The sequence below is a fragment of the Bufo bufo genome, chromosome 6 (genome assembly GCF_905171765.1).
Source record: "Bufo bufo chromosome 6, aBufBuf1.1, whole genome shotgun sequence".
Taxonomy (NCBI): Eukaryota; Metazoa; Chordata; class Amphibia; order Anura; family Bufonidae; genus Bufo; species Bufo bufo.
Window position 1 is genome coordinate 319871219 of NC_053394.1, and position 72089 is coordinate 319943307.

The 72089-nt window shown below is 42.0% G+C and overlaps 1 protein-coding gene across 1 annotated transcript; it reads right to left on the reverse strand.

The window, feature by feature from the left end:
- Positions 1 to 26846: 26846 nt before the first annotated feature.
- Positions 26847 to 55447, reverse strand: LOC121004187 (membrane primary amine oxidase-like). Its single transcript, XM_040436333.1, has 4 exons — positions 53745 to 55447; positions 50795 to 51080; positions 49653 to 49782; positions 26847 to 27314 (listed from the first exon to the last, which is right to left on the reverse strand). Exons 1-4 carry the CDS (start codon positions 55333 to 55335, stop codon positions 27030 to 27032), a joined length of 2292 nt encoding a protein of 763 aa, XP_040292267.1. The 5' UTR covers positions 55336 to 55447; the 3' UTR covers positions 26847 to 27029.
- Between the last annotated feature and the right edge of the window lie 16642 nt (positions 55448 to 72089).

Below are 72089 nucleotides of genomic sequence, written 5' to 3' on the forward strand. Positions count from 1 at the left end.
GAACCCCTTTAAGAACAGGGAGGGAAGGAGAGGCTAAAGAGAAGGGAGAAGAGATTAGGGGAGGATTACATTTTAAAGGAGGGAGGGGGTAAAGAAAAAAAAAAAGGAGGAAAAAAAAAAAAGGGCCCCAAGCAAAACAGACGGTCAACAGATTTATCATCGTCTAAAACAGGACAGAAATCTGTGGAGCCTGCAAAAATCGAGCAGTTTCTGAAATTGCCAATTGTAAATACAAGAACAGCATTTAAAAGGGAAGCAGGATCTAAACTCAAAAGAAATTATAGATAGGGCAGGCACACCTCCTTCTGGTATGGAAGAGATAAAATCCGTATAAAATGGATAAACATTTATTTAGTCAAATACATACATTTTAGAAGAACTAAAAATAAAAAAAATTTGATGAAAAACATGGTTAAAGAAATCCCCCCCTCCCACAAAACTATAAATCGTAGATGTATACAGTACAGACCAAAAGTTTGGACACACCTTCTCATTCAAAGAGTTTTCTTTATTTTCATGACTATGAAGGCATCAAAACTATGAATTAACACATGTGGAATTATATACATAACGAACAAGTGTGAAACAACTGAAAACATGTCATATTCTAGGTTCTTCAAAGTAGCCACCGTCTGCTTTGCACACTCTTGGCATTCTCTTGATGAGCTTCAAGAGGTAGTCACCTGAAATGGTCTTCCAACAGTCTTGAAGGAGTTCCCAGAGATGCTTAGCACTTGTTGCCCTTTTGCCTTCACTCTGCGATCCAGCTCACCCCAAACAATCTCGATTGGGTTCAGGTCCGGTGACTGTGGAGGCCAGGTCATCTGGCGCAGCACCCCATCACTCTCCTTCATGGTCAAATAGCCCTTACTTTCAAAGTTTTCCCAATTTTTCGGCTGACTGACTGACCTTAATTTCTTAAAGTAATGATGGCCACTCGTTTTTCTTTACTTAGCTGCTTTTTTCTTGCCATAATACAAATTCTAACAGTCTATTCAGTAGGACTATCAGCTGTGTATCCACCTGACTTCTCCTCAACGCAACTGATGGTCCCAACCCCATTTATAAGGCAAGAAATCCCACTTATTAAACCTGACAGGGCACACCTGTGAAGTGAAAACCATTTCAGGGGACTACCTCTTGAAGCTCATCAAGAGAATGCCAAGAGTGTGCAAAGCAGTAATCAAAGCAAAAGGTGGCTACTTTGAAGAACCTAGAATATGACATATTTTCAGTTGTTTCACACTTGTTTGTTATGTATATAATTCCACATGTGTTAATTCATAGTTTTGATGCCTTCAGTGTGAATCTACAATTTTTATAGTCATGAAAATAAAGAAAACTCTTTGAATGAGAAGGTGTGTCCAAACTTTTGGTCTGTACTGTATATGGATGATCTATGACAGTGGTGGCTAACCTATGGCACGGGTGCCAGAGGCGGCACTCCGAGCCCTCTCTGTGGGTACCCGCCCCTGGAAAAAGTGTACCAATATGCCTTAGACTTCTCCTGGCATTCATCAGCGCAGGGCGCACTATGAACAGCACAGGCAGGGCACTGAATGTAGGCAGGCTATTATAGATAAGTGATAAAGTACATGGAATATATACTATAGGACTGTAGTATTCTGGTTAAATTGCAGTGTTGGCACTTTGCAATAAATAAGTGGGTTTTGGGTTTCAGTTTGGGCACAGCCTGACCCCGATGTCCCATCAAACTCAGGCCTCGATATCATAGAAAACCAAACAGTTCTAGGTCACCATTCGGCCTAAATGCTGACCTAGAACTGTTTGGTTTTCTATGATATCGAGGCCTGAGTTTGATGGGACATCGGGGTCAGGCTGTTCTTTACCAGCACCCCTTGACCCCCGGCTCCCCTATCTTCTATATAGTACTATCTCCTATACAGTATTATTCTATAGAACTACTCCGCAGAATTATTTCATAGAACCATTTCATCTGAAATGAATGGAGCTTAGAACTACCTCAAACAAATTGAAACTTACAATTAAATTATTTTATTTTATAGATTATTTCATATATTTTTGTTATGGTTATTCCCTTCACCCATATTTGTATATGTTTTTTGGGGATGTGTAACATTACACCCTGTTCACATACATGTGAAAAAAATGCGACAAGGAAAATACAACAATACAAGGTAGAATTCATTACACACCATGTATACTTTGAAGAGCAAAGACTGATAGATTTGCAAACTATGTAGAACCGATCAAAATACAGTATGAATAACACTCCTCATGATGATTAATTTCTATAGTCTTTAATGAAGATTCTGGCCCACGTTTGTCTATTCACCCTGTGGAGATCTGTTTCAGGGTTTATCGAAAACCAATTAAGCAGCATATAAAGGTGGTACACTGACACAGACCCTTAGCCACTGAGGAAGAAGCAAGTCGCTTCGAAACGTGTATGGCAGGAGTCCTGTGTCAAAGACCACCAAACTGTGGTGGCGGTAAGAGCCCTCAGTGAGGCACTTTATATTCAATAGACATAAACTAGCTTGCAAGCTATACCAAGTCTGCTCATACGGAGATCCATATCATCTATGTGTATATCACATCACACAGACCACAATATATGCTGCATTGAGCATTGTTAAATCTTCATCTATCAGCTTTGTCTATGCAGCATTACTGACAACTGTGTTCTATGCAATATCATTGACAACTGTGTTCTATGAATCTGCAAGTGTGTCTGATATTTAAACACACCGGTCTTTAACCTGATAAACAGTATCACTCCTTCGGAGTACTCAACTGAACCTCACTCCATGAGGGAGAAAGAGATCAAGTTTTTTTTTTCTTTTATGGATATCCATTTTTATGCCTTTTTTCCATAGGTTGCTTTTCTTTATAGGTTGAAACGGAGATTTATCGTATTTTCTAATCGGCAGCAGTTTGATCATTTTTTGCATATTTCATAGATCATCCATATATACATCTATGATTTATAGTTTTGTGGGAGGGGGGATTTCTTTAATCATGTTTTTCATCTACATTTTTTATTTTAAAATTTATGTATTTGATAAGTATTTGACTAAATACAGAAGGAGGTGTGCCTGCCCTTTCTATAATTGTTGTACTCCATATTTGCTGGATTGAGGGTAATCCAGAGAGCAGAGGACCCTCTGTTATCCATTCTTTTGTAGTGTGAGCTCTTCCATAGTAAGGATTTTATAAAAAATATATATTTCTGGATCTAGACCGGATGAGGGAGCAGACGACCACTCTCAGGATGGAGACGGGGAGAGGGTGGAGGAAGGTGACATTCCCTTGGTGGATCCCTCTCCATTGGAGGAGATTTTAGCCACGGTCAAAAATATGGAAAGGTGATCCAAGATATTGCATGGCAATTGGGTGTTGTCCAGTCGGACGTGTCTATAATAAATGACGATGAAGATACGAGACAGAGTTACTGTCATGGAAAAGTGCGTTGGCTCTCTGGAATATGAAGTAAAAGCTTTAAAATCTGAAAATGCCATTTTGAAAACGGGTTATAATAATCTACAAAAAAAGTTGTGGATCTGGAAGATAGGTCGAGACGATCTAACGTGAGAATTCTGGGGCTACCTGAGGGTGCAGAAGGAAAAAATCCTGCTGGAATGATACCGTCCCTGTTTCTTGAGAAGTTTGGAAAAGAACACTTCTCGCCTCTATTTTTGGTGGAGAGGGCCCATTCCTGGGGGTAAACCAACTCCCGGCTTGCAGCCACGTGTACTTTTGGCAAAGATTCTTGTCTCTTATGATAGGGACATGATTTTAAAGAGGGCTATTCTCTATAATGATAGTAAACTGTCTTTCTTTTACGGATTTTTCGAAAGAGATTCAAGAAAAGAGACGCAGTCTTTTTGCTGTAAAAAAGCGTCTACAAGGCAAAGATATTAAGTACTCCTTCTTGTATCCAGCTAAATTCCGGATTATTTTTAATGGAGCAAATACATTTTTTGATACACCGGCTCTTGCTACGGACTGGCTGAAAATCTCTAAGCAGTGGCGTGTTATTTTAGTGTTTTTTTTTCTGTTAATTCATTTGGTGGGTGCAGGATTAGGAGAGGGGGAGTTAACCCTTTTTGTGTTGCTGTATTCACACCCTGCACCTTTAGTGGTCAATAGGGAATATGCGGCATATAAACTCCACACAAAAACCAGGGTTCATAGTTCTTTGTAACCACAAAAGGTCTGAGGGGGTCTCCATAGTTCTCGGTCCGTAGGAAGGAGGCTGGCCCTCAGGCTTCTCTAGCAGCCCCAGTGACGGTTCAGTCCATCACATTACTCCCCTCACAACAGTAGACTAACCATGTACCTGACCTCCTGTCGTTCGGTGCCTGAGTTAGTCGAGTAGCCCACCCATAAACAAACACTGGTCCTGTTGAACTCTGGGGCCTGGCTCTGTTCTGTATGTCCCCAGCTGTTGAGTGTGCGTCTGTTACTCATTGCTGCATTGTTGCTCTCTAGCTTGGAGCTGTTGGTACTTGGTGGGCAGAGGCCGACTGCGCTCTGCCCAGATGCTAGCTCTTCCGCTGGGGTAACCTGTGGGGAGTCAGGCTCTGGACAAGAGGATAGGGGAGGGCAGAGGCCGACTGCGCTCTGCCCAGATGCCAGCTCTTCCACTGGGTTAGCCTGTGGGGAGTCAGGCTCTGGACAAGAGGATAGTGGAGGGCAGAGGTCAACTGCGCTCTGCCCAGATGCCAGCTCTTCTGCAGGGGTAGCCTGTGGGGAGTCAGCCTCTGGACAAGAGGATAGGGGCGGGCAGAGTCCTATTGCGCTCTGCCCAGATGCCATCTCTTTCTCTCGGATGGGGTCAGGGAATCCTACCCCCAGGACCAGGTTGGGGATCGGCTGTGGAGAGGAGGGATTGCTTACCTCCTCCTCCTGGCATTCCTGCAGAGTTGGTTGGGGATCTGTACCGGCCATCCAGCGTCCCTGTAGGTCTGGTGCAGAGACCGCAGTCCCATCTGCACCATCGGAGTTAGGGGTGCTGTCCCCTTTGGTTGGGGAGAGAGACCGGTTGTCTCCTCTCCCTGCAAGGTACACTGCTGCTGGGGAATGGAGACGCTGCTCTCCTCTCCCTGCAAAACATAATGCCGCTAGGGAGCAGGACCGACTGTCCCTACTCCCTGAAACTCCGCCTGCCTTTCGGGAACTGGGCTGACCGCCCAGCATCCCTGTAGGGGTGGTGGAGTGACCTCGGTCCCATCTCCACCTGCCATATGGGGTTCCCCCCAGGACCAGTCTATGAGGTCCCCTACCTCCGCAGCTGGTACTGAAGCAGGGGATACTTCAGTCAGGTCTTCCCAGGTGTAGGGTTGTAGGTCTGGGACTGCCACCCAGCTCTCCGGCAGTGTATATTGGGGCCGAATTGAGCTGATTAAGTATTGATAATCCTGCTCCAGCTCCCACTCCATTGTCACTAGAGATGCCAGGTCTTGTCTCACCTCTCTCGCTGTAGCCCAATCATGCATACCCTCCCGGTAGTCATAGATATCCCAGAACCGGGACTCTCTAGCATCTCCAAACTCTGGTTCTATGAAGGCCTCAAACAACAGGTCAGGGCCATCGTATCCAGGGGGAGTGCCGAATCGAGTACCATCAGAGTGCCTGGTAGGCGTCGTCTAGCCAAAGCTCCTTCCATACCAGGCTCCCGGGTTCTGTCACCCACTCATCCAGGGGCTGCTCTCCCAGGAGGGGCATTCGCAGGGCCACTCGCATCCGCAACCGCTGCTCCTCATTGGGGAGACTCTCGCCCTGCTGATGCTGTATGTCCTCCAGGGCCTCATGCCAGACGCCTTTCCGGACTGCATCCCTCCAGTCCGGGTCATCCTCCTCCTCGTAGTGGAACGCTGTTCGGGAACTAGCTGATTCCATACTGCTGCAGCCAGGGGCGCTGTACGGGTACTAGCGTTGCCCTCAACTTTGTAAATCGACGAACGGTGTCTCTGAGCTGCTTATCCTCACACTAGGATGCCATCCCACTGCTGCCACCAATGTAACGGATCTCCTGGCACCCCAACTGGGTACCTCCGTTGATGGATGCTCCTAGTGCTTCCCGAGGACTGCAAGCACTCCACTGGACACCGTAAGCACTGCCGACCCCACAAACCACCGCAGCTTGGTTGGGATCTCGCCGTCTTCCACCCACCCTGGGCCCAAGACCAGGATCCAGCTTCCAGTGTGTAGAACCGTGTTGTAATCCCAGGGGAGTATAATACCGATAGCAATCCCCAGAGTAAATTTAGCTGTTCCCCCCACACATGAGATGACACTCTATGTTGAGGGTAAAACAGGAATTGACTTTATTGAAGACCAACTCAGTATATATACAGTTCAAGAAGTCTAACTACATAAATCAATCAACCATGAACAACATGCAAACAGACATCTTCACCCCCTCCCTAATGAATAAATAGGGAGAGAGGAGACACATGTGATGGGATTATCTCCTGAGTGTATCATAGGGTGATCTACTCATCTACACTGGAGTCGGCTACTCCTAGAGTCAGCTATCTTAATCCCATCACTAACACAATCAGTGGGAGTCTCAGTGCAGAGTTAACCCTTTTTGTGTTGCTGTATTCACACCCTGCACCTTTAGTGGTCAATAGGAAATATGTGGCATATAAACTCCACACATAAACCAGGGTTCATAGTTCCTTGTAACCCCAAAAGGTCTGAGGGGTTCTCCATAGTTCTGAGTCCATAGTCCGTAGATAGGAGGCTGGGCCTCAGGCTTCTCAAGCAGCCCCAGTGACGGTTCAGTCCATCACATGGATCACTAGAGGATGGGTCTCGCAGGCATTTCATTCCACTTTCACCAGCCACTCCAGAGGAGTGACGGTGTTTATACATAAAAAGGTTGATTTTGTCTGCGAGGCATCCTCTATTTATAAACAAGGGAGATTTGTTTTTCTGTATTGGATACTTCTTGGAAGACTATGTATTTCAGCTTTTATTTACATTCCTCCCCCTTTTTCTTTTGACGTACTCAACTGTTTATTAATGTTTTTGGAGAAATGGCCAGACTGTCCTACACTAGTAAATGGGGATTTTAATTGTGTTATCAACCCCAAGACCGACCGGATTTCCATGGTGGGAGACATTCATAATTCTGTATTTAGTCAGGGGTCCCCTTTGGCTCGATTCTGTCAGGAGTCGGGCTTTGTAGATGTCTGGAGTGTTCTGGGACGGGGGAGAAGAGTCTACTCCCGTGTGTCTAGATCTGGGAACTGCATGTCCAGGATTTACCTTGCTTTAATAAATAAAAAATATTTGAGATTTATTAAACAAATAAAATATGAAGCCAGGTCGCTCTCGGATCATGTGCCAGTAACCCTTAAGCTTTGTATCTCTGATGATAAGGGAATGGTAGTACCTCCCTTTAGATTAAAACCCTATTGGCTGTCAGTAATAGATAATCATAATTGGATGAAACAGGAGATGGTGTATTTCTAGATGATTAATTATAAAACAGAAAAAACCCAATTAGTATGGGATGTGTTCAAGGCTTTTGTTAGGGGGCTGTTTGTTAGCAATATTTCTAACTTAAGAAAGGGGTACGGGAGGAAAGAGAGAGCCTTAAAACCTGCTGCATTATACGGGATGAACCAGTTCTCTAGGGAAAAAACTGAGGAGAATAGGAGGGTGGTGCAGAAAGCAAGTCAGGAATATTCAGATTTTCTCTTGGATAAGGCCCAGCAGAGGCTCTTTTTTAGGGGACAAAAACAATTTTGTGAATCCTGGCTAAGGTGATATCTAACCAGGATCAAAAAAACTAAATAGGTTGTATTTGGTTAATTGAAAGCACAATTACTGAAAATCAGGCAAATCAGGAAAAAATAAGGGGAGCTTTAATAAAGCACTTCTCAGAAATATATAAAACCAGTAACAGTATTACCATTGAAATGATGGATGCCTATTTGGACTCCATCAATTTTCCGGTTCTTACTTAAGCACTGAGGGAATCCCTTGAAGTGGAATTTTCCTTATAGGAGCTAGAGGGTGCAATAAAGGCCTGTTTGGGAAATTCCTCTCCTGGTTTGGATGGTTTTTCCTATAAGATTTATCGTAAGTATGGTGATATTATTCTCCCAAGTTTTTTGAGGGTAATTGTTGAATCCTTGGAGGATGGTACCCTATCTAATTCAATGGCAGAAACGGTAATTGTACTAATTTGGAAAAAACGGAAAGGATCCCCTGGATATGGGATCATATAGACCGATATCGCTCCTGAATACCGATGTTAAGCTTTTGTCAAGGATGTTGGCCACAAGGCTCTCTAGAGTTATCTCTTCGATCATACATCCTGATCAGAATGGGTTTATCCCCAATAAAGGTACCCATTATAACCTTCACCGTCTTTTTGCAAATATACAATCTTTTAGGGTGATTCCCGCTCCATTCTGTCTTTGACTCCTCCAAGGCGTTCTATAGGGTGGAGTGGAAATTCCTTTGGAAGGTGTTGGGAAGGATGGGATTTGGACCGAGATTTATAAGTATGGTTAGGCTTTTGTATAATTCCCCTAGTGCGAGACTGAATCTTAATGGTAGTCTAACCTCCAGTTTTATGTTGACCATCTGTCCACTCTCGCCACTTCTGTTCGACATCTATATTAAACCTCTAGCACTTAGTACTAGGCAAGATACAACTATTGAGGGTTTTGGAGCATTGGGTCCAGATGATCCGATTTATTTATATGCGGATGATGTAATATTTTATATAAACCATACTAATATAAATCTTTCAAGGGTTATTTGCATAGTTAATTCCTTTGGGGAAGTCTCTGGTCTAAGTGTCAATTTTTCAAAAACTACCCTTATGTTATTGGATAATTTTGAGTATCTGAGTGAGGGGTCTTGACAATGTTAAAGGTTGTTGATTCAGTTGAATATCTTGGTATGATGATATTGCCTAGGATTGAGGACTATATTCAGCTTAATTTGATTCCATTGATAAGGAAGTTGAAATAAAAAATTACTATTTGGCTTCGACTACCTCAATCTAGAGCCGATAGAATTTCCTTGATTAAGATGGTGATTTTGCCCCAACTGCTATATAAAATACCCTCAGGAATTCCCCAATGTGGATCGAGGACAAGTTTTTCAAACTCATTGAGAGGATGATTAACGATCTACTTTGGGGAAGAAAGCGAGTAAGGCTAAAACTGGACCATTTTTATAAACCGTTGGGGCAGGGAGGGTTGATTCTTCCCTACTACAAGGGTTATTTTATAGCCGGGCAGCTTTGGTTATATTGTCATTGGGAGAAAAGGGCTCTGTGTAAGATCCCCATTTGAAAATATATTTACACTACTGGAATCTGGACGATTGATTAATGCTGAACAAGAGTATACAGTGACTGGGAAGTTATTCTCTAGATCTTGGACCACCATTAGAAGATGGATGGGGATTAAGGGATCCTTTTTTTGCACCCCTCTTTGGCATAATTTTTTTTTTACAGGAGGTGGATAAATTACTTGGTTATAGGTAATATTTTGTATCTTTCACAGGTGGTGAAGAATGGAGAGGTATTGCCTTTTGCTAGTTTAGCACAAACAGGGAATTTAGGTAATTTAAGTTGGTTTAGATATTTTCAGTTACATTCCGCTCTTTTTAGTGTAAAAGAAGCTTCTCTTTTAGAGATAGACACTTCTTCACCTTTGAATGTTGCGTTGGGAAGCTCAGGCCATATGGGCAAGATCTCCCAACTATATAAATTATTAATTAAGGCACTTTTTGATAAGGTGGTCTCTCTGGGTCAGAGGGCCTGGGTAATTGACCCCCAATGGTTTTGACACAGGAGTGGGGAAACATATTTAGTAATTTAAAATTTGTATCGCACAACTTTAATCATATATTGATACAGTTTAATATTATACATCGAGTGTATATCACGCCGATATAGCTTAATAAATGTGGTTTACGAGAATCCTCAAATTGCCCGAATTGCCCTCCACATCTTTTGGTCATGTCCAGATCTAGCACTCTATTGGGGTTCAATTCATAATTTTATCACTCAAAAACTTAGAGTAGTAATTCCGCTTATACCTGAGTGTTGGATATTGAGTGACTTATCCATGGTAAACTGCCATAAGTATCAATAGATCCCTTTGGCCAAAATTATGTTCCTAGCCAGACTCATAAGTAATTACTCGAGTTTGGATTTCACACAACACTCCAAAGTTAAATGAGTGGTTACATCTGGTAAATAAGGTCAAGAGATATGAGAATGTTTTATATAACCAGAGAAACTCCAAAGAAAAATGGTCTAGGATATGGGGGGATTTGAAAGAGGATTTGGAAGTGGTAGAGACTTTTTCCAGTGATCCCCTTCCCCCCCGCTCTCCATTTTTTTGGGGTTTTCCTATTTTTATAATTTTTTCTTCCTTCCAATTTTAGAGGGATTAGAGACGCATCGCTAGTGAGGGAGGGTAGGTCTGGGTTGAGTGAGTTGGGAATAAGGGTATTTGGAGTAATGACTGGGATATAACAATACCAGGGTTATCTCTATACAGGAAAGACAGAGAAGGCAAGAAGGGGGAGGGGTAGCCCTGTATGTGAAAGATAGTATAAAATCAAATTTAATACAAGTTAGCGAGAACAATTTAGAGTCAGTTTGGGTTACCTTGCAGCTTGATAATCATAAGGTAACTCGTGAAGGTGTGATATATAGACCACCTAGCCAAGTCAAAGAATTAGATCAGGGGTCTCAAACTCAATTTACCTGGGGGCCGCAGGAGGCAGAGTCTGGGTGAGGCTGGGCCGCATAAGGGATTTCACACAAAAAAAGTCCTCAAATGTCATTATTAACAGTTTTAATTATTTCTTCTGAACATGAAGTGTCTTGAACATGAATAGAACATTGAGTGAAGATCATGAACAGTTCTTCTGAACATGGCATCTTTTGCCTACTCCTTGCTGCCAGAGACTTGACAGCGCTTCTTCTCACAAATCTGAACCACATTTGGCTTTAGAGAGGAAGCAGTTGAGACCCTCAGTATGGCTTGAAGATGATCATCATCACGACACATGTCCCCCCCCCCCCTTCCGCCCCGCAGCTCACCTGGCCCTGGTCCCGTCTGCAGCAGCTGGCTTCTCCTATGTGGTATCTTCGCTCTGCCTCAGACAATCGCTGGCTTGAGAACCGTATTTTTCGCCCTATAAGATGCAGGTTTTAGAGGAGAACAATAAGAAAAAAATATTTTCCATTACACCTCAGGTCAGACTAGCAATCAGACCCCCAATGTTAATTGGACCTCAGATCAGACCCCCAATGCCTCAGATCAGACCCCATGTCAGCCATCAGCCCCCCCATGTCAGCCATCAGCCCCTCCATGTCAGCCATCAACCCCCCATGTCAGCCATCTACCCCCCATGTCAGCCATCAGCCCCCCATGTCAGGCATCAGCCCCCCATGTCAGCCATCATGCCCCCATGTCAGCCATCAGCCCCCCATGTCAGCCATCAACCCCCCATGTCAGCCATCAGCCCCCCATGTCAGCAATCATGCCCCCATGTCAGATTTCACCCCTTAAATGTCACATTTCTCCCCCCCTGGCTCCCTCCATGTTGTCACATTTCCCCCCCCCCCCCCCGGCTCCCTCCATGTTGTCACATTTCTCCCCCCCCTGGCTCCCTCCATGTTGTCACATTTCTCCCCCCAGGCTCCCTCCATGTTGTCACATTTCTCCCCCCCTGGCTCCCTCCATGTTGTCACAATATCTCCCCCCCTGGCTCCCTCCATGTTGTCCCATTTCTCCCCCCCTGGCTCCCTCCATGTTGTCACATTTCTCCCCCTCTGGCTCCCTCCATGTTGTCACATTTCTCCCCCTCTGGCTCCCTCCATGTTGTCACATTTCTCCCTCTCTGGCTCCCTCCATCCTCCATCTTGTCACATTTCTCCCCCCCATCCATGTTATCATATTTCTCCCCCTCCATGCTATCCATGTTGTGTTGTCACTCACATCACACTCGCTACCCTAACATAACACAACCTGACCTGTCCTGACTCTCCTGTCGGCTGCCTGTGACTCTTCAATTCAATCTTTTTCTGACCGCTGTGGCTGTGTCAGACTGCTCGCCTCTGACAGTCCCTCTGCTCTGGCTACTTCCCGCCGCCGCGGCGCTGCTCACTCACCCTGTCACACCCCCGTGGCCTGCCGTGAGCCCATGTGACCGTGTGTTGCCATGGCGGCACTCGCAGGCTGGGCAGGCGGCGCAGCGCTGCAGCAGTACTACAGTAAGTCAGATGATTTTTTTTTCATTCATTCATTTTTGCGCAGGCCGGCCGTTGGTGCGGGCCACAAAATATTGTACTGAGGGCCGCAAATGGCACGCGGGCCGCGAGTTTGAGACCCCTGAATTAGATGATCTACTAGTTGAGGAAATAGCTAAAATGACTTTGAAGGGGGAAGTTATCATTATGGGAGACTTCAATCTTCCTGATTTTAAACTGGAAAACCAAAATAGCTAGTTCTGCCAGGAGTACAGATATTTTAAATTCCCTACTAAGATTATCTCTACAGCAAGTAGTTGAGGAGCCAACCTGGAAGGAGGCCATTTTATATTTAGTATTCACAAATGGGAATTTGGTATCTGATATTACTGTAGGGGAAAGCTTGGGATCTAGTGATCATTAGTCAGTGTGGTTTACTATAAGTACAGTGACTGAGTCACACCACACAAAAACAAAAGTTTTAGATTTTAGAAAAACTGACTTTTCTAAAATTAGATTAGTGGTATACCAGTCCCTATCAGATTGGAACAGTTTCATTGGAGTCCAGGAGAAATGGGACTACTTAAAAGTGGCACTATTGAAGGCAACAGAAAAATGCATTAGGCTTGTCAGTAAAAGCAAAAAAAAGGAAGAGACCACTGTGGTACTCAGCAGAAGTGGCCAAAATCATTAAAAACAAAAAGATAGCATTTAGGAATTATAAAAATAAAAAAAACGAGGATGACAGGCAAATTTTTAAGATTAGGCAGAGAGAGGCCAAACAAGTTATAAGAGCTTCTAAAGCACAGGCAGAAGAGAAATTAGCCCAGTCAGGGAAAAAAGGCGATAAGGCATTCTTCAGATACATAAATGAAAAAAGGAAACTAAAACAAGGAATTACAAAATTAAAAACAAAAGAAGGAAGGTATATGGAAGAAGATAAAGAACTAGCTGACTGCCTCAATGAATACTTCTGTTCAGTTTTTACAAAGGAAAATGAAGGAAAGGGACCTCAGTTAGGAAAGACGACTAATTAATCTTTTGATGCATGTGTCTTTACAGAGGAAGAGGTTCTAAGTCAGCTGTCTAAAATTAATACAAATAAGTCACAGGGGCCTGATGGGATACACCCAAAGCTATTAAAAGAGCTTAGCGGTGTACTAGCAAAACCATTAACAGATTTATTTTAACCAATCACTGGCAACAGGAGTCGTCCCAGAAGATTGGAAATTAGCAAATGTTGTGCCCATTCACAAGAAAGGCAGTAGGGAGGAATCGGGCAACTATAGGCCAGTAAGCCTGACATCAATAGTGGGGAAATTAATGGAAACCATACTTAAGGAGAGGATTGTGGAACATCTAAAATCCCACGGATTGAAAGATGAAAAACAGCATGGGTTTACTTGAGAGAGATCATGTCAAACTAATCTTATTGATTTTTTTGATTGGGTGACTAAAATAATAGATGGCGGAGGTGCAGTAGACATCACTTATCTGGACTTTAGTAAGGCTTTTGATACTGTCCCACATAGAAGGCTTATCAATAAATTGCAGTCTTTGGGCTTGGACTGCCATATTGTTGAAAGGATTAGGCAGTGGCTGAGGGACAGACAACAGAGGGTTGTAGTCAAGGGAGTATATTCAGACCATGGTCTTGTTACCAGTGGGGTACCTCAGGGATCTGTTCTGGGACCCATATTGTTTAATATCTTTATCAGCGAAATTGCAGAAGGCCTCGATGGTAAGGTGTGTCTTTTTGCTGATGACACAAAGATTTGTAACAGGGTTGATGTTCCTGGAGGGATGCACCAAATGGAAAAGGATTTAGGAAAACCAGAGGAATGGTCAAAAATCTGGCAACTAAAATTTAATGTTGATAAGTGCAAGATAATGCACCTGGGGCGTAAAAACCCAAGAGCAGAATATAAAATCAGTAATACAGTCCTAACCTCAGTATCTGAGGAAAGGGATTTAGGGGTCATTATTTCAGAAGACTTAAAGGTAGGCAGACAATGTCATAGAGCAGCAGGAAATGCTAGCAGAATGCTTGGGTGTATAGGGAGAGGAATTACCAGTAGAAAGAGGGAGGTGCTCATGCCGCTCTACAGAGCACTAGTGAGACCTCATTTGGAGTATTGTGCTCAGTACTGGAGACCATATCTCCAGAAGGATATTGATACTTTGGAGAGAGTTCAGAGAAGAGCTACTAAACTTGTACAGGGATTGCAGGATAAAACTTACCAGGAAAGATTAAAGGACCTTAACATGTATAGCTTGGAAGAAAGACGAGACAGAGGGGATATGATAGAAACTTTTAAATACATAAAGGGAATCAACAAGGTAAAAGAGGAGAGAATATTTAAAAGAGGAAAAACTGCTACAAGAGGACATCGTTTTAAATTCGAGGGGCAAAGGTTTACAAGTAATATCAGGAAGTATTACTTTACTGAGAGAGTAGTGGATGCATGGAATAGCCTTCCTGCAGAAGTAGTAGCTGCAAATACAGTGAAGGAGTTTAAGCATGCATGGCATAGGTATAAGGCCATCCTTTATATAAGATAGGGCCATGGGCAATTCATAGTATTCAGTATATTGGGCAGACTAGATGGGCCAAATGGTTCTTATCTGCCGACACATTCTATGTTTCTATGTTTCTATTTGTTATATTGAATTTTGAATAAAAATTATATAAATAAATAAAAAAATACTTATGGTTCTTGTGTGACCTTGTGTTAGCTAGATAGCCTAGGTATACATTGTATTGTATTGCTACACAGGAGGAACCAAGTGGTAAGTCACAAGCAGATCTAAGGCTACTTTCACACGCTCGCGTTTGGTGCGGATCCGTCTTCTATCTGCACAGACGGATCCGCACCAATAATGCAAACGCTTGTTTCCGTTCATAACGGATCCGTTTGCATTATTCATTCAAAAAAAGTCTAAATTAAAAATGGATCCGTCTTGACTTACATTGAAACTCAATGGGGGACGGATCCATTTTCAATTGCACCTTATTGTGTCAGTGAAAAATAGATCCGTCCCCATTGACTTACATTGTAAGTCAAGACGGATCCGTTTGGCTCCGCATCGTCAGACGGTCACCAAAACGCTGCAAGCTGTGTTTTATTGACCGTCTAAAAAACGCAACGGAGACCAAACACAGCCAAATTGATGCATTCTGAACGGATCCTTATCTATTCAGAATGCATTGGGGCTGAACTGATCCGTTTTGGGCCGTTTGTGAGAGCCCTGAAATGGATCTCACAAGCGGACCAAGAAACGCCAGTGTGAAAGTAGCCTTACACCGTCAAGGGTAACCCGCTGCTAAGATGTGTCTGGAGAGATTGGAGAGCACTGCATCATCCTCCTAATTGGTGTATGTCTTCAGGCTTTGTGCTTTGCCAAGGTTGTTTATGTCCTAAGGCTTTGTGCACCGCCTTAAGGAAAATGTGTAGCTACCTGGTCAGACATCAAGGTGACGAAGCGTAAAGCATGACTAGACCTTGGTGCTGGGAAGGGAGTACAGGATGAAGCTACCCTTCTATTTGCAGGCGTCTCATAACATCATGGAGGGATTACAGTACATGACAACCCCATGCTCCACATACGACTGTGGCCACGTTGTGGAGTATTTGAGTGCTTTATGCAGTATTTTTGGTTTACTGATTCACTGCGAGAGGGAGGGAAAAACGTGGTTAGACACCCTACTCATATTGGCAGGAATCTATAGGTAGCCGTCTTATATGTCAGTCTATGTATGTGTATTTTTCATGCAGCACTTTGACTTTTCTTTAGGTACCCTTAGAGCATATACCATAAGCACAAGCAAATGGCAGCTTGGTTTTTAAGTAAAAGGGTATGTAACGCCCCAGAGTGGCATTGCTACTTCTGCACCCTGCTGCTATCTCATACGGTTAACCTAGTGTCATCTTATGCATTTATTTCAGTCCACTACAATGTGCATTGTGTGGTAGGCACAGCCCTATAAAGTGCCTTTTGAGCTGTGGCATTAGAAGAATTTTAAAATCTTTGACTTATAGTCTAACCAGACTGTCTATTACTCTGTACTTCCTCTAGCGCCGTTCTATGGAAACAGTAGGTTTAAAGAGCACACCAAATGCTTGAAATAACTTCTTTATTAATTTCAACTTTTCTTCATATATAATACTGCTGCCTCCGCAGCAGATAGTCCATGTACATAACACGTGTTGAAAAGATATCACAAAATGGCGTATGCATAAGATGGTGGTTCAACTGTTCAGTCTTGTCATTCAACATAAAATGGTGGATATATTTCTCTCTTGAGTATCTGTACTGTCACTTTAAGTTATTTAGGAGGTATAGATAAGATTTGACCTATAGTTCTACTGATCTGTATGCAATTTGTATGGATTGCTATTTGTATGCAATTTGTAGTTTGCAATTGAATTTGCAATTGTATGGTTGCAATTGAATTTGCAATTGTAGTTTGGTGGAACTGTAAATAAACACATATATATCTAGTTCAATATACAGTTCTAAACACAATACTAACAATATGAACATTATATAACTGTTTTAAATACCTATATTGGCCTCTTGTTCCCATAAAACTCAGCTCTCAGTGGAGTGAATGTCTCTTCAGCTCCTGTCTCTGGTGAATAATGATTCTAGCAGCAGGAGCTGGGGGAATTCCCAGACAGGCTGTCTGTGAGGCTGGCTGTAATTGGTGAAAACTCTTGCTGTGTGAGAAGCTGGCTGTGATTGGTCTAGACTTCTGCCCAGCAACAACAGATTAACACTATGCTTTCTGTTGTTTCTGCTGTGTCACTGAGCTTACCTTACATTAATGAATCTTAAAGGCATGCTATCTTTTTCTGCTTCTGTGAACACAAAATATAAAAGTTATATGACATCCAAAACATGATGTCACCGTAAATAACTCTGCTTTTGTCTTTAACACATAAACATAGGAACTTTATTAAGGCTATTGGCAGGTCTAGCTGTATACACATATAAGCTATACTAGCAACCTAGGACAGGTCCTAGCTGGCCAGCTACACATTGCTATTTCTATGCAACTGTTTTTGTTCATGTAATGTACCTGGTTCACCAGAAGGTGGCAGAAAGCATGGCAGAGCTACATTTACAGCGGATGGAACCTTCTTTCCATTCTCTTTTCTCCCTCTAAGGAGGAGTTTAGTTAGTTAGAGTCAGTGGAGTGTACCTCTTGCTTGAGGAAGGAAGCAGGTCCACGTCCCTGCTGGACGTGTCCTGCCTAAGTAAGCTAGAGCACCTTCAGCTCTGCTGGATACAGAGGCCAAAGCCCGAAGCCTCTGAAGCCTGGAGGTATAGATTCCCTGATATTAATCTAGAGACAGACTACAGAGAGAAGTTGCAGTGTAAGGAAAGAAGCAAAGTTATACAGTAATCTTGTCAGCATAGAAGAGCCAGAGAGCAACAGATGTAGCAGAGTTGAGTTTGTTTGCCTGCCAGAGTTAATGCTAACGCCTGCTGGGAACCAAGACAAAGCCTGAAACTGTTGAAGAAACGTTTATTCAAGTAAAGAACTTCATCACAAGGTTTGGACTCAATTTATTTCTTCAAATCCCTTGATTATTTACCCTATTTGCTCTGCTTCGGAACACAACGCCTGGTTCCAGTGTATCCAGGTAGGAGTACTGTGACACGTGCACCAACATTAAGGGAAATTTAGACCTCAAGCAGTCAACTATAATCTGTGGATAAATCCAGCAGCAATTGTAGTGCTACCACAGGGGAAATGAAGCATTGCATGTTGAACATTGAAAACAATGGGCTTTACACGTGCTTATGGATATTCCAAGTCCTCCAGAGTAGCGGTCCCCAACCCCCGGGCCGCGGCCCAGGACCGGGCCGCGGAAGATTGTTAGCCGGGCCGCGGCGATCAGGGCAGTCTTTAACTCTTTACTAATGAAGCGCTTCCATTATGGAAGCGCTTCATTAGTACAGAAGGACCAGGGAGCGGTGAAGGATCTGTACTCACCGCTTCCTGGTCCTCGGCTCGGCTATCGGCTGTGCAGGGCTGCGCACAGCGTGAGGTCTCTCTGTGACCTCACGCTGTGCGCCGCTATACACAGCCAGCCGACAGCAGAATGAAGAGGATCGCGATGGTGACCAGGAGCAGGAGAGGTAAGTGTTTTTTTTAATTTTATTTGCACTGGGGGCTGATGGCTGACCTGGGGGACATGGGGCTGACATAAAGGGGCTAATGGGGGGCTTATGGCTGACATGAGGGGCTAATCATGGCTGACATGAGGGGCTAATGGCTGACATGAGGGCTAATGGGGGGCTTATGGCTGACATGAAGGGCTAATGGGGGGCTTATGGCTGACATGAAGGGCTAATGGGGGCTTATGGCTGACATGAGGGGCTAATGGGGGGCTTATGGCTGACATGAGGGGCTAATGGGGGCTTATGGCTGACATGAGGGGCTAATGGGGGCTTATGGCTGACATGAGGGGCTAATGGGGGCTTATGGCTGACATGAGGGGCTAATGGGGGGCTTATGGCTGACATGAGGGGCTAATGGGGGGCTTATGGCTGACATGAGGGGCTAATGGGGGGCTTATGGCTGACATGAGGGGCTAATGGGGGGCTTATGGCTGACATGAGGGGCTAATGGGGGCTTATGGCTGACATGAGGGGCTAATGGGGGGCTTATGGCTGACATGAGGGGCTAATGGGGGGCTTATGGCTGACATGAGGGGCTAATGGGGGGCTTATGGCTGACATTGGGGGGGTTTATGGCTGACATTGGGGGGGTTTATGGCTGACATTGGGGGGTTTATGGCTGACATTGGGGGGGTTTATGGCTGACATTGGGGCGGTTTATGGCTGACATTGGGGGGGGTTTATGGCTGACATTGGGGGGGTTTATGGCTGACATTGGGGGCTGATAGATGGCTAAAGGTTTGGGGGTTGATCTGAGCCATTGGGGGGGTCTGATCTGAGGTCTGATTAACATTGGGGGTCTGATTGCTGGTCTGACCTGAGGTGTAATGAAAAATATTTTTTTCTTATTGTTCTCCTCTAAAACTAGGTGCATCTTATAGGGCGAAAAATACGGTACAGTGCAGCAGAGACCAGTGCAGCAGAGACCAGTGCAGCAGAGACCATAGTCAGTTTATATAGTCATTATATAGTGTTATATATTTTAATATGCACCTTGTGTTTTGTTATGCGCGTGAATCAGTCAGCCCCGCCCACCCCCTAAGCCCCGCCCCATGTGTGGTCTGACTAGCGATTTGTAAAGTGGTAGGACTATGTTCTTATCACAGCATCTATGCCCCTTTTGATGCAACCCATTATCTTATTGGCCTTGGCAGCAGCTACCTGACACTGGTTTTTGCAGCTTAGTTTGCTGTTTATTAAAATTCCTAGATCCTTTTCCATGTCAGTGTTACCGAGTGTTTTACCATTTAGTATGTACGGGTGACTTGCATTATTTCTTCCCATGTGCATAACTTTACATTTGTCAGTGTTAAACCTCATCTGCCACTTATCTGCCCAAGCCTCCAATCTATCCAGATCCCTCTGTAGTAGTATACTGTCCTCTTCAGTGTTAATTACTTTACACAGTTTAGTGTCATCTGCGAAAATTGATACTTTACTTTGCAAGCCTTCTACAAGATCATTAATAAATATATTGAAGAGAATAGGGCCCAATACTGACCCCTGAGGTACCCCACTAGTGACAGTGACCCAATCTGAGTGTGTACCGTTAATAACCACCCTCTGTTTTCTATCATTGAGCCAGTTACTTACCCACATACATACGTTTTCTCCCAGTCCGAGCATTCTCATTTTATATACTAACCTTTTATGTGGTACAGTGTCAAATGCTTTAGAGAAGTCCAGATATACGACATCCATTGATTCGCCGCTGTCAAGTCTAGAACTTACCTCCTCATAAAAACTGATTAAATTAGTTTGGCATGACAGATCCATCACGAAGCCATGCTGATATGGCGTTATTTGCTTATTTCCGTTGAGATGCTCAACCCACAACAGATGTTAAACTTACCGGCCTATAGTTTCTAGGCTCTGTTTTTGGACCCTTTTTGAATATTGGCACCACATTTGCCATGCGCCAATCCTGTGGGACATTCCCTGTCAGTATGGAGTCCGCAAATATCAGAAATAAGGGTCTGGCTATGACATTACTTAATTCCCTTAGGATACAGGGGTGTATGCCATCCGATCCTGGTTAGCCCTTATTTCAATCTTCTTAATGTATACTTGTGTTCCTCCCTTATATTTATTATTGCTCTCATTGATATGTCCTCATTGCTGCGCTTGTGTAATTGCCCCTACTTGTTGTAATAAACTTTTCTGTCCTGGCTCCAGCTTCGCGATCCTCAGCCTCAGCATGGCCGTGCCAGTAGAGATGTGCTGCTGAGCACGTACCCTGGAGACGCATCCACATCCTTAGTTTCAGGATGCAATGCTCTGTTTCTCCCTGCAGCAGGCTTGTGCTTGGTGAGATTAGCAGTGGGCTGATTAGTTCAGCTGCTCTATTACTGTGTATTAGTGTTTCTGACTAATGGAGCACCAAGTCAATGGACCTATCAGGTTCTGATCCAGGGACTCAATGCTCTTTTTAAATCCCTTCCTGGCAATATACCACTAGCTAGGTTCCTTGTTCCCTGTTACTGAATTTGCATACTGATTCCTCTGTGCTTCTGACCTCAGCTTGTATTCTGACCACCCTCTGTCTTTCATTTGGTACTGCGTAGCCCATCCGGTTCTGACCCATTTCCGTATGACTCTGCTTTGATTTAATTAGAAGAATAAATATTTAAACAGATATTATCACATATAAAAACAGCAGTAGACAGGCATATTTCAGTGAGGAAAAAACCCTGAAGGGAACTGGGGGATCGACACAAACGGGCATACAGAAATATAAGAAGCGCTACATGAAAACCAAGAGCAAGAAACCCCAGACATGCATCCGACAGGAATATAAATGGGTAATGTGGGAATCAAGGAATTTGGAAAAAATACCCGAAGTGAGCGCATGCATGGTTTTGTAATCACTTATTTAGAAATATAACCTTAACAGGTTCATCAGTTATTTTATGCAATTTCACGATAATGTAATTTCACGATTACCGGTATAATTATTCCATTTTTATATTATATTATATTATACATTTATCATATGATCAATTACTTTAATATTTAATATTCATTCCTCTTTTTCTTCTTATTTTTACTTTTCCTTTTTCCCTTTCTTTTTCTTTCTCTTTATGATTCACTCTTGTCACCCTTTTCACTCACTCTATACTTACTTTAGTCTGATGTTATTAGGTCCTTTTTACATTTTATGCAATCCTGTATTGTTATGCTGCTCAATATATGTGGGAGGTTATTTATATGTTCCGATCATGTGATCGAAGGATTCGGCGTCATCAATCATGTGGCCAAAACCCTTCCTCCCCTCCCCACCCTCTCCTTTCTTTGTATTTAGGGATGATCGTGTTCAATATTATATTATATTCTTGGAGATTGCCTCCCCCCTAAGGGAATTTGATTTTGATTATGATTATTATTATTATTATTGCCTTTGCCAGCTACTTAAATGCGATACTCGAGTGGTCTGTAATATCTGAACGCTGATAGGTGTGGCCGGCGTGACAATGTGCTGAAGTAGTGGTCACGTGTATCCCACGTGACCTATGCGTCATGATGACCACATGCTGAACTCCAATGAACTCTATTGACTTTCCCTTTTTCTTACCACCTGACTCATGATGTGAGCTCCCATTGGTGAGTCAAGCTCCATCACACACCGAACAATGATAATGTCATTACCTTGTACCTGTGAGAACGATATATAAGAAGGTGGAGTTTTTATTAGTTTCTTATCCCCGGAAGAAGCCAGGTCACTGGCGAAACGACGTTGGGAGAAGGAGGGATCGGCGCTCTCACTTCGGATATTTTTTCCAAATTCCTTGATTCCCACTTTACCAATTCATATTCCTATCGGATGCATGTCTGGGGTTTCTTGCTCTTGGTTTTCATGTGGCGCTTCTTATATTCCTGTATGCCCATGTGTGTCGATTCCCCAGTTCCCTTCAGGGTTTTTTCCTCACTGAGATATGCCTGTCTACTGCTGTTTTTATATGTGATAATATCTGTTTAAATATTTATTCAATAAAGATTCTTCTAATTAAGTGGCGGAGCTGTAGTTCTAATTTTTGGGTATCAGTTTTGTATAGTGGAGGCTCTCCCTAGCTCAATTTTTTCATGACCCGGTGCTTATAATTGGTGGCCATTATAACCTAATTAACATTTTCATTGCTCACCTCCCAGTCATCTGTTCTTGTTCTTAAATTGTCTTTTGTATCTTCAGCAGCAGAGTTTCAATGTCTTTTTGATGGTACAAGGTAAAGTTCGAATGTCCTATGAAATGTCAACACTGAGAATTGTAAACTACTTAAAGTGGGAAAGAATAATTGCTTATGGAGTTTTAGGGAAATGAACACCAGCTGCTGATATAGAAATATGCTTTGGATCAGAGATGTCTTATATGAAGTGTCCCACAAGTACGTAAGAGCATCTGTAAACTATTAACGGGTTGGCCACCCTGCTAACGACTGACAGATTCCCTGGGCTGTGTAAGGACTCATCTAGTCTAAAGTCTGTCCAACAGATGCAAATTGAGGCAATTTTCAGGGGGGTTGCTATGTTATATGCAGAATAGCTAATTACAAGTCTTGCAAAAATGAAGGACCATGGAATTCAGGGAATCCAATAGATTAAATTGAATCTACTTAGTTTGTAAGTGATGTCAAAGACATCATCATATGGACATAGGGTAGTATATAACAGAGGGGCGGAAAATGACAAACGCATGACAGAAATTGGAATATACCAGAGTATGTGCATAGTGATTTCATATGAAATATATATTCAATGCATTTTGTGATATGTGCCTGATGATAGGATGAAAGCATATGGGAGAACCAAGAGACTGTCACACCACTATCATGGCCTCCAACCTTGATGGAGCCATGAAAGGTATGCCAGATTTATGGGACCCATTGAGTTTTAATGAGGTCTGTTAGCTTTCTGTTGAGTTTTCAGTTTTAAGACAGCAAGAATTTGCAGACGTTATATGGCTGATTGCTATCTAATAATATGGATGGTCAAGAAGATTAGTAGCGTTATATAAGAGAGCAAAAAACAGAAAATTTGGTTTTGGCCTGAGTTAGCTCACATGAAGCTGAGATATAGGTGTTGCATTTTGCATTTGCAAGGAAAGGAAATTTTGTGGTCACCATTCCCACAGCTTGGGGACTCTTTCCCGGACACCTGTGAGTGTCAGTTGGGAATGGGATATTTAAATATTCAAGTTGACTACAGACATGTATGTATTTAATCTCTTTTGGAGATTGATGTTTTCAATGAATTTGCATATTTCCTCCAGTGAGTAAACATACATAATAGCCATCACATATCAGAATAAGTAAACTGAATATTCTGAGATAAAGTTTGGGGGTGGGGTTTAGGGGGGACGGATGATCGGGCCCATAAAATTTTAGCACCTTTTGTTTTCTCAAGAGTGGAACGTGTAAATGTATTGAGCAATTGGAAGAGAGAACTGTTAGCAGAACAAAGGAGAAAAAGGTGTTAAAAAAATACCTTGTCCTGAAGTTACCCAATAGTGACAGCATTTTTTATTTTGGAATTAGCAAACAGTCAATGGTCAGTGTTCCCCAACCACGTGTGGCTCTTGGGCTTTCTTCACATGGTCTTCACCAGTCACCAGTGATGTCTTATGGTGAGAACTATATCACTAGCAATTACCACCATAATAAAAACCATATATTCACTGTAGTCATATCTTATACACTTTTTAACCTTAATAATCAGTTACCAATGAAGCCGAGCTGTGTGGATACACTGTACATAGGCTTACACCATGTTGATCAGCAACTGAGGAGAAACATATTCATTACAATATTTTACTATACATATTGGGCGTCATTTACTAATCAGAAGCACGCCTATATTGAGAGTATTTCTGGCGCAGAGGTCCTTTTCGCAGCAATCTAAGACTTTTCCCAGCTTACGCCAGGTCTAAAAAAGCGGGCGTGGCGTTGGTGGGGAAGGGGCCCGTCTCATTTGCAATTTTCTACACGAGTTTTAGGCGTAGAAAATGGTCTGAATGAAGTTATGTAGAGGTCAGCGCCAGCTATAGGGGATATGAAGACCGGTGTCTAAAATGCCAGTCTTAAAGGCCTTCTGTCACTCCACTAAAGTCATATTTTTTTTTTGGCTACTTATAATCCCTATACTGCGATATATCAATACATGATGTTATTAATCATTTTGATTGAGTAGTTAATAATAAAAACAGACTTTTATCATATGCAAATTACCTGTCTACCAGCAAGTAGGGCGGCTACTTGCTGGTAGCAGCCGCATCCTCCTTTCATGATGACACCCCCTCCTCATGTTGATTAACAGGGCCAGCGAATGCGCTCATCCTCTGACTGGCCCTGTCTGCGTTTTAAATCTCGCGCCTTCACCGTACCGGTCTTCAGTCGGCGCAGGCGCACTGAGAGGAGGATGCTCGCTCGGCCGCTCCTTCCTCAATACTCCTGCGCCGATGATGTCACATCTACACCCGGCTCAGGCGCATTGAGGATGGAGCGGCCGAGCGAGCATCCTCCCCTCAGTGCGCCTGCGCCGACTGAAGACAGATACGGCGCAGGCGCCAGATTTTGAATGCAGACAGGGCCAGCCAGAGAACGAGCGCATTCACTGGCCCTGTCAATCAACATGAGGAGGGGGCGTCATTATGAAAGGAGGATGCGGCTGCTACCAGGAAGTAGCCGCCCTACTTGCTGGTAGACAGGTAATTTGCATATGATAAAAGTCAATTTTTTTTATTAACTACTGAACCAAAATGATTAATAACATTATGTATTGATATATCGCAGTATAGGGATTATAAATAGCCAAAAAAAATATATGACTTTAGTGGAGTGACAGAAGCCCTTTAATAAATGACCCCCATTGTCCATTACCATTTCCAATGGATGAACATTCATTCTCTAGATCAGACGATGTAGAAATTATTGGAGAAACAAAATCAACAAGAAGTAAAATGTCGATAATATCTTTTATTAATGCCTGATTTTATTGTTATGTGGACGAACCATGATACATGAGATAGTTTTGCATTCATTTCATACAAAATACAGAATTCTTATTAATACTTAAGCATTTGTTTCTGATTTTGTACAGATGAGGTATATAGAGACCATATGCTTCTAGAGGAGAATATATCTGAAATATTGTGCTGTATGGATGCATCATAGAATAGCAAACAGCATGCTTACAGCTCTGTGCTGTGGAGCCATAGGGACTGTGTGCGCCACCATTTATTCTCTGTGCACACTGCATGGTGCTATTAAGGAAATACTGTAATGCTGGCTGGTTAGCAGTCTTTGTAAGTCCTTTATCCATCAGAGTGACCTAACCTCATTTTGGGATCACTAGAACATTTGTTTCTTCTGTTGAAGGTGAGCTCTCAAAAGTGTCAAACATAGTATATTAATAAATAAAACCCAAGATATTAACGGGTTTTACTACCAAACACTATTTTAATTAAAAATCTGTTTTGATGGACGATTCTAGAACTTGATGATTATGACACTTCCTTCAAAAGTTGTCATTACACAAAAAACATAGATTATGAAACTGTACTAAAATATGATTGTCTGTACTAAGACATTAGAGATACTACTTAAAGAGGTTGTCTCCCTTCAGCAAATGGCATTTATCATGTAGAGAAAGTTAATACAAGGCACTTACTAATCTATTGTGATTGTCCATATTGTCTCTTTTGGTGGCTTCATTAATTTTTCCATCACATCCATACACTGCTTGCTTCCAGGAGTTATGATCACCCTGTAATCCAACAGCGGTGGCCGTGCTTGCACACTATAGGAAAAAGCACCAACCTCTCTGGTGGCTGGGACCATGGGAGTGAGCATAGGCCAGCACTTTTTCCAGAAGTGTGCAAGCATAACCATTTGCTGAAGTGAGACAACCCATTCAAGCTTACATTAGACGGGCAGATATCTTGTAGATCATCGCTAATAAGCTTTTGTATGAAAGCTTGTTAGCGATGATCTGGCTCATTAATCGTGCAATTAAAATCTTTCAGCAAGTTTAAAAATCATTGTATGCCGGGCACACATTGTGATGTCTAATCATGGTCTGCTGCCGGCAAACAATGATGGTGTATAGGGACGAGTAAATGTCGCAAGATCACTGCATGTAATAGCAGCAGTTTCCTCCGCTGATGAGCAGGGGATTGCCAGGATGATCTGCTCATCTTATATACAGGTGAAACTCGAAAAATTAGAATATCGTGCAAAAGTCCATTTATTTCAGTAATGCAAATTAATGCAGCTTAAAATTAGAATTTTGTGAAAAGGTTCAATATTCTAGGCTCAAAGTGTCACACTCTAGTCAGCTAATTAATCCATATCCCCTGACCAAAGGGTACCTCAAAATTGTGACTTTGGGGTTTCATAAGCTGTAAGCCATAATCATCCAAATTATAACAAATAAAGGCTTGAAATATCTCACTTTGCATGTAATGAGTCTATCTCATATATTAGTTTCACCTTTTAAGTTGCATTACTGAAATAAATGAACTTTGCATGATATTCTAATTTGTCGAGTTTGACCTGTAAGTTATATAAGTTAAGTTATATAAGATATAAGTTATATAAGATATAAGTAAGAACTTTCATTATAAATTCACCAGATATTTAAAGCCTTCATAGGTGAAAGGAGGAATGTTGGGTGAACAGGATGCAGTTTTAGATAAGCAGGCAAGCTGGTTCACTTCACAAGACCCATAGTCCTGTTCACTCTTGAAATAAACTCCATCTGGGGAATTCACCGAAGGATCTATGTCAAAATAATTGTAGGGCCTGAGAAAAAATCCCACAGCATTGCCTGGAGTGGCTGTGTTTGGAAGGTCCTCAGAATGTGGAATATGAAGGAACCCAACTGTGATCCAAGCAACCAAGTCCTAAGGGAAAAGAGACAGGTTGGATTTCAAATATATATGTTTCTTTTACTCAAAAGAAGTATTTCAGGATATATGTAAGTTACATTTTTTTTAAAAAAAGGGTTATACTAGCAATGTAGGTAATTTGGTGTCAACAGCTCCTATGCTGACCAAGGTATTTTCATGATTACAGAATACAAATAAATCCTTTGTAGTCGGATCCTGCAGTTATACTCCCTTCCATTTATTTTAATTATTTGCTATATAACCATGAAGACACATAGATCTGCAAAAAAGCTGTACACACAAAAGGACTGATTTGCAAAGTATTTGCAAAGTTGTTTAATTTGTTTGTTTAGAGCACTAAACAATTATTGTAAAAGTGAGCATACACATTAAGGGTGTATTCCAGCTTTTTTGATATTGATAACCTATATTGATGAAAACAAGCCCCCCAATAATCAGCCATTTCAGGTAACTATTGGCAGTGGAAACTAAACTGTGAACAAATCCAGAAGCAAAAAGTTACTTCCACTGTTTAATGGCTGTATCGGTGTAATGCAGGTAAACTCTCATTGAAATGATTGCTGAAAATTAGACACTTTAGATAACGTAAGATCCACCATTCACAACTGGTGATGGTTACAACTAGAGATGAGCAAATCAAAGTTGACGAAGTGGAATTCGATCTGAATTTCAGGAAAAATTTGATTCGCATCGAATCCGAATTTCCTCACACTTCGTGGTAACGAATCACATTTGTTCCTAAAATAGCTGCTGCACGTATTAGGACATGGAGCAAGGAACTCTGGGAAGGCGGGATCACCCATAATGCCATGCATGCAGCCAATCAGCAGCCAGCCAGCCCTGTGATGTCACAGCCCTATAAATAGCCTCAGCCATCTTGGATTCAGCCATTTTCCAGTGCACTTAGTGCAGGGAGAGATGTCAGCAGACGTTAGGGAGAGTGCTAGAAAAAACTTCATTGTGCTAAAAAAAACATTTACAAGTGCAGGGAAAGATTATTCAAGGTGTAGGGAAAGGATAGGGAGGAATCATTCCACAGAATTTATGTAGAACAGGCTTCAGTAGGGGAGGTTACAGCCTGGGTAATAGGAACAATCCTATTACACCTTGCTGCACTGACTGGGGACCCAAATTGCCATGATACAGCTCTGTAATTCCAGAAAACCGTTCTTGTTATTGGGGTGTTACAGCCATTACCAGGGTTTATTACAAGGAAATATTTCTACGTCTTATTTTCCCTTGTGTGGTGCAGTTCTAAAGCATTTTTGGGCTTGTATTAGTGGGAAAAAAAGGGCTTATTAGCCATTGTGTGGTGAAGTGCTAAAATGACAGCACTTTTTGTTGTGTATTAGTGGCAAAAGAAAAATATATTTGCCATTTAGCGGTGCAGTTATATGTTCTAAAGCCCTTTTTGTTGTGTAATAGTGGCAAAAGAAAACTATATTTGGCGTTCAGAGGTGCAGTTATATGTTCTAATGCCTTTGTGGTGTGTATTAGTGGCAAAAGTAAAATATATTTGCCGTTCAGCAGTGCAGTTATATTTTCTAAAACTTTTGTGGCGTGTATTAGTGGCAAAAGAAAAATATATTGCCCTTCAGCGTTGCAGTTATATGTTCTAAAGCTCTGTTTTGCATGTATTAGTAGCAAAAGAAAAATATATTTGCCGTTCAGCGGTGCAGTTATATCTTCTAATGCCTTTTGTGGCGTGTATTAGTGGCAAAAGTAAAATATATTTGCCGTTCTCCAGTGCAGTTATATGTTCTAAAGCCCTGTTTTGCATGTATTAGTAGCAAAAGAAAAATATATTTGCCGTTCAGTGGTGCAGTTATGTGTTCTAAAGCCTTCTGTGGCGTGTATTAGTGGCAAAAGAAAAATATATTTGCCGTTCAGCGGTGAAGTCATATGTTCTAAAACCTTTTGTGGCGTATTTTAGTGGCAAAATAAAAATATATTTGCCCTTCAGCGGTGCAGTTATATGTTCTAAAGCCCTGTTTTGCGTGTATTAGTTGCAAAAGAAAAATATGTTTGCCGTTCAGCGGTGCAGTTATATGTTCTAATGCGTTCTGTGGCGTGTATAAGTGGCAAAAGTAAAATATATTTGCAGTTCAGCGATGCAGTTATATGTTCTAAAGCTTTTTGTGGCATGTATTAGTGGCAAAAGAAAAATATGTTTGCCATTTAGCGGTGCAGTTATATGTGCTAATGCCTTTTGTAGCGTGTATTAGTGGCAAAATTAAAATATATTTGCCGTTTAGCGGTGCAGTTATATGTTCTAAAGCCTTCTGTGGCGTTTATTAGTGGCAAAAGAAAAATATATTTGCTTTCAGCAGTGCAGTTATCTGTTCTAAAGCCTTTTGTGGCGTGTATTAGTAGCAAAAGAAAAATATATTTGCCGTTCACCTGTGCATTTATATGCTCTAAAGCCTTTTGTGGCGTGTATTAGTGGCAAAAGTAAAATATATTTGCCATTCAGCGGTGCAGTTATATGTTCTAAAGCCTTTTGAGATGTGTATTAGTGGCAAAAGAAAAATATATTTGCCATTCAGCGGTGAAGTCATATGTTCTAAAACCTTTTGTGGCGTATTTTAGTGGCAAAATAAAATATATTTGCCCTTCAGCGGTGCAGTTATATGTTCTAAAGCCCTGTTTTGCTTGTATTAGTTGCAAAAGAAAAATATGTTTGCCGTTCAGCGGTGCAGTTATATGTTCTAAAGCTTTCTGTGGCGTGTATAAGTGGCAAAAGTAAAATATATTTGCCGTTCAGCGGTGCAGTAATATGTTCTAAAGCCTTTGGTGGCGTGTATTAGTGGCAAAAGTAAAATATATGTGCCGTTCAGCTGTGCAGTTATATGTTCTAAAGCCCTTTATGTCGTGTAAAAGTAGCAAAATAAAAATATATTTGCCCTTTAGCAGTGCAGTTATATGTTCTAAAGTTCTATTTTGCGTGTATTAGTAGCAAAAGAAAAATATATTTGCTGTTCAGTGGTGCAGTTATATGTTCTAAAGCCTTCTGTGGCATGTATTAGTGGCAAAAGAAAAATATATTTGCCTTTCAGCAGTGCAGTTATATGTTCTAAAGCCTTTTGTGGCATGTATTAGTGGCAAAAGAAATATATATTTGCCGTTCAGCGGTGCAGTTATCTGTTCTAAAGCCTTTTGTGGAGTGTATTAGTGGCAAAAGAAAAATATATTTGCCGTTCAGCGGTGCAATTTTATGTTCTAAAACCTTTTGTGGCGTGTATTAGTGGCAAAATAAAAATTTATTTGCCGTTCAGCTGTGCAGTTATATGTTCTTAAGCCCTTTTTTATGTGTATTAGTGTGAAAAAAAAGGGCTTATTAGCCATTGTGTGGTGAAGTGAGAAAATTACTGACTTTTTACATTTCTTTTCTATTTATTTATTTGATCTAACATTATGTCAGACAGAGAAGTGCCAGGCCGAGTGGCAGAGGCCTAAATGTTTCTGGTGCAGGCACAGGTCGCATAAGATTAAGGGGGTGTGGCAGAAGGAGTCGCAGGAGTCCTGGTGTCATCTAACGGTCGTGTCTTGACCAGCAACCCAGCGGTTCTTGAATGGTTGACTAATCTCTGTTTTGGATCCACTCCTGTTTTTTTTGCATTAGCAATACTGATGGATTACTGACCAAATGCTGACCGAGTGAAAGCAGATGCTTTGTGGAGGTCATTGTTCTGACGGATCAGAGGAAGGGCAAAATAATCAGTGACATCAACACAAACTTACTGCTGACACCCTCTCCACTCTGTCGGGGGTCTCTACTTGTATAAGCATTTACTAGAACAGGTTCTGTAGACATCTATGTGGAATCAGCTGACGACAGTGTAAAAGAAGTGAGCTTCTTGGCACTAACATCGACCTGTAAGGCTGAGTTCATACTTGAGTTACGGTATTTGGTCAGTTTTGGCCCCGTGATTGCCCAAATAAGTGAAGTGTGCAGTGATTCTAAAAGCAACGCCTGTCATCTGCATGTCATACTGACTCACAGTATTATTTCACTACCACAGCAGATTTCCTATGCGTGTTACTGCAAGGCACAGTGTTCTACACCACTATAAAGGCTCTCTGCAGCCAGGAAATAGCCTTTTTTAATGCGATTCACCGCAAATAAATTCGGATCGAAGCAAAATTCGCTCATTCTAGTCACAATACACTTTCTCCCCTTCCCCGCACAATGATCTTTGCATAATTCAAAGAGCATGTCTAGAACGCTGCCCCAATCTACAGGTTCCTGCTGTCCATGTGGCTGCTGTAGAGTATATTTCTATTAACAGTAGCTCAAGCAAGATGGCTGTCTCCATAATCATGTACAGAAAATAACATTAAAAAAAATCAAGATTTCTAAAATAAAAACTGGAAAAAATATTATGGGGGACTTCCGGTTCCGGCGCTGAGATGGAGGACGCGGAGTGAGTGAGCTCCGACCATCCCTCACCTACAACGAGCTCCGGACACTATATACCGGCAGAGCGAGGGTCGGGACAATACCCTGACCTCTCCATACCGTCCTGATACGAGGTCCATGGAAAGCTCCGGAGTGGCAAAAAACAAGTACGTAGCGGCGCTGCACAGGCCGACACCAGCATACCTGACAAGATGGAAGGCCTGAACCCTGTATCCCCGTCGAGCGCAGTTGAAAGCGTCATTGATGCCCTACCAAATTCGCAGCCCGATGACTCATCGGATCTGGCCACAATAAATTATAAATCGCTGGCCATAGAAGTAGCCAGGCATTTGGCGCCAGATATAAAGGAGACACTCTCTAAAACGCTGGCGATGTCCCTACAGCAGCTACATGAGACGGTGGCGCAGCACGAAACATGCCTAGTAGATCTAGAGCAGAGATGTACCTCGCTAGAGGAGGAGAACTCCAAATCCAACCAAGCTATCCAGGAGTTGCAGAACCATAATATCATTTTGAGAGATCGTCTTGAGGACTTAGAGAACCGTTCCAGGCGGAACAACTTGAGGCTTCTGGGACTACCTGAGTGGGTGAAGGCGCACACCCTTAAGGAGATCTGTGAAATTGATCTACCACGGGCCCTAGGGCTAGATGGCAAACACAAGGTTGAACGTGCACACCGGGTCGGGCCGCCACCGGACCTACATGGTTCTCCTAACCGGACCAACAGTAACTTGCAGCAGAGGCCTCGACCAGTCATCATGCGGTACCTGGACTACTGTGATAAGGAGGCGATACTTAGGGCCTACAGAACCAGGAGAGGCCCCTTGAAGATCAAGGGACAGACCATATTGCTATTTGCAGACTACTCTGCTCTAGTAGCAAAGCAAAGGAGGGAGTTCAGCGGACTTTGTTCGGCTTTGTACCGCCGGCAAATCAAGTTTCAATTACAATACCCGGCTACCCTGAGAGTGGCCATGCCGGATGGATCTTCTGCTGTATTCGGTGACCCCTCCGTTGCGGCGGAGTCTTTGCAAGACCTACTGACCGAGGAAGACGTACGAGATCTGGCTGACCGAGGTGGGGGGAGATTTAAGCAAAGGGGGAGACCAAGCAGTCCTGATGTGAAATATTCGCCCCGGAGAGAACGAGACCGCAGAGGAGGAGAGAAACCCCCTGGAAGAGGCCGTATATCTCGTGTCAGCTAAGGACTCTAATTTAGCATGATGTGGTTGTTTGAAATGTTATGCTTGCCCAAATACGGTTGATAGGTACAAAGCAGAGGGCGAAGTTATTATTACTATTATTACTATTATTACTGGTGCTAACATGTTTCCAATGTGCTTAGTTTTAGCACTGAATGGGGTTGTACAGGCTGTTACCATCACGGGGTAGGGGATGTGCTATGCTGTAATAGCAATCATAGAAAGGTGAGGGGTGGGATGGTCCTGGCAGCTCAGAAAAAAGGAAGCTCCAAGAAGTAAGGGGAAAGAAAGGTGGAAGGAGAGATCTAGAAACCAAACTAATATATGATCCCTGCACGAATAAAATAGTGGGGGGAGATTTCAATTCAGTGGTAAGAGACGAGGAAGACAGGCAGCGTGGAAGCTCCCCAAAGGCAGTTACGAACAAACATGATAGAGCATTGGGTAGGATAATGGAAGGGGTGGGTTTGGTAGATCCATGGCGCCAATTACACCCTGATGATAGATCTTACTCCTTTTATTCTCATCCGCAGGATTCATGGTCGCGTATTGATTATACTCTGATTAGCCCTGATTTGATGAGAAGGGTGGAAAAGGCTGATATTGGCGACTTGGTGATATCAGATCACTCCCCAGTTTGGATACAGATAAGAGATACATACCCCAAGGGTCCCAACTTTCTATGGAGATTCCCCACAAATTTGATAGCGAGCGAAGACTTTACCAATAAATTGATAGCATGGTGGGAGGAGTACTCTGGTGATAACCAGGAGCATGCAGATTCACCGGAGTTGTTGTGGAACGCCTCCAAAGCGGTCATCCGGGGTAAAATTATGAGTTACGTGTTTGGGTTTCGGAAACGAACTCAATCAAGATTTGAGCAAACGAGCCAGCTAGTACGAAGCTCTTGTCAGAAGTATAGGAGTAATCCCACCGTCCTTAATAGACAGAAATGGCTGGAAGCCAGGGGAGCTTTTGAGGCCAATGAAAAGAAAAGGGAGTTACTAAATAATACAAATCTAACAGCCACATTGCATAAATTTGGGAATAAATCCGGTCGCCTAATGGCGAATCTTGCAAAGGGCAGGCGAGCCCCTCAGTTCATATCTGGACTTAAAGAAAAGAAAGGACGTGTTGTCACTGACCCTTCCAAGATAAACGCAATGTTAGGTAAATACTATGAGAAACTATATCAAGATGATACTAAACCTGATCTTGCAGATTCCCTCTTGGATAAAGTTAAATTACCTGGTCTCAGCGCGGAACAACTGCAATATCTTAATAGGGAAATAGGACCTGAAGAACTTCAAGCAGTCATCAAAAAGTTAGGCAATTCTATAACACCTGGCCCGGATGGTTATCCCGGGGAATACTACAAAGCACTGTTAGGTCAGATATCCCCGGTCCTATTAAAATGGTACAATGAAGTACTTAATGGTAAAGCATCCTCAGACAAGGAGAATATCTCCTATATCAAATTACTTCCCAAACCAGGTAAAGACCTCCTACTACCAGGGTCATACAGACCGATTTCACTTATAAATGTGGATACCAAGATACTTTCCAAAATTTTTGCGGACCGTTTAGCGACCATATTACCTTCACTCATAGGTAAAGAACAGGTGGGGTTTGTGCAGGGCCGTTCAGCGGTAACAAATATCCGTACTGGATTGACGGTCCTGGACTGGGTTCGTCATCAACCGCGACCTGGGGAGGCTCCAGCCATGCTCACCTTAGATGCTGAGAAAGCCTTTGATAATGTGAGGTGGGCATGGCTGTAGGCAGTGCTGGATAAGATGGGATTCTCAGGTACCTTTAGGATATTCCTTACACAATTGTATAAACTCCCTAGGGCACGTATCTCTACCCCGGGTTTCTTATCCAAACCCTTTTATCTCCAAAAGGGGACACGTCAGGGGTGCCCCCTATCGCCCCTGTTGTTTAACCTTTCCATAGAACCTTTAGCTCGATTTTTAAGCCACTCAGATTTATATGAAGGGATTAGGGTAGGCACCAGGCAACTAAAGGTCGCATTATTCGCAGACGATATAATGCTATTCATAGCCAACCCAAATAAACATATAGAGCAAATTTTTCATGCTCTGAACCACTTCGGATCTTATTCAGGATACAGACTGAATGCATCAAAATGTGAGCTGCCAGCTATATCTCAGACAGATACGGGGGGGGAGGGGGGGTATCAGATACCTAAACATCTGAGCATATCTAAAGCACAAGGATGTATCAAGTATTTGGGCATAAGCATTGGCAGAGACCCACACTCTTTATACACCCTAAACTATCCCCCTCTCATAGCAAAGATAGTGCAAGAGCTAGATAGGTGGCAGGGATTGCCATTAAACCTGGTTGGTAGATGTCACCTCATTAAGATGATGAGTATGTCCAAGCTTCTTTAGCCACTCCAGACTATCCCGTTACTTATTCGCCATGCAGATATTCAATTACTGGAAAGTAGATTTACCCGTTTTATCTGGCAGGGAAAAAGGCCCAGAATTTCTCTGGATAAGTTAAAACTAAGGAAGGAGGAGGGAGGCTTGAACTTTCCGGACATCAGAGGCTATAACTTGACTTGTATAAGCAGGCACATCCTGGACTGGGTGAATGGCACAAGTCAATATTCTAACCCGGTCCTGGAGCGGGAGTTGGTACGGCCCTGGGACCTGGTTGCTCTGTTGCATGCAAAAAGACCCAATTTGCCTACACACATCAAGTCCTCTCTAGTAGTAAGGGATACAACAATAGCCTGGAAGATCCTCAGAACTCATTTTCATCTCCCATACCAGATATCTAAACACCTCCCTTTACGTCGAAACCCATCTTTCCTTCCAGGCAGAGATAGTGTATTTTTTAGAGAATGGGCCCTCAAGGGGATAAATAAACTAGGTGATATGTTCCATGAATCTGAGGGGAGATGGGCGACCTGGCAGGAATTAAAAAGTAAATTAGCATTAGGAAATTCCTCATTCATGCCATATTCCCAAGTTAAAAGTTATTGTAGGAACTTATCTAGAGACCTATCAAGGGAATGGAGATCCAATGACTTTGACTGGTTTCTAAGTGTCAAAACAAAGAGGTCATTGTCACTGTTACACCACGTGCTGAGAGACAGGTGGAGAGCTAAAGATCCTAAGGGAATATTTAAAAGATGGGGTGAAAAATTGGAGATACCGGAGATACATGAGACGGTCTGGTCAGGAATATCAGCAATGCGTAAGGCCATAATAAATGAAAAGTGGAGGGAAACCCACATAAAAATTCTGCATCATGCTATTTATGGGTTCGATATTCCTAGTTCCCCAGCCAACCCAGGCAGAATTACCGCATGCCCTAAATGTGGCACCCCTAAGACAGATTTATACCATGGTTTATGGAAATGTGTGAAATTAAACAGATACTGGGAGGAAATTAGCCAGATGTTGGGTAGGATTAGTACAATACGTGCGGCAATCACGCCATCAGTGGCAATACTGCATTGCGATGTGGTAAATCAAACAGTTAACCAGGCCTCAGAGAAAAAAATGAGGTGAGTTTTCTAAAGTACCTCTGGTAGGCCATAAGCTATTCATGGTAGCTAAAAGATGTTTGTTGCAGCTATGGCTATCAACTGAAGTCCCTACGCAAGTTATGGTGGTAGCCCAAATGCGCAACCTATTCCACCTGGAATGGTTGGAAGCGCTTAATTGCAAAGAAACGCTTGGACAGCGCTTGTTTCAAACATGGAAAAGATTTGTTTTGGCATACGTTCCGTGTTCAGAATACATGAAAATAATGAGTCCATTCAGATTGACAACTTGGTATCTAAAAGAAGATCTGAAAGGGGATCTAGGCCCATTGAGAGTATCCAGATAAAACTCGGCCGTTATTTCCAGACTCGTTAGGAGGCCAAGTGTAACTACTGTCAGAAAGGGGAAGTTAACCTACCATGTCCGTAATGTCTGCCCACGCGGAGCCACCTTTATTGCGAATAGAGTTTCCTTGAAAGATATCTGGGATAACAGATTTACTTAAGTTGGTGGGGGGAGGGGGGTGGAGACCAGGAGGTTCGTCAGTTAATGTGAAAGTCTGATTTATGGGGAGGGGGGAGGTGGGGGGGGGAGAAAAAAGAAAATGAGATTCCAGATGTATTATTTAACTGATCTTTATTATACTCTGATTGATGTAATGCAATGCTGTATGGAGGAAAATGTAATGACTCCAAATTGCTTGACATGTGTAATTTGATTGACAATGTATTGATTCTCACAAACTTAATAAAAAGATATTATAAAAAAAAATATATATTATGAATGATTTTAATTAGTAAAAGACAAGAAAACACATATAATACCAATTCTGGAGCCTTTATTCTTATGGCTCTATGTTGTGCAATTCCTTTATTATTTTTTACTAGAAGTTATTATTGAATTGCTATTACCTTCAGTAAGGGTACAGGGGGGAGGTAACCTCTATCCAATCAGTGCTGCCATTTTCAGACTGCAGGGACACTCCCCATCTGGTTACCACCCCTCTGTACCCTTACTGAAGGGTAATAGCTATTTATTCATAACTTCTTGTAGAAATAATAAAAGAATGGCACAACATAGAGCCATAAGAATAGATGTTCCAGAATTGTTATTACATGGGTAATGTATGTAGCTATTAAAACAGGCATGTCAGGAGAGGTGAAAGGTCCTCTTTAAAGGAATATTCCAGTTAGATTAGCTTGTTGTCTATCCATAGCATACTGGTAAACTATTAGTTTGTTGAGAGTCCAACTGCATGCAGCATACATGCTGCCGCTCATTCTCTGAGACAGCTGAGTAGAAGAGCTTGGCTATCTCCAGCAGTCCAGTAGAAATTATTGGAGCTGCATTACATGTGCTCAACCTGCTGCTCCATTAAATTTGGGAGTATGGGGCCTGCATGATCGTCAAGATCCCAGCAGTCAGATCCCTACCGATCTAATAATATCTCCTATCCTGTGGATAGGAGATAATGTCATCTAACTGTAATGCTGCAGGGTTACCCCTAAGCCAGGAGAGGGAGCTGTGTGTGATGTATACAGCAATCTGGAGGATGCCAGGACCCAGGGGAGAGAGTTTGATGTGTGCTGTGTGAGGCAATGCAAGCTAAGCTGCTGAATGAGTAGGTTCCAGGGGCTCTGGCTTTGTTAGCCACAAAGTAGGGCACAGACTTGGCTGAAAGTCAGAATAGTAGATTCCGAGGTTGGTTTACCGACAAGGACAGAGCCCGGCAGGTGGACCATGCAGTGCACACCACCGATTACCAGGGAGTAGGAATGAGTGAACTTGTGTTTCAAGTTTGGTGTACAAGGTTCGGGTTTGGGTTATCTTAGAATTCCGTTATGGTCCGTGGTAGCGGAATCCATAATGTAGTTCTTAGATAAAATCAATATCAATGACACCGCGCTTACCTCAACCTTCCACATTACACTACTACACAGTAGGGGTGTCACAGACTGGTTGGCTTAACGATAGAGCTGCCGTTACTTACTTAGAAGAAACTGCCGTTACCTGTCTTCTAGCGCTTGTTCCGTGACTGCTTTCTCCTTTATGCTGTAGTTCGAAGTAGTACTGGGTACTTGGTTGGGGTTGTATGTTTTACGGTCCGCGCCCCGTCCGGTGGCGCGACGCCATTTCTATAAATTGTATTACTATTAACACTGTTCCAGCTGTGGATCGTAGCTAGTACCAAAATTCCTAACATTGCATTTCGGACAGTACGCTGTCCTTTATCAGGTAAAGAGGAATATGGTGATACTCCTGAGTGCTCAGTACTTATACCCTCTAGCGATCCCACCTTAACTCTTTCTATCCTGTCTTAAGTTCTAATTTGCCTGCAGTGAGATCTACTGTTTAAGTATATTTATCTGCCGCTATAGTGCTTTTCTCATTCAAATGCAAACAACTCTATCCCCGAGTTTAACCCTGGTTAACAACATAAAAAGAAGAATCCAAATAAAAGAAGAGGAAATAAAGGAGAAAAAAAAAAGAGGAAATTCATGAGAGACTCCCTGCCAATCGGGAACATGAGAAATACAGTGAATATGATACATAATAGTGAGAATGAATTAATGGAGACTGAAAACTCATTTAAAACTATAGATGAATGCACTCCTGAAGTAACCAAGGATCAAGAAGATAGGAGCTCAATATATACTATGTATAGTGAGCATGATGAAACAATAGACTCTAATCCGCGTGTCCCTCTAACTACCGTTTTATTAATTATTAATAGAAATAAGGATGAGTACAGAAACAACAATCCTGAAATCCCCACCGGTATAATCCCCCGAGACAGGTCACGAATGACCAAATAGAAATAGAGGAGGAGACCCCAGAACAAACTCAACTAAGATAGATATGGGGAAGGAGAGGAGAATTACCAAAGAGAAGAAAAGGGAACCAACTGAGAGAGGAGAGAATACAGAAAAGAAAAAACAGCAGGATAAAGAAAAAGAACCAAAAATGGCAGGAAAACACAGGATAAAAAAAGACAGTAAAACAGGATTTTTTTCAGGTCAGAAAAAACACAAACAAAAAAGAAGATATAGGGTGGTGGGGGGGGGGGAACTCTCCAAAAAGAAAAAATCATTAACACATAGATATATGAAGGAAGGCCTGTCTCAAAAAATATACAACTTGAGCAAACACCAACTTACTGACATGGAGCGGAATATATTAGAGAGAGGTCTCAAATTTGCCCCTATAGGATTCTTTAACAAGTTTGAAGAGTTTATAGGATTAAGAAGATTTATGAGAAAACTAGCATTGGAAAAATATTTTTAAAAAAAGAAAAAAAAAGAAAAATATAAAGAAAGCGGAGGGAGGAGAGAGAACACAAATATCTCCAATTGAATCTACAGTGGATTAGATTGTGACCCCTATTGGGGACAGTTGGATGCTAATGTCTGTAAAGCGCTGCGGAATATAGAAGCACTATATAAGTGCATAAAATAAAAAATATATAAAACTTTTTCACACCCCTGTTAAATTGTCAGGTTTCTGTGCTGTAAAAAAAAACGAGACAAAGATAAATCATTTCAGAACTGTTTCCACCTTTAATGTGACCTATAAACTGTACAACTCAATTGAAAAACAAACTGAAATCTTTTATGTGGAGGGAAGAAAAAAAAATAATAATAATGTGGTTGCATAGGTGTGCAACTGGGGATGTAGCGGTGTTCAGAATTAAGCAATCACATTCAAAATCATGTTAAATAGGAGTCAGCATACACCTGCCATCATTTACAGTGCCTCTGATTAACTCCAAATAAAGTTCAGCTGCTCTAGTTGGTCTTTCCTGAAATTTTCTTAGGGTCCATTCACATGACTTTTCTGGTCCGTGGAACACAGTGAAGACAGTCATCATAAAGTGGAGAAAATATGGCACAACAGTGACATTACCAAGAACTGGATGTCTCTCCAAAATTTATGAATAGACGAGAAGAAAACTGGTCTGGGAGGCTACAAAGAGGCCAACAGCAACATTAAAGGAGCTGCAGGAATATCTGGCAAGTACTGGCTGTGTGGTACATGTGACAACAATCTCCCATATTCTTCATATGTCTGGGCTATGGGGTAGAGTCGCAAGACGAAAGCCTTTTCTTATGAAGAAAAACATCCAAGCCAGGCTACATTTTGCAAAAACACATCTGAAGTCTCCCAAAAGCATGTGGGAAAAGGTGTTATGGTCTGATGAAACCAAGGTTGAACATTTTGGCCATAATTCCAAAAGATATGTTTGGCACAAAAACAACACTGCACATCACCAAAAGAACACCATACCCACAGTAAAGCATGGTGGTGGCAGCATCATGCTTTGGGGCTGTTTTTCTTCAGCTGGAACTGGGACCTTAGTTAAGCTAGAGGGAATTATGAACAGTTCCAAATACCAGTCAATATTGGCACAAAACCTTCAGGCTTCTGCTAGAAAGCTCAGAACATGAAGAGGAACTTTGTCTTTCAGCATGACAACGACCCAAAGCATACATCCAAATCAACAAAGGAATGGCTTTAACAGAAGAAGATTAAAGTTTTGGAATGGCCCAGCCAGAGCCCAGACCTAAATCCGATTGAAAATCTGTTGGGTGATCTGAAGAGCGCTGTGCACAGGAGATGCCCTCGCAATCTGAGAGATTTGGAGTGTTTTTGCAAAGAAGAGTGGGCAAATCTTGCCAAGTCAAAATGTGCCATGCTGATAGACTCATACCCAAAAAGACTGAGTGCTGTAATAAAATCAAAAGGTGCTTCAACAAAGTATTATGCAACCATATTATTTTATTTTTATATTTTTTCTTCCCTCTACCTAAAAGATTTCAATTTGTTTTTCAATTAAGTTGTACAGTTTATAGGTCACATTAAAGGTGGAAAAAGTTCTGAAATGATTTATCTTTGTCTAATTTTTTTACATCACAGAAGCCTGACATTTTAACAGGAGTGTGTAGACTTTTTATATCCACTGTATATTCAAACATACAGATATCAAATGTAAATCAAAATATCATCCATTACAAGAGTATTCAGCGGCCTTTAACACCTTTATGACGCAGGTAACAAAGTAAATAAGGAAGTTGAGAAAACCAAAATGTATCTATGCAGGAAAATAATAATTCCATCCGCCCCGCGGATAAAGGTGGGGGAATTGTTATAATGAACAAAGAAGGCTACCACAAAGAGGCAAAAAACATACTAAGTGATAGCTGAACATATAAACTGCTAAAAAAAGATCCAACTGAAATATATAAAAAGGAGTTAAAAGAATTAGTGCTAAAAGTAAGAAACCAGGGTCTCCTGAAAAAGGAGGAGGCTTTATTTATTAATGTAACACACCCAAAAATAGCCGCATTTTATCATAATCCAAAAATTCATAAGGATACAAAAAAAACACCAGGAAGGCTCATTGTATCGGGCATAGAGTGTCTCACTAGTGCCCTTTCTAGGTATGTGGATGAACAGTTACAACGCTATGCACAATCTCTCCCCACATACTTAAAGGACACTAACCATATATTACAAGTCCTGAATGAAACAAAGTGGGAAGAGGGCTATATAATAGGAACATTAGATGTAAAATCCCTTTATACAGTAATTGAGAACCAAAAAGGATGTGAGGCGGCAAAATTCTTCCTAAAAAGAAAGGGGAAATGCCAGAAACACTGATAGAGTTCATAGGGGAATGCATTATGTTTATTTTACAAAGGAATTTTTTTTAAAATATGATGATTATTTTTACCTCCAGACATGGGTGACCGCGAAGGGACGAGGTTCATAGCGGGGTTCGCAAATCTATATGTGGGATGGTGGGAACATCAGACCATACATCCTGACGGCGAGTTCCGGGCGAACTTTGTCCTCTGGTGGCGTTTTATCGATGATGTTATTTTTATATGGAAGGGAGGAGAAGAAAAACTACAGGAATTTTTAATGAGATTAATAAAAATGAGTTCTTTTTAGAATTTACACAGATTTTTAGCAAGCGAGAGATAAATTTTCTAGACTTGACTGTTTTTATTGAGGGGAATAAGATACACACAAAGACTTTTAATAAATCTACTGACGCCAATAGTTTTATCTCCAAAGAGAGTTGTCACCTGCCTCAGTGGTTAGATAACATTACAAGAAGTCAGTTTCCACCTTTCAAAAGAAATTGTACCGAACTAGCAGAATATGAAAGGGAAGCTGAAGATCTACAGAGATATTTTGAAACAAAAGGATACAACGTGGCCAAACTGATAACTCAAAAGAAAGTGGGACAGCTAGATAGATAAACTTTACTAGAGAGAAGTCCAAAACGAAGGAGGAAGAGGACATAATAATCCCACCTCTTATTTTACCGTACAATGGCCAAGTGAGTCTCTTTAAAAAAATTGTGAGAAAACATTGGGACATCCTGAGGGAAGACAAAATAGTGAGGGAATTGATCCCCAAGAAGCCCAGATTTATTTATCGGGAAGCTAAAAACCTAGGCAATATGTTGGCAGACACCAATAGTTGCATTACTAAACAAGAGAAAAATACAAATAGAAATAAAAACAATAAAAACAAAAATGATGATAATAAAGATCACTATAAAGGCATAGGCCAACATAATGGATTCTTCCCGTGTAAGAAATGTGTAGGGTGCAGAGCGTCCAGTAATAACAAAACACAGACGTGTATAAAAAACATCAATAGCACCTACAAAGAAGACATCAAAGGGTTCATTACATGTAACAGTTGGGGGTAATATATGCCATCACAGGCTCCTGCAACTAGATGTACATTGGCCGTACTAAAAGACAATTAAGAAAAAGGGTGGGAGAACATATATATATTACATCAATAGAAAGTTTGAAGGACATCCACTGTCTAAACATTACAAGGAAAAGCATGAAGGGAAATTTTATGGGTCCACCTTTTGTGGAATAGAATTTGTGAGATTACCAAAAAGAGGGGGAAATCTGATAAAAAGTATGTCCCGAGTGGAAACTAAATGGATTTTTAATATGAATAGCTTGGCACCCGGAGGGTTAAACTCGGAGATAGAGTTGTTTGCATTTGAATGAGAAAAGCACTATAGCGGCAGATAAATATACTTAAGCAGTAGATCTCACTGCAGGCAAATTAGAACTTAAGACAGGATAGAAAGAGTTAAGGTGAGATCGCTAGAGGGTATAAGTACTGAGCACTCAGGAGTATCACCATATTCCTCTTTACCTGATGAAGGACAGCGTACTGTCTGGAACGCGCTGTTAGGAATTTTGTTACTAGCTACGATCCGTAGCTGGAACAATGACGTCACTATCCACTTGTGAGAACCCTAAGTACAATTTGTAGAAACGGCGTCGCGCCACCGGCCGGGGCGCGTACCGTGAAACAAACAACCCCAACCAAGTACTCAGTACTACTTCGAACTACAGCATAAAGGAGAAAGAAGTCACGGAACAAGCGTTAGGAGACAGGTAACGGCAGTTTCTTCTAAGTAGGTAACGGCAGCTCTAGCGTTAAGCAAACCAGTCTGTGACACCCCTACTGTGTAGTAGTGTAATGTGGAAGGTTGAGGGAAAACGGTGTCATTGATATTGATTTTAAGCTTTTGCACTTGGTAGCAGTTTGTGCGAATCTGCTACGGCACTGCAGCTAAGGATACAGCAGGAGATAGCAAGCGGCAGGATAATTATTACCTAATTCTTAGATAACCCGAACCTTGTACTCCGAACTTGAAACACAAGTTCGCTCATCACTACCAGGGAGTCCTGAGAGGACCTAGTGAGGGCCGTCAGCCATAGTGAGATGCACAGGAAGTCAGCAACGGTGAGCGTAGCATTCCCCAGGACAGGGAATATATGTTCTTTAAGTTTGTTAGACACAATGTCATTTCAGAGTCAGCTCCTAGTGTCTTAGTTATTGTTTAAGAGACATTGTTCGTTGCTATACCCTGAGGGATGACGTGTGAGGGAGAGGGAAACTCCCCTCACACAAGTGTGCGGCCAAAGAGAGGGTTAACCCAGAGTTATTTGCTGAATATTACTTTCCTCTGTTCTAAGTGTTATCTGTTATTTACTGCCAATTTTACAGTAAAATCCTATCTTAAAAAAAAACCACTCCCAGTTTCCTACACGTGTCCTGCACTTTACAAGTGGTGTAGTCGGCAGGATGGACGTAGAATTAACGTGAAGTTTCAGTGGGAACCTTGCTTAGTCACCTCCCGAAGTTTAATGGCGCAAATGTACAGGGAGTGCAGAATTATTAGGCAAGTTGTATTTTTGAGGATTAATTTTATTATTGAACAACAACCATGTTCTCAATGAACCCAAAAAACTCATTAATATCAAAGCTGAATATTTTTGGAAGTAGTTTTTAGTTTGTTTTTAGTTTTAGCTATTTTAGGGGATATCTGTGTGTGCAGGTGACTATTATTGTGCATAATTATTAGGCAACTTAACAAAAAACAAATATATACCCATTTCAATTATTTATTTTTACCAGTGAAACCAATATAACATCTCAACATTCACAAATATACATTTCTGACATTCAAAAACAAAACAAAAACAAATCAGTGACCAATATAGCCACCTTTCTTTGCAAGGACACTCAAAAGCCTGCCATCCATGGATTCTGTCAGTGTTTTGATCTGTTCACCATCAACATTGCGTGCAGCAGCAACCACAGCCTCCCAGACACTGTTCAGAGAGGTGTACTGTTTTCCCTCCTTGTAAATCTCACATTTGATGATGGACCACAGGTTCTCAATGGGGTTCAGATCAGGTGAACAAGGAGGCCATGTCATTAGATTTTCTTCTTTTATACCCTTTCTTGCCAGCCACGCTGTGGAGTACTTGGACGCGTGTGATGGAGCATTGTCCTGCATAAAAATCATGTTTTTCTTGAAGGATGCAGACTTCTTTCTGTACCACTGCTTGAAGAAGGTGTCTTCCAGAAACTGGCAATAGGACTGGGAGTTGAGCTTGACTCCATCCTCAACCCGAAAAGGCCCCACAAGCTCATCTTTGATGATACCAGCCCAAACCAGTACTCCACCTCCACCTTGCTGGCGTCTGAGTCGGACTGGAGCTCTCTGCCCTTTACCAATGCAGCCACGGGCCCATCCATCTGGCCCATCAAGACTCACTCTCATTTCATCAGTCCATAGAACCTTAGAAAAATCAGTCTTGAGATATTTCTTGGCCCAGTCTTGACGTTTCAGCTTGTGTGTCTTGTTCAGTGGTGGTCGTCTTTCAGCCTTTCTTACCTTGGCCATGTCTCTGAGTATTGCACACCTTGTGCTTTTGGGCACTCCAGTGATGTTGCAGCTCTGAAATATGGCCAAACTGGTGGCAAGTGGCATCTTGGCAGCTGCACGCTTGACTTTTCTCAGTTCATGGGCAGTTATTTTGCGCCTTGGTTTTTCCACACGCTTCTTGCGACCCTGTTGACTATTTTGAATGAAACGCTTGATTGTTCAATGATCACGCTTCAGAAGCTTTGCAATTTTAAGAGTGCTGCATCCCTCTGCAAGATATCTCACTATTTTTGACTTTTCTGAGCCTGTCAAGTCCTTCTTTTGACCCATTTTGCCAAAGGAAAGGAAGTTGCCTAATAATTATGCACACCTAATATAGGGTGTTGATGTCATTAGACCACACCCCTTCTCATTACAGAGATGCACATCACCTAATATGCTTAATTGGTAGTAGGTTTTCGAGCCTATACAGCTTGGAGTAAGACAACATGCATAAAGAGGATGATGTGGTCAAAATACTCATTTGCCTAATAATTCTGCACTCCCTGTATTGTTGAAAGACTGGAAGGAGAGACTGGATGGAGCAGTCAGACTATGTAATGTGGTGCAGCACTTCAAGACAGAATTCGCTTTGAGCACGCTATATTGTGAGGCTAGGAAAACCGTGATGTTACAGCCGGCCAGACACAGACAGACCTTTGAACAGATTCTGAGTTTACCAGAGGATGTGTATGGTGATGTATCTTCTGAAGTAGTGTTAAGAAAGAAGTTCTTCACTAGGCTGCAGAAAGAGGATGAGACTTTAGCGCAGTATACAAATGGACTGCAGGAGCTGATGGCTGCACTACAGAAAAAGGAAGAAAAGCAGGCTCCTTCACCAATGCTGAAATAGTAATACTTGATTAATTTATTCTGGGTCTCAGAAGCGAACCATTGAAGAGGACCCTTAGAGAAAGACTGAAATTGGAGCTGCAGCTGATCTTACATGGGATAATTTGAGAGGCCATTATCCTAGAGAAGGAGGAGTAGAATAAAACATTGATGGCAGCCTCGCAGGTAGAAACTGCTCTTGATAAAGGGAGCAATTTAGAGGCTAGAATGCCTTCACTAGAGGAAGCAATGAAAGGGATACTTGCCGCATTGAATAAATTAGAGGAAAAGGTGGTTACGCGGATCCAAAACAACGAGCCACCCGGACTGAGAAGGCCACAGTTAGACCAGAAACCACTATCTGCAAGAGAAGATGTTGGACTTGCCACCAGGAAGCTCACCAAGCTAGAAACTGTCTGCACCGGGGTTTTGAAAAACGTCAAGAGGATTTAAACTAACATCACCTATGAGGGGCGAATCACAGGAGACACCATAGAAGCTATGGATTTAGTAGGAGAGAGCCCAATCATCAAAGCTAAGTTAAATGGAGTTAAACTGTCCTGTTTGATTGATACTGGGTTTCAGGTCACCACTATTACCAGGCCTGCCTTGGAGGCCCACTTCCCAGCTGCTGTTTGTTGAGGGGATGCACAACAACCTTACCATTCGACAAACTGGGGTTATGTGTGCAGACATTAAGGTTTGGGGCCAGACCATGAAAGAGAAGGGTACCTGTAATCTTCGGCATGAACATGCTACGGGAACTCGACTTGTTGATGGCGCAAGAGCTGGGACTCCAGTACTGGAAAGGAGCCCCAAACCAGAAACCCCCACAGGTAGCCCTGCAGAAAACACTTAAACAGTGTACAGTGCAGACTGAAATTTCGGGACTGAAAGGGGAGTCGACTCCCATCCGACAACGCTATCGGTAGATCCCACTGGCACTATATCAAGAAGTAAAAACTGTACTCAAGCAGATGTAGTAGAGTCAAGTGTTTTGGCCCAGTAAAAGTCCTTGGGCGTCTCCAATTGTATTGGTCAAGAAGAAGGATGGGACTATACGATTTTGTGTCAATTATCGGCACCTGAATGCTTCTACCGTGAGGGATGCCTATTCACTTCCCCAAATAAAATGTCATTGGCGGCATTGGGACACTACTTCTCCACCCTCAATCTGGCCAGTGGGTATTGGAAAGTGCCAGTTGCAGAAAAGGACAGGGAGAAGACAACGTTTATCTTCATCTATGGGATTGTATGTGTTTCTGAGAATGCCCTTTGGACTGAATAATGCTCCTGCTACATTTCAGAGTCTAATGGAGCTATGCTTGGGAGAGCTAAATCATAGAACCTGCTTATTTATCTTGATGACATTATCATAATCTCTTTCACATTTGAGGAGCATCTGGAGTGATTCGACCTCGAGTCCATACCCAGTTGGAAGAGGATGGGTTGAAGCTAAAACCCCACAGCTATCACCTGTTCAGGGACAGTCTCAAGTACTTGGGGCATAGGGTTTCCAAAGAGAGGGTCCAACACATGGGCTCGAGCTGTGCAACAGTGGCCAGTGCCTACCAAAGGTAGCGAATTACGGTCCTTCCTAGGGTTAATCAATTACTACTGAAGGTTTATCAAGGACTTCGCTAAGGTGGCCACACCTTTGTATGCCCTGATTGCTGGAGGTTCTCCTCGGGAGATAAAAACAGAGTCCTCCTTTGGAGTGTGGAAGCTGATCGAGCCTTCTGAGAATTGAAGAAATTGTTGACTAGTGCTCCCATACTGGCCTATGCTGACTTCACCAAGCCCTTTGTGTTACAGACAGATGGGAGATTGAAGGATTGGGTGCAGTGCTCACTCAGGTGCATGAAGGATGAGTACAGGTGATTGCATACTGTACGTGAGTAGGACACTACACGAGAGCAAGAAAAATCCTGAGAATTATAGCTTTTTAAAATTGGAGCTTCTGGCTTTGGTCTGGGCAGTGACCGAGAAGTTTGCTGACATCTGCTAACTGGGGCAGAGTTCCCTTTGCTCACTGACAATCCCTTGGTTCACCTGGGCATAGCCAAGTTGGGGGCCCTGGAACAGCGGTGGATGGTTTGCCTCAGCAAATTCACTTTTAAACCCCAATACAGGCCAGGCAGAGAGAATACTAATGCACTTTACATAATCAAATGTGTGGCCTAAATTTTCTTTTATTACTTAAAATCAGATACTGATAAATACTAATCATGAGAACCTACGAAATTAATGAAACTGCCAGTTGATCATGTACACTGTACTGTAGATCCATTAATTTTATATGGGCCTGATGGAGCATTTGTTACTTAGCTATCGAGCTTTGCAGGCAGCATGGTGGATTAGTGGTTAGCACTGGTACTTTGCAGTGCTAGAATTCTAGGTTCAACTATGACCATGGACATATGTATATTCTCCCCATGTTTGTGTAGGTTTCCTCTAGTTACTCTGGTTTCTTCCCACATTCCAAATGCATACTGATAGAGAATTTAGATTATAAGCCCCACTGGGGACAGTGAGTGATGATAATTTCATTAAAGTTCTGCAGAATATATCAGTGCTATAAAAGTAAGTCAAATAAATATCTCCAGTAGTCTCATAGAGATAAAAGGCAGCACAAATGCTAAGTGCAGCTGAACCACTACTGAACTAATAGTTATCCCCTATCTAACCGGTCTATTACTTTAAAGGGAATGTGTCACCTAGATTTTCTTTTACTAATTAAAGCCAGATACTGAGAAATATACTTTTTCATCTCGTTATATTTTATGATTCTAGATTTTTATTTTAGTTTCTATACATGATGATAGGGGCAGCCATCTTGCCTGAGAATTTAGAGATAGGCTTTAGAGCAGCCACATGGACCACAGGAACCACAGGCGAGTCATTGACTTCTATGGGAGAATGTTCTAGGCATGCTCTGTGATTAGTGCAAACATCATTGTGCGGATAAGGGGAGGAGATGAGCTGTGACCATCACCTATTGAGAATGGTGCATCCTGTGTTATCTAAAGTGTCTATGTGTCTAATGCTCAGATGGATTCATATAGTGTAATACTCATGTTTTAGTTTCCTTACCTGGTTTTGTATAGCCTCATTATTTATAAAATCAGAGAACTTCACACTAGGACTCCAAGGATCATTTTGATTGTAAATGGAACTACTTTCAGCCTCTTCATCCTTACGTTTGGTCACTGCCAACTTGTACCTTAAAAATTATGAGATTATAGATAAAATATCACATGGTTAACCGGTCACAGTGTCATAGCTCCTGTATTCTTATGCTGAACACAGTGGAGTTTTGTGAATTTGAAGTGTACCAAAGTCCTGAGCATCTAGAAAGACCTAATTTTATACAAATAAAGAGAAGTTATATCAGTATTCTGTATGGTGACTGACAACTATTATTATCACAATTACAGATCACTGTAGTTATCATTGACATTTTGTAGTACAACTCAGAGGTATTAGTGATTTGATGCTAGGGCATGCCACCAATGTCTGATAGTGGAGTTGAACCACTTGCCACCATCGCTATAGTTGCTAGGGAAGCCTCATGTCACAAGCATTTGTCTCTTGATTTCCCCACTCATGGACTATAAATGCAATCTTCTAATATGTTGTCGATGTATGATGCCAACTGTGAAGGTGGCCATACATCTTAAACAACTATTGGTTGAATGCTTGTTCAACCAACAGCTAATTGCTCACAATACACATGCACACTTGGTTCTCAGCGTGGAGAGTTAAGTACGCTGCTGCCAGACACCCCTGGCAGAGGCTTGTCTCCCGTGAGAACAAAGGATTGGATATGCTGAAATCCAACATGTTTGATTCTTCTTTTCCCCAAGACCATCTGTTGTGGGAGAGTTGGCACACCACCATACACTTAACATATTCTTTTCCAATGGAAAATAACAGGTTCTGCCAATGTTTATGGCCACAAAGGTTCTGTGCTGTACTACAGGAAATTTCAATTGCACATAGCTTCTTTCAGTCCATCAGTAGACTGGAAATCTGTAAATAGGATGCAGGTGGCTGGTAAACTGCACTGAAAACCTGATTAATGCTGGTCATATTAATAACGATTAGGTAACTGCTATTTGGACAACCTCGAAGTAGCTCCACAGTGGAGTGACAGCAACAGGTAGTATACACCTTACGTTAATATTTGCAATGAGATCTCTTTCAATCATAGAATCAAAACTCTGTTTTCTCACCGTGCCCATCCCATTGCTTTCTCAACTGGACTTTCTTCTGGCAAGAAGTCACCAGCAAAGCTGAAAATCTGGACCCTGTAGGAACGAGGATGACCCCATTTGTTAGTTGTGTTGCTTGAGAAGTGGATATAACGTGGTGCCTTGGCGTGCAGTTCAAATGCTGCTTGGTTCTCTGTCTCTAGTATGCTTCGTACCACCTTTGGACGCTGTATCTTGACCTCTGGTTGCCATGGTATATTCACAGGATTAAACTGCATATCTTGAGTCATAACTGAGTTTTCAACTCCTATTAAAACAAAGTAATATATTATAGTCCGCAATTAAAACTATAGCTTAAACTCCTAGCGTGCAAAAAATTAACCATGCTGGATTAACAGAAAAGATATGATAGTATGTCAAGTGTTTGACCCATAGCGTGTCTTTAGCTGCTCCACAATAGCATTGCAAAATCACAATAAACATTTCCCCAGGTTCCTCACAGATTACAGCAGTAGGGCACTAATTGACAAACTTATTTGTGGGGGACCTGTCTTACAAAAAGGTATTGTCAAGCATACACAATGGGAGACATTCATAAAGCCTGGCGGTTCATCCGCCTAAGTTATGTAGTTATGTCGTAGATTTAGACTATTTTCTACGCCTAAAACAGGTGTAGAAAATGATAAATGAGATGGGCCTGGGGGCCCACCCTTTCCCTGCCCACGGGCATTCTCCTGCATTGCTGGAGGAAGTGGGAGACCTCATACATATTAGGTGTTCAGCCCCTCCTGCCAAAATGGCGGGTGGATTCAGCTGACAAATATTTAATTTGTATGAACAGCTTTACTGCCAGGCCACAGATAGTTGATCACTGTAGGTGCCAGCAGGAGGATACTTTGTAATTTGTTTATTATTTAGAGCAATTCTAACAAAAAGGATAATTTAAATACCCCTATAATCACATATGACATTTCATAGATTCCTAAACACAAAATTTCATGCTATGATATAGTGAAACCATGCATACTACTTATAACAGCATTTAACCCCTTCGCGACATATGACATAATAGTACATCATAGTGGGATGTGACCTACCGCAATTTGATGTACTATTACGTCATGCTGATCGGGCGGGCAACACTCCAATGCGTGCCCGATCAGTGCGGGGACCCGGTAGTCACTGATAGGCCCCTGCTGTAACCCTTTCTATGCCGCAGTCAGCTCTGACCGTGGTATAGAAAGTTTTTTTTATAATAAAAAAATTAAGTTTTTAAGTTTTATTTATAAAGTTTTAAAAATAAATTTTATAAATAAAGTTTCAAGTTTATAATAAAAAATAAAAGAAAAAAGAATAAAACAAATAAATAATAAAAGAAAAAAAAAGAAAAAACACACATATTAGGTATCGCTTCATCTGTAACGAGCAGCTCTATAAATCACATAATCTACCCTAAAATAGTACCAATCAAACCGTCACCTCATCCCGCAAAAAATTAACCCCTACATAAGACAATCGCCCAAAAAAAAAAAAAGTATGACTCTCAGAATATGGAGACACTAAACATGATTTTTTGTTTCAAAAACGCTTTTATCACGTTAAAGTGAAATAAAAAAAAATAGGTTGACATATTAGGTATCGCCGCATCCGTCACAACCAGCTGTATAAAAACATCACATGACCTAACCCCTCAGGTGAACACCGTAAAAAAAAACTGCCAAAAAAAGCAATTTTTTTGTCACCTTACATCACAAAAAGTGTAATATGTAAAAAGTCATATGCACCCTAAAATAGTACCAATCAAATAATCAAATCGTCACCATCGTAAAAAAAATTAGCCCCTACATAAGACAATTGGCCAAAAAAAAACTATGACTCTAAAACATCATTTTTTGGGTTTCAAAAATGCTTTTATTGTGTAAAACTTAAATACATAAAAATAAGTATACATATTAGGTTTTTCCACATCTGTAACGAGCTGCTCTATAAAAATATCACATGACCTAACCACTCAGGTGAACACTGCAAAATAAATAAATAAAAACTGAGCCAGAAAAGCAATTTTTGTCATCTTACATCACAAAAAGTAATACCAAACGATCAAAAAGTCATATGCACCCCAAATTAGTACTGATCAAACCATCACCTAATCCTGCAAAAAATGAGCCCCTACATAAGACAATTGCCCAAAAAAATAAAAACTATTGCTCTCAGAATATGGAGATACTAAAACATAATTTTTTTTGTTTCAAAAATGTTTTAATTGTGTAAAACTTAAATAAAAAAAAAAAAAGAATACATATTAGGTATTTCCAGGTCCGTAATGACTTGCTCAATAAAAATATCACATGACCTACCCCTACAGGTGAATGCCGTAAAAAAAAATTTAAATGAAAACTGCCAAAACAACCATTTTTTTTGTCACCTTGCCCCATAAAGTGTAATATTGAATGATCAAAAAATCATATGTACCCAAGAATGGTACTAATAAAAACGTCCACTCTTCCTGCAAAAAATGAGCCCCTGCACAAGATGATCGGCAGAAAAAAAAATGTGCCAAAAAAGTGAATTTAGTAACTTCCTAAAAATAAAATGACATTTTCAAAATTATGCCAACATAAAGTAGACATATGGGAAATGTTAAGTTATAAATATTTTATGATCACTTTCTGTTTTGAAGGGCAGAGAAACTGAAATTGCAAATTTTTCTAAATTCTGGGTAAATATTGCCTTTTTTTTATAAATAAAGGTGAAATATATTGACTCAAATTTATGACTGTCATGAAGTATAATGTGTCACGAGAAAATAATCTCAAAATGGCTTGGATAAGTAAAAGTGTTCCAAAGTTATTACCACATAAAGTGACACATGTCAGATTTGCAAAAAATGGCCTGTGCAGGAAGGTGAAAACTGGCCTGGGGTAGAAGGTATAAGATTTGAACTCCTAAAATACATATACATATGTCTTACCTCCAACATCTAAATCCACTTTGTAATTGATAAAATGTGTGTGAAGTGTTCCCAATGTATGTTCTCCAACTCTTGAGCCATACTCCTTTCCATCCGCAAAGTAGAAAGAAGAGCTGATATATCCTGTAGCATGCATTTTTGCTTCAATGACTCCATTTTGATAGAAGATGAAATCCCAAACATAATCATAATTAATGAGAGTTGAAACGGCTCGGACAATCAAAACAGTGCTGGGGAGTCCTCCATAATACATGGAGTGCATATTGGAATAGTGTCGTCTAAGGGGTACACCCAAGTTTTGTTCAAAAATGCATATGGCATTCTTATTTGTGTCAGGGGTTTCAGATTCCATTAGATAATGAGCATCAATATAAGTGGCAAGATAAGGACAATCAACACCCCTTACTAATTCGAATGAGAATCTTCCAATTCCAAAGCTGCCATCCAGGTATCTGGTGATCATCCCCCCTGGTGCATTAGAGCCATAAATTGCAATTGCTTCTTGAGTACTAATTTCATATGCAATCCGTTCATTGTTAAATCGGATATCAAAAAGGCGCAAACCAGAGTTTACATTCATGCCATATGTAAAGCTCCATGATTGGAAAGTAACTTGGTTCTTATGGACTGTGTACCGATGACCAGCTGGGTTGAATTGCAAGGGTGCTCCAGGTTGAGTAGGGACCTTTGGGATCATAGAGCCAATATCATTTTCTGTTTTAACGTTTTTAATTTCTATTACTTCAACTTTCCCTGCATTGAATTGTTTCTCCAGATCAGCCATATTCAAGAAGTAAGCACCATTGTAGAAGACTTTTGTTACTTTCCACTTTGAGATATCCATACTTTTGTGGTCCAGAAGTATCTCCAGTCCAACTGGTTGGACAGCAAAACAGCTTTCTTCCACTTTAAGAAATAAAACAAACCAGGTGCTTCTATCTCCAGATTTGAAACCTCTTGGAACTGTGGTAAGAGCAGCAAAATTGGATCCATCATACCCAAGGGCTTTTAAAAAAGTTGGTGCCATAGAAAATTCATTTTGATACACTAAATCATAAGCATCAACATACTCTTTACCAATCATAGGACGGCGGTAATAAGGAAGTTTTTCTTTGTATTTTTCCAATGTGATGTCATGGTAGTACGATGGATTGGGAAGGGGACCTACCACATATTCTGTAATGTTAGGTTCCTCTTGATCTCCAAAGAAAACAACAGCAAGAGCTTCCCGTTTAGGATTTTCTCCCCCTCGATCTAAGTAATTTAGTACCTGTTGTTTTGGGGGGTATTTAATATCAACATAGTAAATACAATTTTCTGTAGGTTTTGCATCAGCTGCATTGATGAAGTTCTTGCCTAGATTTTTTTTCAGGTAGTCAACAGTTGCAGAGAACTCTTCTGGTGTCAGGTCGGAAAATACTGAGGCTTTGTCACTTTTCTGTTGTGCCACATTGGATTTAAGATTTCCATGCTGCGGTTTAGAAGAACAGCTTTCTGTAGACTTTCCTGCTCCCGACAGTAAAACAGAAACCAGTGCCAAGATAGTTACCAGTGCCACAGCCAAAACAATAAGCACAGCTTTCAGGTTCATGATAACGAGGAAAGAATATGTGCTTAGAAGGAAGAAAGAAGTCCTTCAAACACAAAGCACAAGTATTCTAAAATACAAACGGTTGTGTAACATATGACAAAGAAGGCGGAGAATTCTTAATATAGCAGAAAACCATACTGAATTAGGCTTAGTTCCCAGTTTCAAGAGGCTAACATGGATGTTTTTAATTTAAAGGACTCTTGGAAACTATTTTGGCAAAGCAATTTTTCTGAAATCCAATAAGATAACAGGGATCAGCAACCTCCGGCACTCCAGATGTTCTGAAACTACAACTCCCCACTACATTCTCCATTTACTTCTATGTGAGTTGTGAAAACAGCCGAGCCTGTTTGCATGCTAGGAGTTGTAGTTTCACAGCAGCTGGAATGCTGAAGGTTGCTGATCCCTGTTCTATAATATAACACTTTAGAAAAATGTATGTTATACTATACTTTAAATTGAAACTGTATTAAATCGATTTATTTTTAAATTTCCTCTCGTTGGCTATAATGCATTATTACAATTCATTTTTATGACATAAAAATGTGCAAAACCCAAGGTTAATGGGTGACATACACTATGTTATAAACACAAATACAGAAGCATATGTTCTGTATTAAGACTAAGAGTACAGACAGCAATAAATGGCAACATAAAATTGTAAACTGTGAAGTAGTTGTGTATATAACAAGGAGGCTATTTCACAAGTGAGGGTTAAAGAGGACCGTTCATGGTTTTGTATTAATTGCGATAAATACCTTTACTTGGGGGGATGCTGCCACCCTGCCTGATTTTTTAAAATATCGCTCCTGCGCCCCTCTGTGCCCCCCCTGCAGTTTTCGCGCTCAGTATGAGAATTGGTACAGGAAGGAGAAGACGCCAGGGTTTCTCAATGGGCGTCTCCTTCTCCCTGGCTGTGCCGCGATCCAATCATAGCGGAGAGCGTCACAGCCAGGGAGAAAAAAAAACTCACCGTCTCCCTGGCTGTTATGCTCTCCGCTGTGATTGGATTGCGGCACAGCCAGGGAGAAGGAGACGCCCATTGAGAAACCCTATTATAAAAAATAAAATGGCTGCACACCATTATACATACAAACAATAGAGCTAAGAAATGGGGGTCATTCTAAATAAAAGTGGTACAATACTGACTATAAATGAGTTAATGGAAGCTCTTAGCGCACATATTTGATCAAACGTGTGTCGGACCCATCTACAAGGCGTCAAGGTGGCTTCCGCAGATGGGTCCCTATCACTAATATACTGCCTCTCTTTGGACTTACTTTGAACTTATTTATAGTCGGTATTGTACCACTTATATTTAGTATGACCCCATTTCTTAGCTCTATTGTTTGTATGTATAATGGTGTGCAGCCATTTTATTTTTTATAATTATGCTTGCTTCATGGATATGCACCTGTGATTCTGAATGTTCTAGTCTAAATTCTCTTGTAGTATATATTGAGGGTAGCGCCTCTTTTAGACTGAACACGCCCATCTACCTGTTTTGTTTTTTTTCCACAATAATGCCTCTTGTACATCGTCTTATTATCTTTTGGGAGACACCTATGTAATTTCCCGTCAAAAAATTACTTGCTGGTTGAATAAAAGTAACTTTAAGTAAAAATTTGCCAGGGGTATGAATAATTATGGGCAGAACTGTATGTAGCTGGTTCCCACACTGCCCTGAATATTGTAGGCTTAGGTAAGTCCAAAGAGAGGCAGTATATTAGTGTTAGGGACCCATCTGCGGAAGCCACCTTGACGCCTAGTAGATGTGTCCGACACACGTTTGACCAAATATGTGCGCTAAGAGCTTCCATTAACTCATTTATAGTCGGTATTGTACCACTTAGCTCTATTGTTTGTATGTATAATGGTGTGCAGCCATTTTATTTTTTATAATTATGCTTGCTTCATGGATATGCACCTGTGATTCTGAAGGTTCCAGTCTAAATTCTCTTGTAGTATACATTGAGAAACCCTGGCGTCTTCTCCCTGTACCAATGTTCAGTATTTTTATCCAAAATAAACCTGGAAGCAGAATCTAGGCCTCAGTACAATGTCAGTGAGGGGTCATGAAGATTTAGAATGAAATGGTTATCCATGGTAGTAAAGGGAGATTTGGTGATATTTTCAACACTTTGAGATGGTCTTTCTTGGACCATTGTTAGACTAGTTGCACTCTAGCCTTAAAATCTTCCGGCAGGCTGTTATGGCAGAGGAACAGCATGCTGGAGTTCATCAGGGCAGTATTGGCAGTAATGCAGTCACTGGCCCAAAACAGTTTGGGATCCCGGGTTCAGCAATTTCAGATCTGTAAGATTATCAGCCTGATTAAGATTGTCAGCCTTCATTTTTTATAGAAAATACTAATAAAGCTGTGTAACCCTTTTGCTCAATATGGGTTTGAAAAGATGCCCTCACCTAGTACACAGATATTTATTAAAATTATTTTACAGGTTTTGGTAGAAAAATGGGACTTCCGGTTATGGCAGAAATTTTACCATAAAAGAAAAACTGGAAAGTAAAAGTTACATTTTTCTGCCATAACCAAAAATTACATTTTTCTCATATAACTTTTTACTAAAGAAAGTACTTTGCAAGTCTCTGTTGGAAATTAAACCCTACACACAGGGGTGCGGGGCCCAGGACAAGAGGGGGCCCAGTTGGGATCATCTCCTCATCTATTGGAGGTGAAAACTTGGTCAGGACTCTACCCTGTAAAGGAACAATTTTTAGCAAATGAGGCAGTCGAAACAATGGCCCAAGGGTCATTGAAAAGAGTTTGGGCAGAAACCCTTCTGTCCTGTGTGGGGGGCCTGGTTTGATCCTTGCTATGGGGCCCTTACTTTTCTATGTATGCCACTGGCTACACCTTTTACATGACAGTAAGCACATTTACTTCACAGGCATAATATTAAATAAATAGTATTACTGTTTAGTAGCTTTTTAGGCACTTTTTCCTTCCAGATTCTATTTAATTGTGAATGAAAAGCTGGAAAGTAATAGTTACATTTTTCTGCAAATTTAATGTTGCAGAAACCATTGCAATAAATGTGTTTTTGTAACATACAATACTCACTATTACAATAAATCTTACAACAATACAACATAGTGAACATATTATTAACCCCTTAAAGGGGTTGTGTCACTTCAGCAAATAGCATTTATTATGTAGAGAAAGTTAATACAGTGCACTTAATAATGTATTGTGATTGTACATTATACACCATTCGTTTCCTTGATTACGACTAGAATTTAGTGAATCGAAGCATCTGAAGTGGAATTTCATCCGAAGTTTAGGGAAAATTTGATCTAATCCGAATTTTCTGGCGCTTTGTGGTAACGAATCGATTTTGTCACAAAATAACAGCTGTTACAAAGTGAAAGTATCACATCTGATTAGGCAAGTAACAGACATGCGTTGCAGAGAGGAGGGAAGGAGAGTACCCTACCACTAGGGAGAGGTAGTGGTGACTCTCTAACTCACCTAGCACTGGCACCTGGCTGCCCTGACGTCCCTAGATGGGCTGCTTACCCGTACGCAGATCATGTGCCTCATCCCTGGCTTACCCTGAAATAAGCCCTCGGTAGTGAGTAGGGGGGTGGGAGCACTAGTCCTCACCACTGACACCTAGGAGAACAACAGGGAAAGGAGAAACAACATAAACACCATTAACAATCCTCGAAGGGAGACAACAAAAAGGAGAGATTCGGAGATCTGACAGTACCAGTTCCAACTGCTCCACAGCGACTCCAACTCCACCAGTGGTCAGAATAGAAGATCTGGAAAGAAGAAATAATTACTAGAAGTGCACAAATAGTCCCACAACATGGACAGTGACATACCAGATGTATTATTCGAATTTGCGATCTCCATTCATTATTTTTTTCATTGTGAAATATCGGCAATATAATTTTCACGTATGCGCATGCGCAAATGCACTATACAGTACCCAAATGCACTATAAAGAAAGTATATTGGTATATAACACCCCGCTTTAATCAGTTTTTTTGTGGGACGACTGGTATATTACACACGTAGAAATTATTTGTTCCAATAATGCTTGTCCCTCTATATACCTGCAGTATCGCAGCAGAACCGCACACAACTGCCTCACAATGCAAATGCACTATAATATACTTTCTAACATAGAAAGTATATTATAACATTGTACAAGGAAGGCAATCCATTAGAATATACACTGCTCAAAAAAATAAAGGGAACACTTAAACAACACAATGTAACTCCAAGTCAATCACACTTCTGTGAAATCAAACTATCCACTTAGGAAGCAACACTGAGTGACAATCAATTTCACATGCTGTTGTGCAAATGGGATAGACAACAGGTGGAAATTATAGGCAATTAGCAAGACACCCCCAATAAAGGAGTGGTTCTGCAGGTGGTGACCACAGACCGCTTCTCAGTTCCTATGCTTCCTGGCTGATGTTTTGGTCACTTTTGAATGCTGGCGGTGCTTTCACTCTAGTGGTAGCATGAGACGGAGTCTACAACCCACACAAGTGGCTCAGGTAGTGCAGCTTATCCAGGATGGCACATCAATGCGAGCTGTGGCAAGAAGGTTTGCTGTGACTGTCAGCGTAGTGTCCAGAGCATGGATGCGCTACCATGAGACAGGCCAGTACATCAGGAGACGTGGAGGAGGCCGTAGGAGGCCAACAACCCAGCAGCAGGACCGCTACCTCCGCCTTTGTGCAAGGAGGAACAGGAGGAGCACTGCCAGAGCCCTGCAAAATGACCTCCAGCAGGCCACAAATGTGCATGTGTCTGATCAAACGGTCAGAAACAAACTCCATGAGGGTGATATGAGGGCCCGACGTCCACAGGTGGGGGTTGTGCTTACAGCCCAACACCGTGCAGGACGTTTGGCATTTGCCAGAGAACACCAAGATTGGCAAATTCGCAACTGGCGCCCTGTGCTCTTCACAGATGAAAGCAGGTTCACACTGAGCACATGTCACAGACGTGACAGAGTCTTGAGACGCCGTGGAGAACGTTCTGCTGCCTGCAACATCCTCCAGCATGACCGGTTTGGCATTGGGTCAGTAATGGTGTGGGGTGGCATTTCTTTGGAGGGCCGCACAGCCCTCCATGTGCTCGCCAGAGGTAGCCTGACTGCCATTAGGTACCGAGATAAGATCCTCAGACCCCTTGTGAGACCATATGCTGGTGCTGTTGGCCCTGGGTTCCTCCTAATGCAAGACAATGCTAGACCTCATGTGGCTGGAGTGTGTCAGCAGTTCCTGCAAAACGAAGGCATTGATGCTATGGACTGGCCCGCCCGTTCCCCAGACCTGAATCCAATTGAGCACATCTGGGACATCATGTCTTGCTCTATCCACCAACGTCACGTTGCACCACAGACTGTCCAGGAGTTGGCAGATGCTTTAGTCCAGGTCTGGGAGGAGATCCCTCAGGAGACCGTCCGCCACCTCATCAGGAGCATGCACAGGCGTTGTAGGGAGGTCATACAGGCATGTGGAGGCCACACACACTACTGAGCCTCATTTTGACTTGTTTTAAGGACATTACATCAAAGTTGGATCAGCCTGTAGTGTGTTTTTCCACTTTAATTTTGAGTGTGACTCCAAATCCAGACCTCCATGGGTTGAAAAATTTGATTTCCATTTTTTTATTTTTGTGTGATTTTGTTGTCAGCACATTCAACTATGTAAAGAACAAAGTATTTCAGAAGAATATGTTATTAATTCAGATCTAGGATGTGTTATTTTTGTGTTCCCTTTATTTTTTTGAGCAGTGTACATAAAGATAAAACGTAACCTTTAATAATTTGACTATGAGGGTCCATTCAAACGTCCCTAAGTGTTTTGCGGATCCGCAAAACACGGACACCGGCAATGTGCATTCCGCAATTTGTGGAACGCACATCGCCGGCACTATAATAGAAAATGCCTAATCTTGTCTGCAATTGCGGACAAGAATAGGACATGTTCTATTTTTTGGCGGAAACGGAAGCACAGATGCGGAAGTGCGGATCCGCAAATGCGGATGTGGATCCGCAAATGCGAATGCGGACAGCACATTCCGGCCCCATTGAAAATGAATGGGTCTGCACCCATTCCGCAAAATTGCGTGTGAATGGAAAAGATATCCCTCAAAATGAAAATAAATTTAATTATTAAAGTTAAGCAAAAAGCATAGATGTGGTAGGCAATAACAAGTGCTCGGCGGCACTAAATCATGTGCTCGGCGGCACCAAATCAGAAACCATATGTCCTACCACAATCCGGGGGGTTCCAGTGCACATCAATGAATCCAGGAGGGAAAGCAAAAAAACATCCATCCCTGGGCTAGATGATGATGTGATATTGAAGGACAGGGTGGGCAAAGAACTGTCCCTGATATTGCCCTACTGGGGGTGCTATTCTGGCCCTGATAGCCTAACCACAGACCACCCACCCTGATAAGAGCGACCCCGTCCGGAACCTTACCCTATATAAAAATGGCCCTAGTAAGCCCCTAGCCTCTAGACTTCCAGGTGATCACTATATAGATCTATGTGTTTTTGACTCATTATAAAAGTATATTATAAGTATATCGCACCCCTCTGTGTATCACACATATCAATAGCACACCTATAATAGTCCTTAAAATGACTTTTGTGGCCCTATTAGCTAGCGTTTGTTGTGCCTAACAGCCTGTCCCTACACTGGCAAAACACTGAATGTAAAATGGCGGCCAGATCAGGTTTATTTATAAGGTAGTGGGTATGTCCATGTGCTTAAATGTCTCAATTGGCTGTCCTGTACCACCTGATGGATATGTCATGGGTCAAAGTTCTTCATAATGTAAAAGAATATGGCGGGCACGAATTTCTCCATATGTTCGCATGTTCGGCGAATCGCGAGCACGCAAAGTTCGCAGCGAAAAGACCGCCGGGCGAACCGCAAAGCCATCTCTACTCATAATACAGTGCAGCCAGCCAATCAGCAGGTGGCCATCCGCTGTGATGTCCCAGCCCTATAAAAATCCTAATCCTACCTGGTCTCAGCTATTTTACAATGATTTGACCATAGGGACAGATGTGCCAAATGCTAGGGGCAGTGCTTAACAAAGCTTAAATTGTAGAATCTTGAATATGGAGACTGCAAGGACAGTGCAGGAACAGTGTAGGGAGATCATTAGGAGGGTTTTTACACACTGTAGGGACAGCATAGGGAGAGCATAGGGACAGTGTAGGGACAGTGTAGGCACATTGCAGCCTGTGTAATCTGAAGCTGGGGCATAGGAGACAGCTCAGTTTGCATCAATATCTGCACAGAGCTATCTAATTGAACAGTGTCCACCTTGTTTAATAGCTAAGCAATTCTATTACTCCTTGCTTGTCTAATTGGGGTGAATAAGCTGTCTAATTTAACTGTTATTGGGTTGGCCCCCTTGTTAAATAGATATTCAGATCTGTCACGCCTTGATTCTCAATTTGGGGTGATTAAGCTGTCTATTTTTACAGTTATTGGGGTTCCCATCTTGTTTAATAGATAAGCAGATCTGGTTCGCCTTAATTCTCAAATTGGGGTGAATAAGTAGTATAATTTAACTGTTATTAGGGGTCCCCCCTTGTTAAATAGATAAGCAGTTTTACTATGCTTGATTCTCAAATTGGGGTGAATAAGCTGTGTAATTTAACTGTTATGGGGGTGCCCCCCTTGTTTAATAGATACGCAGATCTATTATGCCTTGATTTTCAAATTGGGGGTGAGTAAGTCGTGTAATTTAACTGTTATTGTGGTTTCCACCTTGTTTTATAGATAAGTAATTATACGCTGTCTATTTATACTGTTATTGGGGTGTCCCCCTTTTTAAATAGATAAGCAGATTTATTACGCCTTGATTCTCAAGTTGGGGTGAATAAATAGTGTAATTTAACTGTTATTGGGATGCCCACCTTGTTTCATAGATAAGCAATCCCATTAGGCCTTGATTATCAAATTGGGGTGAATAAGTAGTGTAATTTAACTGTTATTCGGGTGTCCCCCTTGTTAAATAGATAAGCAGTTCTACTATGCCTTGATTTTCAAAGTGGGATGAATAAGCTGTGTAATTTAACTGTTATGGGGTGCCCACCCTGTTAAATAGATAAGCAATTCCATTAGGCCTTGATTCTCAAATTGGAGTGAAGCTGTCTAATACTACTGTTATTAGAGTGTCTACATTGACTAACTTATTTTTCATATACAGTACTGTTACTGTACATTGTGTCCAAAAGACAGGAGCCAGGGCACTCCAAGGGAACGGACAGTGGCAAAAATGTTGCTGGAGCCGGCAGAAGTAGCAGTAAAAGAAGGGGGGAAGGGTGGTAGCAGCAGCCATAGCAACAGGCCACTGCTGTCATCCAGCGGTCGTATTTTGACCAGCAATCCAGCTGTCCTAATGGTTGACTCGGTCTTCAACATAATCTCAACTGACATCAGACACCCACAGCCAGGAGTCAGTGGGTTCCTTCACCTGTCCTGAACCTGCCTCTTTCTTTTTCTGCTGTTTCTGCTAGGAAAGTATTGTATGGCCGAACCATGTTTGCGGATGCATATAGGGGGACATGGTGTCATGAACCCCTTATTTACATGCGCAAATAGTACATTAATTATTATTACTCACCGGATTTAGATGGAACAGGCGGAAGATCTTGATTGAAGGAAAATTCAGCAGTTGGTCTCGTGCAGGAACCTATAAAAGAAGAAGAAAGATCATTACTGCGCATTCACGTAAGTGGCAGTGAAGAAACCAGACCTGCACCTGAAAGAAAATGGAAGAATTGTTAAAACAATTAATACAGAAAGCTGAAACTTACGGTGGAGAGGAATGGCTCCGCAGCTGCCTCCAGGAGAAGCGACCCATTGATGATTCAGATCTTCTAGCAACTAATCCGGTCTGCACTGCTGCCTTAATCAGGAGCGCAGAGCCGGACACATCGATGTGCAGCAGGACAGTGATGCACTGCTCTCACCTCTCCCCTCAAAGAGGCCCAGAAAAGAAAAGAGGACCTTTTCTCCACCTCAAGAAGCCCCAAAAAGCTAAAATAAAAATTATCCTGCGCCATCCAGCGCGAGGGACAATGGTAAAAGAACATCAAGCCACCAAACAACTGTCAGAAATAGCCGTCAATCAAAAATTGACAGGGCTACAAGCAACAGTCAAGAGTGTGAGATTATATTAAATGCACCCAAAATACATAAGGTTTTCAATTTACAGAACACTGAAACACACTTTAATGAATTTCCTTTTAATACAGATACTTTTTCAGCCAGTGTACGGCCGGGGGGGGGGGGGGGGGGGGGGCGTACACTGGCCACCAATGATAATACAATAGAGAGGCCAGGGTGGGGGGCGGGGGAGGCCGCACACTGGCCACCAATGATATTACAATAGGGGGGGGGGGGGGGGGCCTCACACTGGCCACCAATGATATTCAAACTGGGGAGGGAGGGGGGTCTGCCCCCTGCTGCCTGGCAGCCCCTGATCTCTTATAGGGGGCTATGATATGCACAATTAACCCCCCAGGTGCAGCACCTGAGGGGTTAATTGTGCGGATCACAGCCCCCTGTAAGAGATCGGGTGCTGCCAGGCAGCAGGGGGCAGTCATGTACACAGTTCGTAGTATATTCTAACTAGAAGCGTCCCCATCACTATGGGAACGCCTCTGTGTTAGAATATACTGTCGGTTATGAGTTTTCACAAAGTGAAAACTCAGCTCTGAAAAAGCTTTTATGCAGACGGATCTTCGGATCCGTCTGTATGAAAGTAACCTACGGCCGCGGATCACGGACGCGGATGCCAATCTTGTGTGCATCCGTGTTCTTTCACGGACCCATTGACTTGAATGGGTCCGTGAACCGTTGTCCGTCAAAAAAAAAGGACAGGTCATATTTTTTTGACGGACAGGAAACATGGATCACGGATGCGGCTGTAAAACGGTGCATTTTCCGATTTGAAAGTCAATGGGTCCGTGAAAAAAAAACGGAAAACGGCACAACGGCCAAGGATGCACACGGTCGTGTGCATGAGGCCTAACTGTATCAATTTCCCAATACATTTGTTTGCGTCCAGATTGCCAGATCCAGCAGGCAAATGCGGATGCTGACAGCACACTGTGTGCTGTCTGCATCCATTCCGTCCCCATAGAAAATGAATGGGTCCGCACCCGTTCCGCAAAATTGCAGAACGGATGCGGACCCATTTTGCTGACGTGTGAATTGAGTCTTAGACAAATTACTTTATTTTGTCTCAATAATAACATTTGGCTAAAAGCCAAATACATTGAAGATAATAATAATATAATAGCAGATTCTTTGTCCCGGCAGAACTTTACTCAATTCAGACAACTGGTACCAGATGCAAAGACGACGGGAAATCCTTGCCCTCAACAGCTTTGGAAGATAATCTGGATTTAATCAATGAACTAGTCTGAAAATCCTTGGCTCCTAATACATGGGCTGCATATGCAGCTGCATGGAACAACTGGAGGACTTTTTGTTCTGCCAACAATATAAAGGTATTAGACAGCAACATAGTACACAACATACAATTCGTTATTCTTTAACGGTATTGAGTTCCGTCCTAGGGGATCAATACCGGAAAAGAACTGATCAGTTTTATCCTAATGCATTCTGAATGGAGAGTAATCCGTTCAGGATGCATCAGGGTGTCTTCAGTTCAGTCTTTTTGACTTTTCAGGATGGAGATAATACCGCAGCATGCTGCGGTTTTATCTCCGTCCAAAATTCCGGAATGCCGGATCCGGCATTTTTTCCCATTGAAATGCATTAATGCCGAATCCGGCCCGAGTGTTCCAGCAAAATGGATCCGGCATTGCGTTCTGCGCATGCTCAGACCTCAAAAAATTTGAAAAAAATTAATTATTTTTACTTTCTTTTTTCGGACCACTCCGCATCAATGAAATTGCAGCTGTGAACAGAAATACAGAAGCACCATTACTAATTAATGATCTGACAATCCATACACATTACATTAAACTGTTCATAAAAAAAGTCAAAAACTGATCAATACGGAAATGGTAACTGATTAAGATTAAATGAGTTTACTTCCTGTACACTTTGTCCAGTTCAAGCCATAAAAGAGTGGTTAATTGTTAGGTCCAGTAAACCAGGCCCATTATTTCCACATTCCAATAACTTACCATTGACAAAATTTCAGTTTACTTTCTTTCTACTCAAATGTAAAAACAAAGCAGGTTCACAAAAAGAAAAAAAATTCATCTCATTCATTCAGAATTGGAGCGGCCACTTTGGCATCCAAGATTGGTTTAAAACAGGCGTGCTCAACCTGCGGCCCTCCAGCTGTTGCAAAACTACAACTCCCAGCATTCCCAGACAGCCTACAGCTATCAGCCTACAGCAGGGCATGGTGGGAGCTGTAGTTTTACAACAGCTGGAGGGCCACAGCTTGAGCATCCCTGGTTTAAAAGAATAAACGATAAAGAAAATCGAGAGATGGACCTCTAACAGATATAAATTGTATGTTAGACCTGAGTTATCAATTTAATCTCTTTTTCAGGTTCTGGGAGGATCATCTGGATTATAGAAAATGAACTCATTTCGGCAGTTAAAAAACTTTCTTCAATAAAAGCACATTTGGACTACGAATAAAAAACATTTACGCTGAATGTATATCGGTAGGAAAAAAATGTCCGTTACCTACTTTGTTGATTATACATGCTGGTTCTTTTGACATGGGTAGATTAAAAATCTATGATTTTATTGAAAGTTAAAAAACACAATGGAAAAAAAATTCATTCAATTCCCACAAATACTATCTGATATTAGATTGGAAATTCTTAATGTTGGATTCCAAAATGTGATTGAAGGTGGTTGCGGTGCTTTTTAGCCATTCAGCTTCGCTATATGGCGGTGTGGGGTAAAGTCGCCTAGGGGCGGACTAGTTGTGTTGGTTTATTCATATATACATTTTATTGGTTTAATTAATTGAGTTATTAGATAATATTTCAGGTAACATGGCCATCTATAATCCATTAATAAAAGCTTATTGTTTCATAAAAATGTGCAATTAGTTATTTATTAACACAATTGTTATGATTTAATTGGGATCTATGACACCATGGCCGAACCATGTTTGCGAATGCAAATGGGGGGACATGGTGTCATGAACCCCCTATTGACATGCGCAAATAGTACATTAATTATTATTACTCACCGGATTCAGATGGAAGAGGCGGAAGATCTTGATTGAAGGAAACTTCAGCAGTTGGTCTCGTGCAGGAACCTATAAAAGAAGAAGAAAGATCGTTACTGCGCATTCACGTAAGTGGCAGTGAAGAAACCCCCTCCCAACGCCTCTCTCCCCCCCATTTAAGAAATTTCTTTAATTATGTGATAAGTGATAAGAATGGGGTAAAGTCGCCTAGGGGCGGACTAGTTGTGCTGGTTTATTCATACACACAGTTTTATTGGTTTAATTAATTGAGTTATTAGATAATATTTCAGGTAACATTAGGCAACGTGGCCATCTATAATCCACTAATAAAAGCTTATTGATTCTTAAAAAGTGTAATTAGTTATTTATTAACACAATTGTTATTATTTAATTGGGATCTATAACACCATGCTCTTTTCAGCGAGGACAAGCTTATTGAGGACAGTCAGGGCCGGTGCAACCATATAGGCGAACTAGGCGTTCACCTAGGGCGCCGACCTGCTGGGGCGCCCTGGTGGGCTCCCCCTGACTGGGGCTGTAGCCCTGGGCGAGCGCCTTATGAGGTGGGCCAGGAGGTGGAGGTCCTTCTTAAATATGGCAGAGCAGGCATCGGCTTACCCTGATGGCAGGTGCCTGCTCTGCCAGTAAATTACCGGAGGAGAGGAGGCGGGCAGCAAGGGAGGCTGTTCTAGCAGCTCCCCACCCCTCAGTGGTGCAGGTGTTTAGTGCAGCGTGGGGCACACAAAGAGAACTCACCTTTCAACACAAAATGTAGAGAGATTAACTTTTATAAAGATGAATCAAGCGTGGGTCAGCCAGGATTTCCCCACACCGTTGCCTGATGCACCAGACTAGATCTTCCTGGCAGTAATGTTCTGACTGCAGTGTGCTGCCACAACAGAACATTGTGAAAAATGGTCCGTTACTTCTGGCCATGTGCTTCAGCCACTATACTGATGCGGACAACTGCCTAATGCCACACACCTTCTGCCTCTGCTGCCATCTTCTCCTACTGCCCATATCTTGTGCTGTTACTGATACTGCTGTTTCCCCCCACCTCCCCACTCTGTGACTGGGCCACTATGTTGACTCCTCATGCTGTTGCCACCCTCACCACTCTGTGACTGGGCCACTGTGTTGACACCTCATGCTGTTGCCACCCTCACCACTCTGTGACTGGGCCACTATGTTGACTCCTCATGCTGTTGCCACCCTCACCACTCTGTGACTGGGCCACTGTGTTGACACCTCATGCTGTTGCCACCCTCACCACTCTGTGACTGGGCCACTGTGTTGACACCTCATGCTGTTGCCACCCTCACCACTCTGTGACTGGGCCACTGTGTTGACTCCTCATGCTGTTGCCACCCTCACCACTCTGTGACTGGGCCACTGTGTTGACACTTCATGCTGTTGCCACCCTTCCTACTATGTGACTGGGCCACTATGTTGACTCCTCATGCTGTTGCCACCCTCACCACTCTGTGACTGGGCCACTGTGTTGACACCTCATGCTGTTGCCACCCTCACCACTCTGTGACTGGGCCACTATGTTGACTCCTCATGCTGTTGCCACCCTCACCACTCTGTGACTGGGCCACTGTGTTGACACCTCATGCTGTTGCCACCCTCACCACTCTGTGACTGGGCCACTGTGTTGACACCTCATGCTGTTGCCACCCTCACCACTCTGTGACTGGGCCACTGTGTTGACACCTCATGCTGTTGCCACCCTCACCACTCTGTGACTGGGCCACTGTGTTGACTCCTCATGCTGTTGCCACCCTCACCACTCTGTGACTGGGCCACTGTGTTGACACTTCATGCTGTTGCCACCCTTCCTACTATGTGACAGGGAAACTGTGTTGACTCCTCATGCTGTTGCCACAGTCACCACTCTGTGACTGGGCCACCTTCACAATTTAGTAGAATCAGTAGCTAACAGGTTAACTTGCAATCTATGTGGAAACAGCAGACAGTGTAAAATGAGACTGCTCTTTCACTCTATATCAGAATGAGTAGGTAACACGATACCTTATGTATCAATATGGACACCCCACAAACAGTGAGATGAGACCACTCTTTCATAAGTTAGTAGAATCAGTGGCTAATAGGTTAACTAGCAATCTATATGGAAACAGCAGACGGTGTAAAATGAGACCACTCTTTCACTCTATAGTAGAATCTAGGGCCACTGCACTATTTAAGTACATTATAAGTGAGGCAATCATTGACCTGTAAGGCTGAGTTCACACTTCAGTTAATTCCAGCAGTTGCTGTATGGTGAGCCAAAATCAGGAGCCAATCCTACTCGCCGATAAGGTATCATGGAAAGATCTGCACCTGTTCTGTGTTTTGGACCCGTAACTGGCCAAATAAGTGAAGTGTGAACTGAGCCTAATAACGACGCACGCTGATGCATACGTCCACATACTGTATGTGACCTGCCTGTCATACTGATGTACTGTAACTGTTTCACTATCAGAAAGGACTAGCTATGCATGCTGCTGCAATGCACAGTGATGTACACAGAGATACACTCTCCCTGCAGGCCAGGATGTAGCTGATTTAACGTTCTTCGTGACCAATTAATTCAGCACAAAGCAAATTTTTGGGAAAAATTCGGCGAAGCGTCCGAATCGAATTTTTGAAAACTTCACTCATCTCTACTGAGAACACAGTGTTTCATCATAGAATAGCGACTCAGCAATCTAGCACTTGATCAGCGGTGTCTGTTCTCCACAATATATTGCTGTACTCCCTGAATGCACGGTAATCACCTAGGAGAGCTCAGTAATAGAGATGGCCTTGCGGATCGCCCGGCGGTCGTTTTGCGGCTAACTTTGCTCGTCCGCGGTTCACCGAACAGGTGTACATATGGAGATGTCTGCCGACACCATATTCTTTAACATTATGAAGAACTTTGACCCATGACACATCCATCAGGTGGTACAGGACAGCCAATTGAGACATTTCAGCACATGGACATACCCCCTACCTTATAAATAAACCCGATCTGGCTGCCATTTTACATTCAGTCTTTTGCCAGTGTAGGGAGAGGTTGCTGTGTGGAGCAGGGACGGGACTGTTAGGGACACCAAATCACTAGCTAATAGGGCCACAAAAGTCCTTTTAAGGACTCGTATAGGTGTGCTATCGATAGGTATGACTTACTGAGGGGTGTAATATACTTATAATATACTTTCCAACATAGAAAGTATATTATAGGGCATTTGTATTGTGCAGCCGTTGTGTGCGGTTCTGCTGAGATACTGCAGCCACACAGAGTGCCAAATGCTATTGGAACAAATAATTTCTACTGGTGTGATTTACCAGTTGCCCCACAAAAAAACTGATTGAAGCAGGGGTGTTATATACCAATTTTATACTTTCTATATAGTGCAGTTGGGTAGTGCAGCATTTGTTTAAGGTTTAGCTGCGTTACCTCAGCTACAGATAGTGACAAACGACATTGGAACAAATAATTTCTACTGGTGTGATATACCAGTTGCCTCCCCAAAAAACTGATTGAAGCGGGGTGTTATATACCAATAATATATTTTCTATATAATGCATTTAGGTAGTGCAGTAGTTGTGTGCGGTTCGGCTGCGTTACCGCAGCTACACAGAGTGCCAAACACTATTGGAACAAATCATTTCTACTGAAGTGATATACCAGTTGCCCCCCAAAAAAAACTGATTAAAGCAGGGGTGTTATATACTAATAATATACTTTCTATACAGTGCATTAAGGTAGTGCAGCATTTGTTTGCAGTTTTGTTGTGTTACCGCAGCTACAGATAGTGACAAATGCCATTGGAACAAATAATTTTTACTGGTGTTGTGATATACCAGTTGCCCCCCCAAAAAACTGATTGAAGCAGGGATGTTATATACCAATTATATACTTTCTAAATAGTGCAGTTGGGTAGTGCAGCACTTGTTTGCGGTTTAGCTGCGTTACCTCAGCTACAGATAGAGACAAACGACATTTGAACAAATAATTTCTACTGGTGTGATGTACCAGTTGCCCCCCCCCCCAAAAAAAAACTGATTGAAGCAGGGGTGTTATATACCAATAATATACTTTCGATATAGTGCATTTAGGTAGTGCAGCATTTGTTTGCGGTTCTGCTGCAATACTGCAGCTACACATAGTGCCAAACACTATTGGAACAAATAATTTCTACTGGTGTAATATACCAGTTGCCCCACAAAAAAAATGATTGAGGCAGGGGTGTTATATACCAATTATATACTTTCTATATAGTGCATTTTGGGTAGTGCAGCATTGGTTTGCGGTTTTGCTGCGTTACCTCAGCTACAGATAGTGACTGTGCAACTGGGCTCAGGCTGGAAGTGGGCACTGCTCTGCAGTTCAGGAAGGAGACCGGGGCTCAGTTCACCCTAGCGTTACAGTGAACTCCAGCACCCCACAGTATGCAGTATAGCACCCTATAGTATACAGCATACCACAGTATGCAGTATAGCACCCCACACTATACAGTATACAGCACCCCACAGTATACAGCACCCCACA

What these genes read in the sequence shown, in the direction of transcription:
- LOC121004187 (XM_040436333.1), bottom strand. Translation starts at nt 55,335, where the DNA reads ATGAACCTGAAAGCTGTGCTTATTGTTTTGGCTGTGGCACTGGTAACT. An exon ending in AGTGGATTTAGATGTTGGAG is followed by an intron (nt 51,081 to 53,744) that starts GTAAGACATATG and finishes TTGTTTTAATAG; the next exon opens with GAGTTGAAAACTCAGTTATG. An exon ending in ATGAGGCTATACAAAACCAG is followed by an intron (nt 27,315 to 49,652) that starts GTAAGGAAACTA and finishes CTTTTCCCTTAG; the next exon opens with GACTTGGTTGCTTGGATCAC.